Raw genomic sequence first — 71156 nt, forward strand, 5'->3', positions numbered from 1 at the left:
TTCACTTCGAGACCATACTGAGGGGAACTGGAGCTGTCCTTTCACTTAGAGACCAGGCTGTGAAGAACAGGAGCTGTCCTTTCACTTCGAGACCAGGCTGAGGGGAACGGGAGCTGTCCTTTCACTTAGAGACCAGGCTGAGGGGAACGGGAGCAGTCCTGGCACTTAGATACAGTTTGAGGGGAACAGGAGCTGTCCTGTCACATAGATAACTGGCTGAGGGGAACAGGAGCTGTGCTGGCACTAAGATACCAGGTTGCGTGGAACAGGAGCTGTCCTTTCACTTAGATACCAGGCTGAGGGGAACAGGAGCTGTCGTTTCAATTAGAGACCAGGCTGTGGGGAACAGGAGCTGTACTTTCACTTCGAGACCAGGCTGTGGGGAACAGGAGCTGTCCTGTCACTTAGAGACCAGGCTGTGTGGAACAGGAGCTGTCCTTTCACTTAGATAACAGACTGCAGGGAAAAGGAAATGTCCTGTCACTTAGATACCAGGCTGAGGGGAACAGGAGCTGTCCTTTCAATTAGATACCAGGCTGCAATGAACAGGAGCTGTCCTGTCACTTAGAGACCAAGCTGTGGGGAACAGGAGCTGTTCTGTCACTTACAGACCAGGCTGTGTGGAACAGGAGCTGTCCTTTCACTTAGAGACCATGCTGAGGGGAACAGGAGCTGTCCTTTCACCACGAGACCAGGCTGAGGGGAACAGGAGCTGTCCTTTCACTTAGAGACCAGGCTGAGGGGAACAGGAGCTGTACTTTCACTTAGAGACCAGGCTGTGGGGAACGGGAGCTGTACTTTCACTTCGAGACCATACTGAGGGGAACAGGAGCTGTCCCTTCACTTAGAGTCCAGGCTGTGAAGAACAGGAGCTGTCCTTTCACTTAGAGACCAGGCTGAGGGGAACGGGAGCAGTCCTGGCACTTAGATACAGTGTGAGGGGAACAGGAGCTCTCCTGTCACATAGATAACTGGCTGAGGGGAACAGGAGCTGTGCTGGCACTAAGATACCAGGTTGCGTGGAACAGGAGCTGTCCTTTCACTTAGATACCAGGCTGAGGGGAACAGGAGCTGTCGTTTCAATTAGAGACCAGGCTGTGGGGAACAGGAGCTGTACTTTCACTTCGAGACCAGACTGAGGGGAGCAGGAGCTGTCCTTTCACTCAGAGACCAGGCTGTGGGGAACAGGAGCTGTACTTTCCCTTCGAGACCAGACTGAGGGGAACAGGAGCTGTAATTTCACTTCGAGACCAGGCTGTGTGGAACAGGAGCTGTCCTTTCACTCAGAGACCAGGCTGTGGGGAACAGGAGCTGTACTTTCCCTTCGAGACCAGACTGAGGGGAACAGGAGCTGTACTTTCACTTCGAGACCAGGCTGAGGGGAACAGGAGCTGTCCTTTCACTTAGAGACCAGGCTGAGGGGAACAGGAGCAGTCCTGGCACTTAGATACAGTTTGAGGGGAACAGGAGCTGTCCTGTCACATAGATAACTGGCTGAGGGGAACAGGAGCTGTTGTTTCAATCAGAGACCAGGCTGTGGGGAACAGGAGCTGTGCTGGCACTAAGATACCAGGTTGCGTGGAACAGGAGCTGTCCTTTCACTTAGATACCAGGCTGAGGGGAACAGGAGCTGTCGTTTCAATTAGAGACCAGGCTGTGGGGAACAGGAGCTGTCCTTTCACTTAGAGACCAGGCTGTGGGGATCAGGAGCCGTCCTGTCACTGAAAGATCAGGCTGAGCGGAACAGGAGCTGTTCTTTCACTTAGAGACCAGGCTGAGGGGAACAGGTGCTGTTCTTTCACTCATAGACCAGGCTGTGGGGAACGGGAGCTGTACTTTCACTTCGAGACCATACTGAGGGGAACAGGAGCTGTACTTTCACTTAGAGACCAGGCTGTGGGTAACAGGAGCTGTCCTTTCTCTTAGAGACCAGGCTGAGGGGAACAGGAGCTGTCCTTTCTCTTAGAGATCAGGCTGTGGGTAACAGGAGCTGTCCTGTCACTTAGAGACCAGGCTGTGTGGAACAGGAGCTGTCCTTTCACTAAGAGACCAGGCTGTGGGGTACAGGAGCTGTCCTTTCACTTCGACACCAGGCTGAGGGGAACAGGAGCTGTCCTGTCACTTAGAGACCAGGCTGTGTGGAACAGTAGCTGTCCTTTCACTTAGATACCAGGATGCGTGGAACAGGAGCTGTCCTGTCACATAGATAACAGGCTGAGAGGAACAGGAGCTGTCCTGTCACTTAGAGACAAGGCTGTGTGGAACAGTAGCTGTCCTTTCACTTAGATACCAGGCTGCGTGGAACAGGAGCTGTCCTTTCTCTTAGATAGCAGGCTGCGTGGAACAGGAGCTGTCCTGTCACTTAGATACCAGGCTGCGTGGAACAGGAGCTGTCCTGTCACTTCGATACCAGGCTGTGGTCAACAGGAGCTGTCCTTTCAATTAGATACCAGGCTCTGGTCAACAGGAGCTGTCCTGTCACTAAGATACCAGGCTGCAATGAACAGGAGCTGTCCTGTCACTTAGAGACCAGGCTGTGTGGAACAGGAGCTGTCCTGTCACTAAGATACCAGGCTGCAATGAACAGGAGCTGTCCTTTCACTCAGAGACCAGGCTGTGGGGAACAGGAGCTGTTCTGTCACTTAGAGACCAGGCTGTGTGGAACAGGAGCTGTCCTTTCACTTAGAGACCATGCTGAGGGGAACAGAAGCTGTCCTTTCACCACGAGACCAGGCTGAGGGGAACAGGAGCTGTCCTTTCACTTAGAGACCAGGCTGAGGGGAACAGGAGCTGTACTTTCACTTAGAGACCAGGCTGTGGGGAACGGGAGCTGTACTTTCACTTCGAGACCATCCTGAGGGGAACAGGAGCTGTCCTTTCACTTAGAGACCAGGCTGTGAAGAACAGGAGCTGTCCTTTCACTTAGAGACCAGGCTGAGGAGAACGGGAGCTGTCCTTTCACTTAGAGACCAGGCTGAGGGGAACAGGAGCTGTGCTGGCACTAAGATACCAGGTTGCGTGGAACAGGAGCTGTCCTTTCACTTAGATACCAGGCTGAGGGGAACAGGAGCTGTCGTTTCAATTAGAGACCAGGCTGTGGGGAACAGGAGCTGTCCTTTCACTTAGAGACCAGGCTGTGGGGATCAGGAGCTGTCCTGTCACTGAAAGATCAGGCTGAGCGGAACAGGAGCTGTTCTTTCACTTAGAGACCAGGCTGAGGGGAACAGGTGCTGTTCTTTCACTTATAGACCAGGCTGTGGGGAACGGGAGCTGTACTTTCACTTCGAGACCATACTGAGGGGAACAGGAGCTGTACTTTCACTTAGAGACCAGGCTGTGGGTAACAGGAGCTGTCCTTTCACTTCGAGACCAGGCTGAGGGGAACAGGAGCTGTCCTGTCACTTAGATACCAGGCTGCGTGGAACAGGAGCTGTCCTTTCTCTTCGATCGCAGGCTGTGTGGAACAGGAGCTGTCCTGTCACATAGATAACAGGCTGAGAGGAGCAGGAGCTGTCCTGTCACTTAGAGACAAGGCTGCGTGGAACAGGAGCTGTCCTGTCACTTAGATACCAGGCTGTGGTCAACAGGAGCTGTCCTTTCAATTAGATACCAGGCTGTGGTCAACAGGAGCTGTCCTGTCACTAAGATACCAGGCTGCATTGAACAGGAGCTGTCCTGTCACTTAGAGACCAGGCTGTGGGGAACAGGAGCTGTTCTGTCACTTAGAGACCAGGCTGTGTGGAACAGGAGCTGTCCTTTCACTAAGAGACCAGGCTGTGGGGTACAGGAGCTGTCCTTTCACTTAGACACCAGGCTGAGGGGAACAGGAGCTGTACTTTCACTTAGAGACCAGGCTGTGGGAAACAGGAGCTGTACTTTCACTTTGAGACCATGCTGAGAGGGAACAGGATCTGTACTTTCACTTAGAGACCAGGCTGTGGGGAACGGGAGCTGTACTTTCACTTCGAGACCATACTGAGGGGAACAGGAGCTGTCCTTTCACTTAGAGACCAGGCTGTGAAGAACAGGAGCTGTCCTTTCACCACGAGACCAGGCTGAGGGGAACAGGAGCTGTCCTTTCACTTAGAGACCAGGCTGAGGGGAACGGGAGCTGTACTTGCACTTCGAGACCATACTGAGGGGAACTGGAGCTGTCCTTTCACTTAGAGACCAGGCTGTGAAGAACAGGAGCTGTCCTATCACTTCGAGACCAGGCTGAGGGGAACGGGAGCTGTCCTTTCACTTACAGACCAGGCTGAGGGGAACGGGAGCAGTCCTGGCACTTAGATACAGTTTGAGGGGAACAGGAGCAGTCCTGTCACATAGATAACTGGCTGAGGGGAACAGGAGCTGTGCTGGCACTAAGATACCAGGCTGAGGGGAACAGGAGCTGTCGTTTCAATTAGAGAACAGACTGAGGGGAACAGGAGCTGTCCTTTCACTTAGAGACCAGGCTGTGGGGAACAGGAGCTGTCCTGTCACTTAGAGACCAGGCTGTGTGGAACAGGAGCTGTACTTTCACTTCGAGACCAGACTGAGGGGAACAGGAGCTGTACTTTCACTTAGAGACCAGGCTGTGGGTAACAGGAGCTGTCCTTTCACTTAGAGACCAGGCTGAGGGGAACAGGAGCTGTCCTGTCACTTAGAGACCAGGCTGTGTGGAACAGGAGCTGTCCTGTCACATAGATAACAGGTTGAGAGGAACAGGAGCTTTCCTGTCACTTGGAGACAAGGCTGTGTGGAACAGTAGCTGTCCTTTAACTTAGATTCCAGGCTGCGTGGAACAGGAGCTGTCCTTTCTCTTAGATAGCTGGCTGCGTGGAACAGCAGCTGTCCTGTCACTTAGATTCCAGGCTGCGTGGAACAGGAGCTGTCCTGTAACTTAGATACCAGGCTGCAATGAACAGGAGCTGTCCTGTCACTTAGAGACCAGGCTGTGGGGAACAGGAGCTGTTCTGTCACTTAGAGACCAGGCTGTGTGGAACAGGAGCTGTCCTTTCACTTAGAGACCAGGCTGCGGGGTACAGGAGCTGTCCTTTCACTTCGAGAAGAGGCTGTGGGGAACAGAAGCTGCACTTTCACTTCGAGAGCAGACTGAGGGGAACAGGAGCTGTCCTTTCACTTAGAGACCAGGCTGAGGGGAACAGGAGCTGTCCTTTCACTCAGAGACAAGGCTGTGGGGAACAGGAGCTGTACTTTCACTGAGAGACCAGGCTGAGGGGAACAGGCGCTGTTCTTTCACTTAGAGACCAGGCTGTGTGGAACAGGAGCTGTCCTTTCTCTTAGATAGCAGGCTGCGTGGAACAGGAGCTGTCCTGTCACTTAGATACCAGGCTGCGTGGAACAGGAGCTGTCCTTTCAATTAGATACCAGGCTCTGGTCAACAGGAGCTGTCCTGTCACTAAGATACCAGGCTGCAATGAACAGGAGCTGTCCTGTCACTTAGAGACCAGGCTGTGTGGAACAGGAGCTGTCCTGTCACTAAGATACCAGGCTGCAATGAACAGGAGCTGTCCTTTCACTCAGAGACCAGGCTGTGGGGAACAGGAGCTGTTCTGTCACTTAGAGACCAGGCTGTGTGGAACAGGAGCTGTCCTTTCACTTAGAGACCATGCTGAGGGGAACAGAAGCTGTCCTTTCACCACGAGGCCAGGCTGAGGGGAACAGGAGCTGTCCTTTCACTTAGAGACCAGGCTGAGGGGAACAGGAGCTGTACTTTCACTTAGAGACCAGGCTGTGGGGAACGGGAGCTGTACTTTCACTTCGAGACCATCCTGAGGGGAACAGGAGCTGTCCTTTCACTTAGAGACCAGGCTGTGAAGAACAGGAGCTGTCCTTTCACTTAGAGACCAGGCTGAGGAGAACGGGAGCTGTCCTTTCACTTAGAGACCAGGCTGAGGGGAACAGGAGCTGTGCTGGCACTAAGATACCAGGTTGCGTGGAACAGGAGCTGTCCTTTCACTTAGATACCAGGCTGAGGGGAACAGGAGCTGTCGTTTCAATTAGAGACCAGGCTGTGGGGAACAGGAGCTGTCCTTTCACTTAGAGACCAGGCTGTGGGGATCAGGAGCTGTCCTGTCACTGAAAGATCAGGCTGAGCGGAACAGGAGCTGTTCTTTCACTTAGAGACCAGGCTGAGGGGAACAGGTGCTGTTCTTTCACTTATAGACCAGGCTGTGGGGAACGGGAGCTGTACTTTCACTTCGAGAACATACTGAGGGGAACAGGAGCTGTACTTTCACTTAGAGACCAGGCTGTGGGTAACAGGAGCTGTCCTTTCACTTCGAGACCAGGCTGAGGGGAACAGGAGCTGTCCTGTCACTTAGAGACCAGGCTGTGTGGAACAGGAGCTGTCCTTTCTCTTCGATAGCAGGCTGTGTGGAACAGGAGCTGTCCTGTCACTTAGATACCAGGCTGCGTGGAACAGGAGCTGTCCTTTCTCTTCGATCGCAGGCTGTGTGGAACAGGAGCTGTCCTGTCACATAGATAACAGGCTGAGAGGAGCAGGAGCTGTCCTGTCACTTAGAGACAAGGCTGCGTGGAACAGGAGCTGTCCTGTCACTTAGATACCAGGCTGTGGTCAACAGGAGCTGTCCTTTCAATTAGATACCAGGCTGTGGTCAACAGGAGCTGTCCTGTCACTAAGATACCAGGCTGCATTGAACAGGAGCTGTCCTGTCACTTAGAGACCAGGCTGTGGGGAACAGGAGCTGTTCTGTCACTTAGAGACCAGGCTGTGTGGAACAGGAGCTGTCCTTTCACTAAGAGACCAGGCTGTGGGGTACAGGAGCTGTCCTTTCACTTAGACACCAGGCTGAGGGGAACAGGAGCTGTACTTTCACTTAGAGACCAGGCTGTGGGAAACAGGAGCTGTACTTTCACTTTGAGACCATGCTGAGGGGAACAGGATCTGTACTTTCACTTAGAGACCAGGCTGTGGGGAACGGGAGCTGTACTTTCACTTCGAGACCATACTGAGGGGAACAGGAGCTGTCCTTTCACTTAGAGACCAGGCTGTGAAGAACAGGAGCTGTCCTTTCACCACGAGACCAGGCTGAGGGGAACAGGAGCTGTCCTTTCACTTAGAGACCAGGCTGAGGGGAACGGGAGCTGTATTTTCACTTCGAGACCATACTGAGGGGAACTGGAGCTGTCCTTTCACTTAGAGACCAGGCTGTGAAGAACAGGAGCTGTCCTATCACTTCGAGACCAGGCTGAGGGGAACGGGAGCTGTCCTTTCACTTACAGACCAGGCTGAGGGGAACGGGAGCAGTCCTGGCACTTAGATACAGTTTGAGGGGAACAGGAGCAGTCCTGTCACATAGATAACTGGCTGAGGGGAACAGGAGCTGTGCTGGCACTAAGATACCAGGCTGAGGGGAACAGGAGCTGTCGTTTCAATTAGAGAACAGACTGAGGGGAACAGGAGCTGTCCTTTCACTTAGAGACCAGGCTGTGGGGAACAGGAGCTGTCCTGTCACTTAGAGACCAGGCTGTGTGGAACAGGAGCTGTACTTTCACTTCGAGACCAGACTGAGGGGAACAGGAGCTGTACTTTCACTTAGAGACCAGGCTGTGGGTAACAGGAGCTGTCCTTTCACTTAGAGACCAGGCTGAGGGGAACAGGAGCTGTCCTGTCACTTAGAGACCAGGCTGTGTGGAACAGGAGCTGTCCTGTCACATAGATAACAGGTTGAGAGGAACAGGAGCTTTCCTGTCACTTGGAGACAAGGCTGTGTGGAACAGTAGCTGTCCTTTAACTTAGATACCAGCCTGCGTGGAACAGGAGCTGTCCTTTCTCTTAGATAGCTGGCTGCGTGGAACAGCAGCTGTCCTGTCACTTAGATTCCAGGCTGCGTGGAACAGGAGCTGTCCTGTAACTTAGATACCAGGCTGCAATGAACAGGAGCTGTCCTGTCACTTAGAGACCAGGCTGTGGGGAACAGGAGCTGTTCTGTCACTTAGAGACCAGGCTGTGTGGAACAGGAGCTGTCCTTTCACTTAGAGACCAGGCTGCGGGGTACAGGAGCTGTCCTTTCACTTCGAGAAGAGGCTGTGGGGAACAGAAGCTGCACTTTCACTTCGAGAGCAGACTGAGGGGAACAGGAGCTGTCCTTTCACTTAGAGACCAGGCTGAGGGGAACAGGAGCTGTCCTTTCACTCAGAGACAAGGCTGTGGGGAACAGGAGCTGTACTTTCACTGAGAGACCAGGCTGAGGGGAACAGGCGCTGTTCTTTCACTTAGAGACCAGGCTGTGTGGAACAGGAGCTGTCCTTTCACTCAGAGACCAGGCTGTGGGGAACAGGAGCTGTCCTGTCACTTAGAGACCAGGCTGTGTGGAACAGGAGCTGTCCTTTCACTCAGAGACCAGGCTGTGGGGAACAGGAGCTGTACTTTCACTTAGAGACCAGACTGAGGGGAACAGGAGCTGTACTTTCACTTAGAGACTAGGCTGTGGGTAACAGGAGCTGTCCTTTCACTTAGAGACCAGGCTGAGGGGAACAGGAGCTGTCCTGTCACTTAGAGACCAGGCTGTGTGGAACAGGAGCTGTCCTGTCACATAGATAACAGGCTGAGAGGAACAGGAGCTGTCCTGTCACTTAGAGACAAGGCTGTGTGGAACAGTAGCTGTCCTTTCACTTAGATACCAGGCTGCGTGAAACAGGAGCTGTCCTTTCTCTTAGATAGCAGGCTGCGTGGAACAGGAGCTGTCCTGCCACTTAGATACCAGGCTGTGGTCAACAGGAGCTGTCCTTTCAATTAGATACCAGGCTGCAATGAACAGGAGCTGTCCTGTCACTTAGAGACCAGGCTGTGGGGAACTGGAGCTCTTCTGTCAGTTAGAGACCAGGCTGTGTGGAACAGGAGCTGTCCTTTCACTAAGAGACCAGGCTGCAATGAGCAGGAGCTGTCCTTTCACTTAGAGACCAGGCTGAGGGGAACAGGAGCTGTACTTTCACTTAGAGACCAGGCTGTGGGGTACAGGAGCTGTACTTTCACTTCGAGACCATGCTGAGGGGAACAGGAGCTGTCCTTTCACTTAGAGACCAGGCTGAGGGGAACAGGAGCTGTCCTTTCACTTAGAGACCAGGCTGAGGGGAACAGGAGCTGTCCTTTCACTCAGAGACAAGGCTGTGGGGAACAGGAGCTGTACTTTCACTGAGAGACCAGGCTGAGGGGAACAGGCGCTGTTCTTTCACTTAGAGACCAGGCTGTGTGGAACAGGAGCTGTCCTTTCACTCAGAGACCAGGCTGTGGGGAACAGGAGCTGTCCTGTCACTTAGAGACCAGGCTGTGTGGAACAGGAGCTGTCCTTTCACTCAGAGACCAGGCTGTGGGGAACAGGAGCTGTACTTTCACTTAGAGACCAGACTGAGGGGAACAGGAGCTGTACTTTCACTTAGAGACTAGGCTGTGGGTAACAGGAGCTGTCCTTTCACTTAGAGACCAGGCTGAGGGGAACAGGAGCTGTCCTGTCACTTAGAGACCAGGCTGTGTGGAACAGGAGCTGTCCTGTCACATAGATAACAGGCTGTGTGGAACAGTAGCTGTCCTTTCACTTAGATACCAGGCTGCGTGAAACAGGAGCTGTCCTTTCTCTTAGATAGCAGGCTGCGTGGAACAGGAGCTGTCCTGTCACTTAGATACCAGGCTGCGTGAAACAGGAGCTGTCCTTTCTCTTAGATAGCAGGCTGCGTGGAACAGGAGCTGTCCTGTCACTTAGATACCAGGCTGTGGTCAACAGGAGCTGTCCTTTCAATTAGATACCAGGCTGCAATGAACAGGAGCTGTCCTGTCACTTAGAGACCAGGCTGTGGGGAACTGGAGCTCTTCTGTCAGTTAGAGACCAGGCTGTGTGGAACAGGAGCTGTCCTTTCACTAAGAGACCAGGCTGCAATGAACAGGAGCTGTCCTTTCACTTAGAGACCAGGCTGAGGGGAACAGGAGCTGTACTTTCACTTAGAGACCAGGCTGTGGGGTACAGGAGCTGTACTTTCACTTCGAGACCATGCTGAGGGGAACAGGAGCTGTCCTTTCACTTAGAGACCAGGCTGAGGGGAACAGGAGCTGTCCTTTCACTTAGAGACCAGGCTGAGGGGAGCAGGAGCTGTACTTTCACTGAGAGACCAGGCTGTGGGGAACGGGAGCTGTACTTTCACTTCGAGACCATACTGAGGGGAACAGGAGCTGTCCTTTCACTTAGAGACCAGGCTGTGAAGAACAGGAGCTGTCCTTTCACTTAGAGACCAGGCTGAGGGGAACAGGAGCTGTACTTTCACTTAGAGACCAGGCTGAGGGGAACGGGAGCAGTCCTGGCACTTAGATACAGTTTGAGGGGAACAGGAGCAGTCCTGTCACATAGATAACTGGCTGAGGGGAACAGGAGCTGTGCTGGCACTAAGATACCAGGTTGCGTGGAACAGGAGCTTTCCTTTCACTTAGATACCAGGCTGAGGGGAACAGGAGCTGTCGTTTCAATTAGAGACCAGGCTGTGGGTAACAGGAGCTGTCCTTTCAATTCGATACCAGGCTGCGTGGAACAGGACCTGTCCTGTCACTTAACGACCAATCTGAGGGGAACAGGAGCTGTCCTTTAACTTAGAGACCAGGCTCTGGGTAACAGGAGCTGTCCTTTCCCTTAGAGACCAGGCTGTGGGGAACAGGAGCTGGCCTTTCACTTAGAGACCTGGCTGTGGGGAACAGGACCTGTCCTGTCACTTAAAGACCAATCTGAGGGGAACAGGAGCTGTCCTGTCACTTAGATTCCAGGCTGCGTGGAACAGGACCTGTCCTGTCAGTTAGAGACCAGGCTGTGGGGAACAGGAGCTGTCCTGTCACTTAGAGACCTGGCTGTGTGGAACAGAAGCTGTCCTTTAACTTAGAGACCAGGCTGTGGGTAACTGGAGCTGTCCTTTCACTTAGCGACTAGGCTGTGGGTAACAGGAGCTGCACTTTCACTTCGAGGCCGGACTGAGGGGAGCAGGAGCTGTCCTTTCACTTGGAGACCAGGCCATGGGGAACAGGAGCTGTACTTTCAGTTAGAGACCAGACTGAGGGGAACAAGAGCTGTCCTTTCAGTTGGAGACCAGGCTGAGGGGAACAGGGGCTAACCTTTCACTTAGAGACCAGGCTGAGGGGAACAGGAGCTGTCCTTTCACTTAGAGACCAGGCTGAGGGGAACAGGAGCTATTCTTTCACTTAGAGAACAGACTGAGGGGAACAGGAGCTGTCCTTTCACTTAGAGACCAGGCTGTGGGGAACAGGAGCTGTACTTTCACTTCGAGAACAGACTGAGGGGAACAGGAGCTGTCCTTTCACTTAGAGAACAGACTGAGGGGAACAGGAGCTGTCCTTTCACTTAGAGACCAGGCTGTGGGGAACAGGAGCTGTCCTGTCACTTAGAGACGAGGCTGTGTGGAACAGGAGCTGTACTTTCACTTCGAGACCAGACTGAGGGGAACAGGAGCTGTACTTTCACTTAGATACCAGGCTGCGTGGAACAGGACCTGTCCTGTCTGTTAGAGACCAGGCTGTCGGGAACAGGAGCTGTCCTGTCACTTAGAGACCTGGCTGTGTGGAACAGAAGCTGTCCTTTAACTTAGAGACCAGGCTGTGGGTAACGGGAGCTGTCCTTTCACTTAGCGACCAGGCTGTGGGTAACAGGAGCTGCACTTTCACTTCGAGGCCAGACTGAGGGGAACAGGAGCTGTCCTTTCACTTAGAGACCAGGCCATGGGGAACAGGAGCTGTACTTTCAGTTTGAGACCAGACTGAGGGGAACAGGAGCTGTCCTTTCAGTTGGAGACCAGGCTGAGGGGAACAGGGGCTAACCTTTCACTTAGAGACCAGGCTGTGTGGAACAGGAGCTGTCCTTTCACTAAGAGACCAGGCTGCAATGAACAGGAGCTGTCCTTTCACTTAGAGACCAGGCTGAGGGGAACAGGAGCTGTACTTTCACTTAGAGACCAGGCTGTGGGGTACAGGAGCTGTACTTTCACTTCGAGACCATGCTGAGGGGAACAGGAGCTGTCCTTTCACTTAGAGACCAGGCTGAGGGGAACAGGAGCTGTCCTTTCACTTAGAGACCAGGCTGAGGGGAGCAGGAGCTGTACTTTCACTGAGAGACCAGGCTGTGGGGAACGGGAGCTGTACTTTCACTTCGAGACCATACTGAGGGGAACAGGAGCTGTCCTTTCACTTAGAGACCAGGCTGTGAAGAACAGGAGCTGTCCTTTCACTTAGAGACCAGGCTGAGGGGAACAGGAGCTGTACTTTCACTTAGAGACCAGGCTGAGGGGAACGGGAGCAGTCCTGGCACTTAGATACAGTTTGAGGGGAACAGGAGCAGTCCTGTCACATAGATAACTGGCTGAGGGGAACAGGAGCTGTGCTGGCACTAAGATACCAGGTTGCGTGGAACAGGAGCTTTCCTTTCACTTAGATACCAGGCTGAGGGGAACAGGAGCTGTCGTTTCAATTAGAGACCAGGCTGTGGGTAACAGGAGCTGTCCTTTCAATTCGATACCAGGCTGCGTGGAACAGGACCTGTCCTGTCACTTAACGACCAATCTGAGGGGAACAGGAGCTGTCCTTTAACTTAGAGACCAGGCTCTGGGTAACAGGAGCTGTCCTTTCCCTTAGAGACCAGGCTGTGGGGAACAGGAGCTGGCCTTTCACTTAGAGACCTGGCTGTGGGGAACAGGACCTGTCCTGTCACTTAAAGACCAATCTGAGGGGAACAGGAGCTGTCCTGTCACTTAGATTCCAGGCTGCGTGGAACAGGACCTGTCCTGTCAGTTAGAGACCAGGCTGTGGGGAACAGGAGCTGTCCTGTCACTTAGAGACCTGGCTGTGTGGAACAGAAGCTGTCCTTTAACTTAGAGACCAGGCTGTGGGTAACTGGAGCTGTCCTTTCACTTAGCGACTAGGCTGTGGGTAACAGGAGCTGCACTTTCACTTCGAGGCCGGACTGAGGGGAGCAGGAGCTGTCCTTTCACTTGGAGACCAGGCCATGGGGAACAGGAGCTGTACTTTCAGTTAGAGACCAGACTGAGGGGAACAAGAGCTGTCCTTTCAGTTGGAGACCAGGCTGAGGGGAACAGGGGCTAACCTTTCACTTAGAGACCAGGCTGAGGGGAACAGGAGCTGTCCTTTCACTTAGAGACCAGGCTGAGGGGAACAGGAGCTATTCTTTCACTTAGAGAACAGACTGAGGGGAACAGGAGCTGTCCTTTCACTTAGAGACCAGGCTGTGGGGAACAGGAGCTGTACTTTCACTTCGAGAACAGACTGAGGGGAACAGGAGCTGTCCTTTCACTTAGAGAACAGACTGAGGGGAACAGGAGCTGTCCTTTCACTTAGATTCCAGGCTGCGTGGAACAGGAGCTGTCCTGCAACTTAGATACCAGGCTGCAATGAACAGGAGCTGTCCTGTCACTTAGAGACCAGGCTGTGGGGAACAGGAGCTGTTCTGTCACTTAGAGACCAGGCTGTGTGGAACAGGGGCTGTCCTGTCACTTAGAGACCAGGCTGTGGGGTACAGGAGCTGTCCTTTGACTTAGAGACCAGGCTGAGGGGAACAGGAGCTGTACTTTCACTTAGAGACCAGGCTGTGGGGTACAGGAGCTGCACTTTCACTTCGAGACCATGCTGAGGGGAACAGGAGGTGTCCTTTCACTTCGAGACCACGCTGTGGGGAACAGAAGCTGCACTTTCACTTCGAGACCAGACTGAGGGGAACAGGAGCTGTCCTTTCACTTAGAGACCAGGCTGAGGGGAACAGGAGCTGTCCTTTCACTCAGAGACAAGGCTGTGGGGAACAGGAGCAGTACTTTCACTGAGAGACCAGGCTGTGTGGAACAGGAGCTGTCCTTTCACTCAGAGACCAGGCTGTGGGGAACAGAGGCTGTCCTGTCACTTAGAGACCAGGCTGTGTGGAACAGGAGCTGTCCTTACACTCAGAGACCAGGCTGTGGGGAACAGGAGCTGTACCTACACTTCGAGACCAGACTGAGGGGAACAGGAGCTGTACTTTCACTTAGAGACCAGGCTGTGGGGAACAGGAGCTGTACTTTCATTTCGAGAACAGACTGAGGGGAACAGGAGCTGTCCTTTCACTTAGAGACCAAGCTGTGGGGAACAGGAGCTGTCCTGTCACTTAGAGACCAGGCTGTGTGGAACAGGAGCTGTACTTTCACTTCGAGACCAGACTGAGGGGAACAGGAGCTGTACTTTCACTTAGAGACCAGGCTGTGGGTAACAGGAGCTGTCCTTTCACTTAGAGACCAGGCTGAGGGGAACAGGAGCTGTCCTGTCACTTGGAGACAAGGCTGTGTGGAACAGTAGCTGTCCTTTAACTTAGATACCAGGCTGCGTGGAACAGGAGCTGTCCTTTCTCTTAGATAGCTGGCTGCGTGGAACAGCAGCTGTCCTGTCACTTAGATTCCAGGCTGCGTGGAACAGGAGCTGTCCTGTAACTTAGATACCAGGCTGCAATGAACAGGAGCTGTCCTGTCACTTAGAGACCAGTCTGTGGGGAACAGGAGCTGTTCTGTCACTTAGAGACCAGGCTGTGGGGAACAGGAGCTGTCCTGTCACTTAGAGACCAGGCTGCGGGGTACAGGAGCTGTCCTTTCACTTCGAGAAGAGGCAGTGGGGAACAGAAGCTGCACTTTCACTTCGAGAGCAGACTGAGGGGAACAGGAGCTGTCCTTTCACTTAGAGACCAGGCTGAGGGGAACAGGAGCTGTCCTTTCACTCAGAGACAAGGCTGTGGGGAACAGGAGCTGTACTTTCACTGAGAGACCAGGCTGAGGGGAACAGGCGCTGTTCTTTCACTTAGAGACCAGGCTGTGTGGAACAGGAGCTGTCCTTTCACTCAGAGACCAGGCTGTGGGGAACAGGAGCTGTCCTGTCACTTAGAGACCAGACTGTGTGGAACAGGAGCTGTCTTTTCACTTTGAGACCATGCTGTGGGGAACAGGAGCTGTCCTGTCACTTAGAGACCAGACTGAGGGGAACAGGAGCTGTACTTTCACTTCGAGACCAGGCTGAGGGGAACAGGAGCTGTCCTTTCACTTCGAGACCAGGCTGAGGGGAACAGGAGCTGTCCTTTCACTGACCGACCAGGCTGAAGGGAACAGGTGCCGCCCTGTCTCTTAGAGACAAGGCTGAGGGGAACAGGAGCTGTCCTTTCACTTAGAGAGCAGGCTGAAGGGAACAGGAGCCTCCCTTTACTTAGAGACAAGGCTGATGCGAACAGGAGCTATTCTGGCACTTAGATACCGGGCTGAGGGGAACAGGAGCTATTCTGGCACTTAGATACCGGGCTGAGGGGAGCAGGAGCTGTCCTGTCACATAGATACCAGGCTGTGGGGAACAGGAGATGTCCTGCCGCTTAGATACCAGGCTGAGGGGAACACGAGCTGTCCTGTCACATCGATACCAGGCTTTAGGAAACAGGAGCTGTCCTTTCACTTAGAGACCAGCCTGAGGGGAACAGGAGCTGTCCTTTCACTTAGAGACCAGGCTGAGGGGAACAGGAGCTGTCCTTTCACTTAGAGACCAGGCTGAGGGGAACAGGAGCTGTCCTGTCACATAGATACCAGGCTTTCGGAAACAGGAGCTGTCCTTTCACTTAGAGACCAGGCTGCAGGGAACAGGAGCTGTCCTTTCACTTGGAGACCAGGCTGAGGGGAACAGGAGCTGTCCTTTCAATTTGAGACGATGCTGTGGGGAACAGGAGCTGTCCTTTCACTTAGAGACCAGGCTGTTGGGAACAGGAGCTGTCCTGTCGCTTAGATACCAGGCTGAGGGGAACAGGAGCTGTCCTGTCACAGAGATACCAGGCTTTAGGAAACAGGAGCTGTCCTTTCACTTAGAGACCAGCCTGAGGGGAACAGGAGCTGTCCTTTACCATTGAGACCAGGCTGAGGGGAACAGGAGCTGTCCTTTCACTTAGACACCAGGCTGAGGGGAACAGGAGCTGTCGTTTCAATTAGAGACCAGGCTGTGGGTAACAGGAGCTGTCCTTTCAATTAGATACCAGGCTGCGTGGAACAGGACCTGTCCTGTCACTTAAAGACCAATCTGAGGGGAAATGGAGCTGTCCTTTCACTTAGAGACCTGGCTGTGGGGAACAGGACCTGTCCTGTCACTTAAAGACCAATCTGAGGGGAACAGGAGCTGTCCTGTCACTTAGATACCAGGCTGCGTGGAACAGGACCTGTCCTGTCAGTTAGAGACCAGGCTGTGGGGAACAGGAGCTGTCCTGTCACTTAGAGACCTGGCTGTGTGGAACAGAAGCTGTCCTTTAACTTAGAGACCAGGCTGTGGGTAACGGGAGCTGTCCTTTCACTTAGCGACCAGGCTGTGGGTAACAGGAGCTGCACTTTCACTTCGAGGCCAGACTGAGGGGAACAGGAGCTGTCCTTTCACTTAGAGACCAGGCCATGGGGAACAGGAGCTGTACTTTCAGTTTGAGACCAGACTGAGGGGAACAGGAGCTGTCCTTTCAGTTGGAGACCAGGCTGAGGGGAACAGGAGCTAACCTTTCAGTTAGAGACCAGGCTGAGGGGAACAGGAGCTGTCCTTTCACTTAGAGACCAGGCTGAGGGGAACAGGAGCTATTCTTTCACTGAGAGACCAGGCTGTGGGGTACAGGAGCTGTACTTTCACTTCGAGAACAGACTGAGGGGAACAGGAGCTGTCCTTTCACTTAGAGACCAGGCTGTGGGGAACAGGAGCTGTCCTGTCACTTAGAGACCAGGCTGTGTGGAACAGGAGCTGTACTTTCACTTCGAGACCAGACTGAGGGGAACAGGAGCTGTACTTTCACTTAGAGACCAGGCTGTGGGTAACATGAGCTGTCCTTTCACTTAGAGACCAGGCTGAGGGGAACAGGAGATGTCCTGTTACTTAGAGACCAGGCTGTGTGGAACAGGAGCTGTCCTGTCACATAGATAACAGGTTGAGAGGAACAGGAGCTGTCCTGACACTTGGAGACAAGGCTGTGTGGAACAGTAGCTGTCCTTTCACTTAGATACCAGGCTGCGTGGAACAGGAGCTGTCCTTTCTCTTAGATAGCAGGCTGCGTGGAACAGCAGCTGTCCTGTCACTTAGATTCCAGGCTGCGTGGAACAGGAGCTGTCCTGCAACTTAGATACCAGGCTGCAATGAACAGGAGCTGTCCTGTCACTTAGAGACCAGGCTGTGGGGAACAGGAGCTGTTCTGTCACTTAGAGACCAGGCTGTGTGGAACAGGGGCTGTACTTTCACTTCGAGAACAGACTGAGGGGAACAGGAGCTGTTCTTTCACTGAGAGACCAGGCTGTGGGGTACAGGAGCTGTACTTTCACTTCGAGAACAGACTGAGGGGAACAGGAGCTGTCCTTTCACTTAGAGACCAGGCTGTGGGGAACAGGAGCTGTCCTGTCACTTAGAGACCAGGCTGTGTGGAACAGGAGCTGTACTTTCACTTCGAGACCAGACTGAGGGGAACAGGAGCTGTCCTGTCACTTAGAGACCAGGCTGTGTGGAACAGGAGCTGTACTTTCACTTCGAGAACAGACTGAGGGGAACAGGAGCTGTTCTTTCACTGAGAGACCAGGCTGTGGGGTACAGGAGCTGTACTTTCACTTCGAGAACAGACTGAGGGGAACAGGAGCTGTCCTTTCACTTAGAGACCAGGCTGTGGGGAACAGGAGCTGTCCTGTCACTTAGAGACCAGGCTGTGTGGAACAGGAGCTGTACTTTCACTTCGAGACCAGACTGAGGGGAACAGGAGCTGTACTTTCACTTCGAGACCAGACTGAGGGGAACAGGAGCTGTACTTTCACTTAGAGACCAGGCTGTGGGTAACAGGAGCTGTCCTTTCACTTAGAGACCAGGCTGAGGGGAACAGGAGATGTCCTGTTACTTAGAGACCAGGCTGTGTGGAACAGGAGCTGTCCTGTCACATAGATAACAGGTTGAGAGGAACAGGAGCTGTCCTGTCACTTGGAGACAAGGCTGTGTGGAACAGTAGCTGTCCTTTCACTTAGATACCAGGCTGCGTGGAACAGGAGCTGTCCTTTCTCTTAGATAGCAGGCTGCGTGGAACAGCAGCTGTCCTGTCACTTAGATTCCAGGCTGCGTGGAACAGGAGCTGTCCTGCAACCTGGATACCAGGCTGCAATGAACAGGAGCTGTCCTGTCACTTAGAGACCAGGCTGTGGGGAACAGGAGCTGTTCTGTCACTTGGAGACCAGGCTGTGTGGAACAGGGGCTGTCCTGTCACTTAGAGACCAGGCTGTGGGGTACAGGAGCTGTCCTTTGACTTAGAGACCAGGCTGAGGGGAACAGGAGCTGTACTTTCACTTAGAGACCAGGCTGTGGGGTACAGGAGCTGCACTTTCACTTCGAGACCATGCTGAGGGGAACAGGAGCTGTCCTTTCACTTCGAGACCAGGCTGTGGGGAACAGAAGCTGCACTTTCACTTCGAGACCAGACTGAGGGGAACAGGAGCTGTCCTTTCACTTAGAGACCAGGCTGAGGGGAACAGGAGCTGTCCTTTCACTCAGAGACAAGGCTGTGGGGAACAGGAGCAGTACTTTCACTGAGAGACCAGGCTGTGTGGAACAGGAGCTGTCCTTTCACTCAGAGACCAGGCTGTGGGGAACAGAGGCTGTCCTGTCACTTAGAGACCAGGCTGTGTGGAACAGGAGCTGTCCTTACACTCAGAGACCAGGCTGTGGGGAACAGGAGCTGTACCTACACTTCGAGACCAGACTGAGGGGAACAGGAGCTGTACTTTCACTTAGAGACCAGGCTGTGGGGAACAGGAGCTGTACTTTCATTTCGAGAACAGACTGAGGGGAACAGGAGCTGTCCTTTCACTAAGAGACCAGGCTGTGGGGAACAGGAGCTGTCCTGTCACTTAGAGACCAGGCTGTGTGGAACAGGAGCTGTACTTTCACTTCGAGACCAGACTGAGGGGAACAGGAGCTGTACTTTCACTTAGAGACCAGGCTGTGGGTAACAGGAGCTGTCCTTTCACTTAGAGACCAGGCTGAGGGGAACAGGAGCTGTCCTGTCACTTGGAGACAAGGCTGTGTGGAACAGTAGCTGTCCTTTAACTTAGATACCAGGCTGCGTGGAACAGGAGCTGTCCTTTCTCTTAGATAGCTGGCTGCGTGGAACAGCAGCTGTCCTGTCACTTAGATTCCAGGCTGCGTGGAACAGGAGCTGTCCTGTAACGTAGATACCAGGCTGCAATGAACAGGAGCTGTCCTGTCACTTAGAGACCAGTCTGTGGGGAACAGGAGCTGTTCTGTCACTTAGAGACCAGGCTGTGGGGAACAGGAGCTGTCCTGTCACTTAGAGACCAGGCTGCGGGGTACAGGAGCTGTCCTTTCACTTCGAGAAGAGGCAGTGGGGAACAGAAGCTGCACTTTCACTTCGAGAGCAGACTGAGGGGAACAGGAGCTGTCCTTTCACTTAGAGACCAGGCTGAGGGGAACAGGAGCTGTCCTTTCACTCAGAGACAAGGCTGTGGGGAACAGGAGCTGTACTTTCACTGAGAGACCAGGCTGAGGGGAACAGGCGCTGTTCTTTCACTTAGAGACCAGGCTGTGTGGAACAGGAGCTGTCCTTTCACTCAGAGACCAGGCTGTGGGGAACAGGAGCTGTCCTGTCACTTAGAGACCAGGCTGTGTGGAACAGGAGCTGTCTTTTCACTTTGAGACCATGCTGTGGGGAACAGGAGCTGTCCTGTCACTTAGAGACCAGACTGAGGGGAACAGGAGCTGTACTTTCACTTCGAGACCAGGCTGAGGGGAACAGGAGCTGTCCTTTCACTTCGAGACCAGGCTGAGGGGAACAGGAGCTGTCCTTTCACTGACCGACCAGGCTGAAGGGAACAGGTGCCGCCCTGTCTCTTAGAGACAAGGCTGAGGGGAACAGGAGCTGTCCTTTCACTTAGAGAGCAGGCTGAAGGGAACAGGAGCCTCCCTTTACTTAGAGACAAGGCTGATGCGAACAGGAGCTATTCTGGCACTTAGATACCGGGCTGAGGGGAACAGGAGCTATTCTGGCACTTAGATACCGGGCTGAGGGGAGCAGGAGCTGTCCTGTCACATAGATACCAGGCTGTGGGGAACAGGAGATGTCCTGCCGCTTAGATACCAGGCTGAGGGGAACACGAGCTGTCCTGTCACATCGATACCAGGCTTTAGGAAACAGGAGCTGTCCTTTCACTTAGAGACCAGCCTGAGGGGAACAGGAGCTGTCCTTTCACTTAGAGACCAGGCTGAGGGGAACAGGAGCTGTCCTTTCACTTAGAGACCAGGCTGAGGGGAACAGGAGCTGTCCTGTCACATAGATACCAGGCTTTCGGAAACAGGAGCTGTCCTTTCACTTAGAGACCAGGCTGCAGGGAACAGGAGCTGTCCTTTCACTTGGAGACCAGGCTGAGGGGAACAGGAGCTGTCCTTTCAATTTGAGACGATGCTGTGGGGAACAGGAGCTGTCCTTTCACTTAGAGACCAGGCTGTTGGGAACAGGAGCTGTCCTGTCGCTTAGATACCAGGCTGAGGGGAACAGGAGCTGTCCTGTCACAGAGATACCAGGCTTTAGGAAACAGGAGCTGTCCTTTCACTTAGAGACCAGCCTGAGGGGAACAGGAGCTGTCCTTTACCATTGAGACCAGGCTGAGGGGAACAGGAGCTGTCCTTTCTCTTAGAGACCAGGCTGAGGGGAACAGGAGCTGTCCTGGCACTAAGAGACCAGGCAGTGTGGAACAGGAGCTTTCCTTTCACTTAGACACCAGGCTGAGGGGAACAGGAGCTGTCGTTTCAATTAGAGACCAGGCTGTGGGTAACAGGAGCTGTCCTTTCAATTAGATACCAGGCTGCGTGGAACAGGACCTGTCCTGTCACTTAAAGACCAATCTGAGGGGAACAGGAGCTGTCCTTTAACTTAGAGACCAGGCTCTGGGTAACAGGAGCTGTCCTTTCCCTTAGAGACCAGGCTGTGGGGAACAGGAGCTGGCCTTTCACTTAGAGACCTGGCTGTGGGGAACAGGACCTGTCCTGTCACTTAAAGACCAATCTGAGGGGAACAGGAGCTGTCCTGTCACTTAGATACCAGGCTGCGTGGAACAGGACCTGTCCTGTCAGTTAGAGACCAGGCTGTGGGGAACAGGAGCTGTCCTGTCTATTAGAGACCTGGCTGTGTGGAACAGAAGCTGTCCTTTAACTTAGAGACCAGGCAGTGGGTAACAGGAGCTGTCCTTTCACTTGGTGACCAGGCTGTGGGGAACAGGAGCTGTCCTTTCCCTTAGAGACCAGGCTGAGGGGAACAGGAGCTGGCCTTTCACTTAGATACCAGGCTGCGTGGAACAGGACCTGTCCTGTCAGTTAGAGACCAGGCTGTGGGGAACAGGAGCTGTCCTGTCTATTAGAGACCTGGCTGTGTGGAACAGAAGCTGTCCTTTAACTTAGAGACCAGGCTGTGGGTAACAGGAGCTGTCCTTTCACTTGGTGACCAGGCTGTGGGGAACAGGAGCTGTCCTTTCCCTTAGAGACCAGGCTGAGGGGAACAGGAGCTGGCCTTTCACTTAGAGACCTGGCTGTGGGGAACAGGACCTGTCCTGTCACTTAAAGACCAATCTGAGGGGAACAGGAGCTGTCCTGTCACTTAGATACCAGGCTGCGTGGAACAGGACCTGTCCTGTCAGTTAGAGACCAGGCTGTGGGGAACAGGAGCTGTCCTGTCACTTAGAGACCTGGCTGTGTGGAACAGAAGCTGTCCTTTAACTTAGAGACCAGGCTGTGGGTAACGGGAGCTGTCCTTTCACTTAGCGACCAGGCTGTGGGTAACAGGAGCTGCACTTTCACTTCGAGGCCAGACTGAGGGGAACAGGAGCTGTCCTTTCACTTAGAGACCAGGCCATGGGGAACAGGAGCTGTACTTTCAGTTTGAGACCAGACTGAGGGGAACAGGAGCTGTCCTTTCAGTTGGAGACCAGGCTGAGGGGAACAGGAGCTAACCTTTCAGTTAGAGACCAGGCTGAGGGGAACAGGAGCTGTCCTTTCACTTAGAGACCAGGCTGAGGGGAACAGGAGCTATTCTTTCACTGAGAGACCAGGCTGTGGGGTACAGGAGCTGTACTTTCACTTCGAGAACAGACTGAGGGGAACAGGAGCTGTCCTTTCACTTAGAGACCAGGCTGTGGGGAACAGGAGCTGTCCTGTCACTTAGAGACCAGGCTGTGTGGAACAGGAGCTGTACTTTCACTTCGAGACCAGACTGAGGGGAACAGGAGCTGTACTTTCACTTCGAGACCAGACTGAGGGGAACAGGAGCTGTACTTTCACTTAGAGACCAGGCTGTGGGTAACAGGAGCTGTCCTTTCACTTAGAGACCAGGCTGAGGGGAACAGGAGATGTCCTGTTACTTAGAGACCAGGCTGTGTGGAACAGGAGCTGTCCTGTCACATAGATAACAGGTTGAGAGGAACAGGAGCTGTCCTGTCACTTGGAGACAAGGCTGTGTGGAACAGTAGCTGTCCTTTCACTTAGATACCAGGCTGCGTGGAACAGGAGCTGTCCTTTCTCTTAGATAGCAGGCTGCGTGGAACAGCAGCTGTCCTGTCACTTAGATTCCAGGCTGCGTGGAACAGGAGCTGTCCTGCAACCTGGATACCAGGCTGCAATGAACAGGAGCTGTCCTGTCACTTAGAGACCAGGCTGTGGGGAACAGGAGCTGTTCTGTCACTTGGAGACCAGGCTGTGTGGAACAGGGGCTGTCCTGTCACTTAGAGACCAGGCTGTGGGGTACAGGAGCTGTCCTTTGACTTAGAGACCAGGCTGAGGGGAACAGGAGCTGTACTTTCACTTAGAGACCAGGCTGTGGGGTACAGGAGCTGCACTTTCACTTCGAGACCATGCTGAGGGGAACAGGAGCTGTCCTTTCACTTCGAGACCAGGCTGTGGGGAACAGAAGCTGCACTTTCACTTCGAGACCAGACTGAGGGGAACAGGAGCTGTCCTTTCACTTAGAGACCAGGCTGAGGGGAACAGGAGCTGTCCTTTCACTCAGAGACAAGGCTGTGGGGAACAGGAGCAGTACTTTCACTGAGAGACCAGGCTGTGTGGAACAGGAGCTGTCCTTTCACTCAGAGACCAGGCTGTGGGGAACAGAGGCTGTCCTGTCACTTAGAGACCAGGCTGTGTGGAACAGGAGCTGTCCTTACACTCAGAGACCAGGCTGTGGGGAACAGGAGCTGTACCTACACTTCGAGACCAGACTGAGGGGAACAGGAGCTGTACTTTCACTTAGAGACCAGGCTGTGGGGAACAGGAGCTGTACTTTCATTTCGAGAACAGACTGAGGGGAACAGGAGCTGTCCTTTCACTTAGAGACCAGGCTGTGGGGAACAGGAGCTGTCCTGTCACTTAGAGACGAGGCTGTGTGGAACAGGAGCTGTACTTTCACTTCGAGACCAGACTGAGGGGAACAGGAGCTGTACTTTCACTTAGAGACCAGGCTGTGGGTAACAGGAGCTGTCCTTTCACTTAGAGACCAGGCTGAGGGGAACAGGAGCTGTCCTGTCACTTGGAGACAAGGCTGTGTGGAACAGTAGCTGTCCTTTAACTTAGATACCAGGCTGCGTGGAACAGGAGCTGTCCTTTCTCTTAGATAGCTGGCTGCGTGGAACAGCAGCTGTCCTGTCACTTAGATTCCAGGCTGCGTGGAACAGGAGCTGTCCTGTAACTTAGATACCAGGCTGCAATGAACAGGAGCTGTCCTGTCACTTAGAGACCAGTCTGTGGGGAACAGGAGCTGTTCTGTCACTTAGAGACCAGGCTGTGGGGAACAGGAGCTGTCCTGTCACTTAGAGACCAGGCTGCGGGGTACAGGAGCTGTCCTTTCACTTCGAGAAGAGGCAGTGGGGAACAGAAGCTGCACTTTCACTTCGAGAGCAGACTGAGGGGAACAGGAGCTGTCCTTTCACTTAGAGACCAGGCTGAGGGGAACAGGAGCTGTCCTTTCACTCAGAGACAAGGCTGTGGGGAACAGGAGCTGTACTTTCACTGAGAGACCAGGCTGAGGGGAACAGGCGCTGTTCTTTCACTTAGAGACCAGGCTGTGTGGAACAGGAGCTGTCCTTTCACTCAGAGACCAGGCTGTGGGGAACAGGAGCTGTCCTGTCACTTAGAGACCAGGCTGTGTGGAACAGGAGCTGTCTTTTCACTTTGAGACCATGCTGTGGGGAACAGGAGCTGTCCTGTCACTTAGAGACCAGACTGAGGGGAACAGGAGCTGTACTTTCACTTCGAGACCAGGCTGAGGGGAACAGGAGCTGTCCTTTCACTTCGAGACCAGGCTGAGGGGAACAGGAGCTGTCCTTTCACTGACCGACCAGGCTGAAGGGAACAGGTGCCGCCCTGTCTCTTAGAGACAAGGCTGAGGGGAACAGGAGCTGTCCTTTCACTTAGAGAGCAGGCTGAAGGGAACAGGAGCCTCCCTTTACTTAGAGACAAGGCTGATGCGAACAGGAGCTATTCTGGCACTTAGATACCGGGCTGAGGGGAACAGGAGCTATTCTGGCACTTAGATACCGGGCTGAGGGGAGCAGGAGCTGTCCTGTCACATAGATACCAGGCTGTGGGGAACAGGAGATGTCCTGCCGCTTAGATACCAGGCTGAGGGGAACACGAGCTGTCCTGTCACATCGATACCAGGCTTTAGGAAACAGGAGCTGTCCTTTCACTTAGAGACCAGCCTGAGGGGAACAGGAGCTGTCCTTTCACTTAGAGACCAGGCTGAGGGGAACAGGAGCTGTCCTTTCACTTAGAGACCAGGCTGAGGGGAACAGGAGCTGTCCTGTCACATAGATACCAGGCTTTCGGAAACAGGAGCTGTCCTTTCACTTAGAGACCAGGCTGCAGGGAACAGGAGCTGTCCTTTCACTTGGAGACCAGGCTGAGGGGAACAGGAGCTGTCCTTTCAATTTGAGACGATGCTGTGGGGAACAGGAGCTGTCCTTTCACTTAGAGACCAGGCTGTTGGGAACAGGAGCTGTCCTGTCGCTTAGATACCAGGCTGAGGGGAACAGGAGCTGTCCTGTCACAGAGATACCAGGCTTTAGGAAACAGGAGCTGTCCTTTCACTTAGAGACCAGCCTGAGGGGAACAGGAGCTGTCCTTTACCATTGAGACCAGGCTGAGGGGAACAGGAGCTGTCCTTTCTCTTAGAGACCAGGCTGAGGGGAACAGGAGCTGTCCTGGCACTAAGAGACCAGGCAGTGTGGAACAGGAGCTTTCCTTTCACTTAGACACCAGGCTGAGGGGAACAGGAGCTGTCGTTTCAATTAGAGACCAGGCTGTGGGTAACAGGAGCTGTCCTTTCAATTAGATACCAGGCTGCGTGGAACAGGACCTGTCCTGTCACTTAAAGACCAATCTGAGGGGAACAGGAGCTGTCCTTTAACTTAGAGACCAGGCTCTGGGTAACAGGAGCTGTCCTTTCCCTTAGAGACCAGGCTGTGGGGAACAGGAGCTGGCCTTTCACTTAGAGACCTGGCTGTGGGGAACAGGACCTGTCCTGTCACTTAAAGACCAATCTGAGGGGAACAGGAGCTGTCCTGTCACTTAGATACCAGGCTGCGTGGAACAGGACCTGTCCTGTCAGTTAGAGACCAGGCTGTGGGGAACAGGAGCTGTCCTGTCTATTAGAGACCTGGCTGTGTGGAACAGAAGCTGTCCTTTAACTTAGAGACCAGGCTGTGGGTAACAGGAGCTGTCCTTTCACTTGGTGACCAGGCTGTGGGGAACAGGAGCTGTCCTTTCCCTTAGAGACCAGGCTGAGGGGAACAGGAGCTGGCCTTTCACTTAGATACCAGGCTGCGTGGAACAGGACCTGTCCTGTCAGTTAGAGACCAGGCTGTGGGGAACAGGAGCTGTCCTGTCTATTAGAGACCTGGCTGTGTGGAACAGAAGCTGTCCTTTAACTTAGAGACCAGGCTGTGGGTAACAGGAGCTGTCCTTTCACTTGGTGACCAGGCTGTGGGGAACAGGAGCTGTCCTTTCCCTTAGAGACCAGGCTGAGGGGAACAGGAGCTGGCCTTTCACTTAGAGACCTGGCTGTGGGGAACAGGACCTGTCCTGTCACTTAAAGACCAATCTGAGGGGAACAGGAGCTGTCCTGTCACTTAGATACCAGGCTGCGTGGAACAGGACCTGTCCTGTCAGTTAGAGACCAGGCTGTGGGGAACAGGAGCTGTCCTGTCACTTAGAGACCTGGCTGTGTGGAACAGAAGCTGTCCTTTAACTTAGAGACCAGGCTGTGGGTAACGGGAGCTGTCCTTTCACTTAGCGACCAGGCTGTGGGTAACAGGAGCTGCACTTTCACTTCGAGGCCAGACTGAGGGGAACAGGAGCTGTCCTTTCACTTAGAGACCAGGCCATGGGGAACAGGAGCTGTACTTTCAGTTTGAGACCAGACTGAGGGGAACAGGAGCTGTCCTTTCAGTTGGAGACCAGGCTGAGGGGAACAGGAGCTAACCTTTCAGTTAGAGACCAGGCTGAGGGGAACAGGAGCTGTCCTTTCACTTAGAGACCAGGCTGAGGGGAACAGGAGCTATTCTTTCACTGAGAGACCAGGCTGTGGGGTACAGGAGCTGTACTTTCACTTCGAGAACAGACTGAGGGGAACAGGAGCTGTCCTTTCACTTAGAGACCAGGCTGTGGGGAACAGGAGCTGTCCTGTCACTTAGAGACCAGGCTGTGTGGAACAGGAGCTGTACTTTCACTTCGAGACCAGACTGAGGGGAACAGGAGCTGTACTTTCACTTCGAGACCAGACTGAGGGGAACAGGAGCTGTACTTTCACTTAGAGACCAGGCTGTGGGTAACAGGAGCTGTCCTTTCACTTAGAGACCAGGCTGAGGGGAACAGGAGATGTCCTGTTACTTAGAGACCAGGCTGTGTGGAACAGGAGCTGTCCTGTCACATAGATAACAGGTTGAGAGGAACAGGAGCTGTCCTGTCACTTGGAGACAAGGCTGTGTGGAACAGTAGCTGTCCTTTCACTTAGATACCAGGCTGCGTGGAACAGGAGCTGTCCTTTCTCTTAGATAGCAGGCTGCGTGGAACAGCAGCTGTCCTGTCACTTAGATTCCAGGCTGCGTGGAACAGGAGCTGTCCTGCAACCTGGATACCAGGCTGCAATGAACAGGAGCTGTCCTGTCACTTAGAGACCAGGCTGTGGGGAACAGGAGCTGTTCTGTCACTTGGAGACCAGGCTGTGTGGAACAGGGGCTGTCCTGTCACTTAGAGACCAGGCTGTGGGGTACAGGAGCTGTCCTTTGACTTAGAGACCAGGCTGAGGGGAACAGGAGCTGTACTTTCACTTAGAGACCAGGCTGTGGGGTACAGGAGCTGCACTTTCACTTCGAGACCATGCTGAGGGGAACAGGAGCTGTCCTTTCACTTCGAGACCAGGCTGTGGGGAACAGAAGCTGCACTTTCACTTCGAGACCAGACTGAGGGGAACAGGAGCTGTCCTTTCACTTAGAGACCAGGCTGAGGGGAACAGGAGCTGTCCTTTCACTCAGAGACAAGGCTGTGGGGAACAGGAGCAGTACTTTCACTGAGAGACCAGGCTGTGTGGAACAGGAGCTGTCCTTTCACTCAGAGACCAGGCTGTGGGGAACAGAGGCTGTCCTGTCACTTAGAGACCAGGCTGTGTGGAACAGGAGCTGTCCTTACACTCAGAGACCAGGCTGTGGGGAACAGGAGCTGTACCTACACTTCGAGACCAGACTGAGGGGAACAGGAGCTGTACTTTCACTTAGAGACCAGGCTGTGGGGAACAGGAGCTGTACTTTCATTTCGAGAACAGACTGAGGGGAACAGGAGCTGTCCTTTCACTTAGAGACCAGGCTGTGGGGAACAGGAGCTGTCCTGTCACTTAGAGACCAGGCTGTGTGGAACAGGAGCTGTACTTTCACTTCGAGACCAGACTGAGGGGAACAGGAGCTGTACTTTCACTTAGAGACCAGGCTGTGGGTAACAGGAGCTGTCCTTTCACTTAGAGACCAGGCTGAGGGGAACAGGAGCTGTCCTGCCACTTGGAGACAAGGCTGTGTGGAACAGTAGCTGTCCTTTAACTTAGATACCAGGCTGCGTGGAACAGGAGCTGTCCTTTCTCTTAGATAGCTGGCTGCGTGGAACAGCAGCTGTCCTGTCACTTAGATTCCAGGCTGCGTGGAACAGGAGCTGTCCTGTAACTTAGATACCAGGCTGCAATGAACAGGAGCTGTCCTGTCACTTAGAGACCAGTCTGTGGGGAACAGGAGCTGTTCTGTCACTTAGAGACCAGGCTGTGGGGAACAGGAGCTGTCCTGTCACTTAGAGACCAGGCTGCGGGGTACAGGAGCTGTCCTTTCACTTCGAGAAGAGGCAGTGGGGAACAGAAGCTGCACTTTCACTTCGAGAGCAGACTGAGGGGAACAGGAGCTGTCCTTTCACTTAGAGACCAGGCTGAGGGGAACAGGAGCTGTCCTTTCACTCAGAGACAAGGCTGTGGGGAACAGGAGCTGTACTTTCACTGAGAGACCAGGCTGAGGGGAACAGGCGCTGTTCTTTCACTTAGAGACCAGGCTGTGTGGAACAGGAGCTGTCCTTTCACTCAGAGACCAGGCTGTGGGGAACAGGAGCTGTCCTGTCACTTAGAGACCAGGCTGTGTGGAACAGGAGCTGTCGTTTCACTTTGAGACCATGCTGTGGGGAACAGGAGCTGTCCTGTCACTTAGAGACCAGACTGAGGGGAACAGGAGCTGTACTTTCACTTCGAGACCAGGCTGAGGGGAACAGGAGCTGTCCTTTCACTTCGAGACCAGGCTGAGGGGAACAGGAGCTGTCCTTTCACTGACCGACCAGGCTGAAGGGAACAGGTGCCGCCCTGTCTCTTAGAGACAAGGCTGAGGGGAACAGGAGCTGTCCTTTCACTTAGAGAGCAGGCTGAAGGGAACAGGAGCCTCCCTTTACTTAGAGACAAGGCTGATGCGAACAGGAGCTATTCTGGCACTTAGATACCGGGCTGAGGGGAACAGGAGCTATTCTGGCACTTAGATACCGGGCTGAGGGGAGCAGGAGCTGTCCTGTCACATAGATACCAGGCTGTGGGGAACAGGAGATGTCCTGCCGCTTAGATACCAGGCTGAGGGGAACACGAGCTGTCCTGTCACATCGATACCAGGCTTTAGGAAACAGGAGCTGTCCTTTCACTTAGAGACCAGCCTGAGGGGAACAGGAGCTGTCCTTTCACTTAGAGACCAGGCTGAGGGGAACAGGAGCTGTCCTTTCACTTAGAGACCAGGCTGAGGGGAACAGGAGCTGTCCTGTCACATAGATACCAGGCTTTCGGAAACAGGAGCTGTCCTTTCACTTAGAGACCAGGCTGCAGGGAACAGGAGCTGTCCTTTCACTTGGAGACCAGGCTGAGGGGAACAGGAGCTGTCCTTTCAATTTGAGACGATGCTGTGGGGAACAGGAGCTGTCCTTTCACTTAGAGACCAGGCTGTTGGGAACAGGAGCTGTCCTGTCGCTTAGATACCAGGCTGAGGGGAACAGGAGCTGTCCTGTCACAGAGATACCAGGCTTTAGGAAACAGGAGCTGTCCTTTCACTTAGAGACCAGCCTGAGGGGAACAGGAGCTGTCCTTTACCATTGAGACCAGGCTGAGGGGAACAGGAGCTGTCCTTTCTCTTAGAGACCAGGCTGAGGGGAACAGGAGCTGTCCTGGCACTAAGAGACCAGGCAGTGTGGAACAGGAGCTTTCCTTTCACTTAGACACCAGGCTGAGGGGAACAGGAGCTGTCGTTTCAATTAGAGACCAGGCTGTGGGTAACAGGAGCTGTCCTTTCAATTAGATACCAGGCTGCGTGGAACAGGACCTGTCCTGTCACTTAAAGACCAATCTGAGGGGAACAGGAGCTGTCCTTTAACTTAGAGACCAGGCTCTGGGTAACAGGAGCTGTCCTTTCCCTTAGAGACCAGGCTGTGGGGAACAGGAGCTGGCCTTTCACTTAGAGACCTGGCTGTGGGGAACAGGACCTGTCCTGTCACTTAAAGACCAATCTGAGGGGAACAGGAGCTGTCCTGTCACTTAGATACCAGGCTGCGTGGAACAGGACCTGTCCTGTCAGTTAGAGACCAGGCTGTGGGGAACAGGAGCTGTCCTGTCTATTAGAGACCTGGCTGTGTGGAACAGAAGCTGTCCTTTAACTTAGAGACCAGGCTGTGGGTAACAGGAGCTGTCCTTTCACTTGGTGACCAGGCTGTGGGGAACAGGAGCTGTCCTTTCCCTTAGAGACCAGGCTGAGGGGAACAGGAGCTGGCCTTTCACTTAGAGACCAGGCTGTGGGGAACAGGAGTCGTCCTGTCACTTAGAGACCTGGCTGTGGGGAACAGGACCTGTCCTGTCACTTCAAGACCAATCTGAGGGGAACAGGAGCTGTCCTGTCACTTAGATACCAGGCTGCGTGGAACAGGACCTGTCCTGTCTGTTCGAGACCAGGCTGTGGGGAACAGGAGCTGTCCTGTCACTTAGAGACCTGGCTGTGTGGAACAGAAGCTGTCCTTTAACTTAGAGACCAGGCTGTGGGTAACAGGAGCTGTCCTTTCACTTAGCGACCAGGCTGTGGGTAACAGGAGCTGCACTTTCACTTCGAGGCCAGACTGAGGGGAACAGGAGCTGTCCTTTCACTTAGAGACCAGGCCATGGGGAACAGGAGCTGTACTTTCAGTTAGAGACCAGACTGAGGGGAACAGGAGCTGTCCTTTCAGTTGGAGACCAGGCTGAAGGGAACAGGGGCTAACCTTTCACTTAGAGACCAGGCTGAGGGGAACAGGAGCTGTCCTTTCACTTAGAGACCAGGCTGAGGGGAACAGGAGCTATTCTTTCACTTAGAGAACAGACTGAGGGGAACAGGAGCTGTCCTTTCACTTAGAGACCAGGCTGTGGGGAACAGGAGCTGTACTTTCACTTCGAGAACAGACTGAGGGGAACAGGAGCTGTCCTTTCACTTAGAGACCAGGCTGTGGGGAACAGGAGCTGTACTTTCACTTCGAGAACAGACTGAGGGGAACAGGAGCTGTCCTTTCACTTAGAGACCAGGCTGTGGGGAACAGGAGCTGACCTGTCACTTAGAGACGAGGCTGTGTGGAACAGGAGCTGTACTTTCACTTCGAGACCAGACTGAGGGGAACAGGAGCTGTACTTTCACTTAGAGACCAGGCTGTGGGTAACAGGAGCTGTCCTTTCACTTAGAGACCAGGCTCAGGGGAACAGGAGCTGTCCTGTTACTTAGAGACCAGGCTGCGTGGAACAGGAGCTGTCCTGTAACTTAGATACCAGGCTGCAATGAACAGGAGCTGTCTTGTCACGAAGAGACCATGTTGTGGGGAACAGGAGCTGTTCTGTCACTTAGAGACCAGGCTGTGTGGAACTGGAGCTGTCCTTTCACTTGGAGACCAGGCTGAGGGGAACAGGAGCTGTCCTTTCAATTTGAGACCAGGCTGTTGGGAACAGGAGCTGTCCTGTCGCTTAGATACCAGGCTGAGGGGAACAGGAGCTGTCCTGTCACAGAGATACCAGGCTTTAGGAAACAGGAGCTGTCCTTTCACTTAGGGACCAGCCTGAGGGGAGCAGGAGCTGTCCTTTACCTTTGAGACCAGGCTGAGGGGAACAGGAGCTGTCCTTTCTCTTAGAGACCAGGCTGAGGGGAACAGGAGCTGTCCTGGCACGAAGAGACCAGGCAGTCTGGAACAGGAGCTGTCCTTTCACTTAGATACCAGGCGGTGGGGTACAGGAGCTGTCCTTTCACTTAGAGAGCAGGCTGAAGGGAACAGGAGCCGCCCTTTACTTAGAGACAAGGCTGAAGGGAACAGGTGCAGCCCTTTCACTTAGATACTGGCCTGGGGGAACAGGAGCTGTCCTTTCACTTAGATACCAGTCTGTAGGGAACAGGAGCTGTCCTTTCACTTAGATACCAGTCTGCAGGGAACAGGAGCTGTCCTGTCGCTGAGATACCAGTCTGTAGGGAACAGGAGCTGTGCTGTCGCTTAGATACCAGTCTTTAGGGAACAGGAGCTGTGCTGTCGCTTAGATACCAGTCTTTAGGGAACAGGAGCTGTGCTGTCGCTTAGATACCAGTCTGTAGGGAACAGGAGCTGTGCTGTCGCTTAGATACCAGTCTGTAGGGAACAGGAGCTGTCCTGTCACTTAGATACCAGTCTGTAGGGAACAGGAGCTGTGCTGTCGCTTAGATACCAGTCTGCAGGGAACAGGAGCTGTGCTGTCGCTTAGATACCAGTCTGTAGGGAACAGGAGCTGTGCTGTCGCTTAGATACCAGTCTTTAGGGAACAGGAGCTGTGCTGTCGCTTAGATACCAGTCTGCAGGGAACAGGAGCTGTCCTGTCACTTAGATACCAGTCTGTAGGGAACAGGAGCTGTGCTGTCGCTTAGATACCAGTCTGTAGGGAACAGGAGCTGTGCTGTCGCTTCGATACCAGTCTGTGGGGAACAGGAGCTGTGCTGTCGCTTAGATACCAGGCTGCGTGGAACAGAAGCTGTCCTGTCGCATAGATACCAGGCTGAGGGGAACAGGAGCTGTCCTTTCACTTAGATACCAGTCTGCAGGGAACAGGAGCTGTGCTGTCGCTTAGATACCAGGCTGCGTGGAACAGGAGCTGTCCTGTCGCATAGATACCAGGCTGAGGGGAACAGGAGCTGTCCTGTCACTTAGATACCAGTCTGGAGGGAACAGGAGCTGTGCTGTCGCTTAGATACCAGGCTGCGTGGAACAGGAGCTGTCCTGTCACTTAGATACCAGTCTGTAGGGAACAGGAGCTGTCCTGTCTCTTAGTTACCAGGCAGCGTGGAACAGGAGCTGTCCTGTCACTTAGATACCAGTCTGCAGGGAACAGGAGCTGTCCTGTCGCTTAGATACCAGGCTGCGTGGAACAGGATCTGTCCTGTCACTTAGAGACCAGGCTGTGGGGAACAGGAGCTGTCCTGTCACTAAAAGACCAGGCTGTGGGGAACAGGAGCTGTCCTGTCACTTAGATACGAGGCTGCGTGGAACAGGAGCTGTCCTGTCACTTAGAGACCAGGCTGTGGGGAACAGGAGCTGTCCTGTCCCAAAGAGACCAGGCTGCGTGGAACAGGAGCTGTCCTGTCACTTAGATACCAGGCTGCGTGGAACAGGAGCGGTCCTGTCACTTAGAGACCAGGCTGTGGGGAACAGGAGCTGTCCTGTCACTAAGAGACCAGGCTGAGGGGAACAGGGGCTGTCCTTGCACTTAGATACCAGGCTGAGGGGAACAGGAGCTGTCCTGTCACATAGATACCAGGCTGTAGGGAACAGGAGCTGTCCTTTCACTTAGATACCAGGCTGAGGGGAACAGGAGCTGTCCTGTCACTTAGCGACGAAGCTGAGGGGAACAGGAGCTCTCCTTTCACTGAGAGACCAGGCTGAGGGGAACAGGAGCTGTCCTTTCTCTGAGAGAGCAGGCTGAAGGGAACAGGAGCCACCCTTTACTTAGAGACAAGGCTAAGGGGAACAGGAGCTGTCCTGTCACTTAGATACCACGCAGAGGGGAACAGGAGCTCTCCTGTCATATAGATACCAGGTTGTAGGGAACAGGAGCTGTCCTGTCAATTAGAGACCAATCTGAGAGGAACAGGAGCTGTCCTGTCACTTAGAGACCAGGCTGAGGGGAACAGGAGCTGTCCTGCCACTTAGAGACAAGGCTGAGGGGAACAGGAACTGTCCTTTCTCTTAGAGAGCAGGATGAAGGGAACAGCAGCCACCCTTTACTTCGAGACAAGGCTGAGGGAACAGGAGCTGTCCTGTCACCTGGATACCACGCTGAGGGGAACAGGAGCTGTCCTGTCATCTAGATACCAGGTTGTAGGGAACAGGAGCTGTCCTGTCACTTAGAGACCAGGCTCTGGGGAACAGGAGCTCTCCTGTCATATAGATACCAGGTTGTAGGGAACAGGAGCTGTCATTTCACTAAGATACCAGGCTGTGGGGAACAGGAGCTGTCCTGTCAGTTAGATACCAGGCTGAAGGGAACAGGAGCTGTCCTGTCACTTAGAGACCAGGCTATCGGGAACAGGAGCTGTCCTGTCACTTAGATACCAGGCTCTGGGGAACAGGAGCTGTCCTGTCACTTGGAGACCAGGCTGAGGGGAACAGGAGCTGTCCTTTCACTTGGAGACCAGGCTGAGGGGAACAGGAGCTGTCCTGTCACTTAGAGACCAGGCTCTGGGGAACAGGAGCTGTCCTGTCACTGAGAGACCAGGCTGAGGGGAACAGGAGCTGTCCTGTCACTTAGAGACCAGGCTGAGGGGAACAGGAGCTGTCCTGTCACTTATATACCAGGCTGCAGGGAACAGGAACTGTCCTGTCACTTAGAGACCAATCTGTGGGGAACAGGAACTGTCCTTTTACTTAGAGACCGGGCTGCGGGGTACAGGAGCGGTCCTGTCACTTAGAGACCAGGCTGAGGGGAACAGGAGCTGTCCTTTCACTTAGAGACCAGGCTGAGGGGAACAGGAGCTGTCCTTTCAATTAGATACCAGGCTGTGGGGAACAGGAGCTGTCCTTTCACTTAGATACCAGGCTGTGGGGAACAGGAGCTATTCTGGCACTTAGATACCGGGCTGAGGGGAACTGGAGCTGTCCTTTCACTGACCGACCAGGCTGAAGGGAACAGGAGCCACCCTGTCTCTCAGAGACAAGGCTGAGGGGAACAGGAGCTGTCCTTTCAATTAGATACCAGGCTGTGGGGAACAGGAGCTGTCCTTTCACTTAGATACCAGGCTGTGGGGAACAGGAGCTGTCCTTTCACTTAGATACCGGGCTGAGGGGAACAGGAGCTGTCCTTTCACTGACCGACCAGGCTGATGGGAACAGGAGCCACCCTGTCTCTCAGAGACAAGGCTGAGGGGAACAGGAGCTGTCCTTTCACTTAGATACCAGGCTGAGGCGAACAGGAGCTATTCTGGCACTTAGATACCGGGCTGTGGGGAACAGGAGCTGCCCTGTTGCTCAGATACAAGGCTGAGGGGAACAGGAGCTGTCCTGTCACATAGATACCAGGCTGTGGGGAACAGGAGCTGTCCTTTCACATAGAGACCAGGCTGAGGGGAACAGGAGCTGTCCATTCACTTTGAGACCATGCTGTGGGGAACAGGAGCTGTCCTTTCACTAAGAGACCAGGCTGTGGGGAACAGGAGCTGTCCTTTCACTTAGAGACCAGGCTGAGGGGAACAGCAGCTGTCCTGTCACTTAGATACCAGGCTGCAGCGAACAGGAACTGTCCTGTCACATAGAGACCAGGCTGTGGGGTACAGGAGCTGTCCTGTCACTTAGATACCAGGCTGTGGGGAACAGGAGCTGTCCTGTCACTTAGATACCAGGCTGAGGGGTACAGGACCTGTCCTCTCGGTTAGATACCAGGCTGAGGTGAACAGGAGCTGTCCTGTCACTTGGAGACCAGGCTGTGGGGAACAGGACCTGTCCTCTCGGTTAGATACCAGGCTGAGGTGAACAGGAGCTGTCCTGAAACATAGATACCAGGCTGCAGGGAACAGGAGCTGTCCTGTCACTTGGAGACCAGGCTGTAGGGAAAAGGAGCTGTCCTTTCACTAAGATACCAGGCTGTGGGGAACAGGAGCTGTCCTTTCACTAAGATACCAGGCTGTGGGGAACAGGAGCTGTCCTGTCACTTAGATACCAGTCTGTAGGGAACAGGAGCTGTGCTGTCGCTTCGATACCAGTCTGTAGGGAACAGGAGCTGTGCTGTCACAGAAACCAGGTTGCAGGGAACAGGAGCTGTCCTTTCACTAAGATACCAGGCTGAAGGGAAAAGGAGCTGTCCTGTCACTTAGAGACCAGGCTGTGGGGAACAGGAGCTGTCCTGACACTTAGATGCCAGGCAGAGGGGAACAGGAGCTGTCCTGGCACGTGGATACCAGGCTGAGGGGAACAGGACCTGTCCTCTCGGTTGGAGACCAAGCTGAGATGAACAGCAGCTGTCCTGAAACATCGATACCAGGCTGCAGGGAACAGGAGCTGTCCTGTCACTTGGAGACCAGGCTGTGGGGAACAGGAACTGTCCTCTCGGTTAGATACCAGGCTGAGGTGAACAGGAGCTGTCCTGAAACATAGATACCAGGCTGTAGGGAACAGGAGCTGTCCTGTCACTTGGAGATCAGGCTGAAGGGAACAGGAGCTGTCCTTTCACTAAGATACCAGGCTGTGGGGAACAGGAGCTGTCCATTCACTTAGATACCATGCTGTGGGGAACAGGAGCTGTCCTGTCACTTCGTTAACAGGCTGAGATGAAAAGGAGCTGTCCTTGCACTAAGATACCAGGCTGTGGGGAACAGGAGCTGTCCTGTCACTTGGAGACCAGGCTGAAGGGAACAGGAGCTGTCCTTTCACTAAGATACCAGGCTGTGGGGAACAGGAGCTGTCCATTCACTTAGATACCATGCTGTGGGGAACAGGAGCTGTCCTGTCACTTAGATACCAGGCTGAGGGGTACAGGAGCTGTCCTGTCACTTATCTCCCAGGCTGAGGGGAACAGGAGCTGTCCTGTCACAGATACCAGGTTGCAGGGAACAGGAGCTGTCCTGTCACTTAGATACCAGGCTGTGGGGAACAGGAGCTTTCCTTTCACTTAGATACCAGGCTGTGGGGAACAGGAGCTGTCCTTTCACTTAGATACCAGGCTGTGGGGAACATGAGCTGTCCTTTCACTAAGATACCAGGCTGAAGGGAAAAGGAGCTGTCCTGTCACTTAGAGACCAGGCTGTGGGGAACAGGAGCTGTCCTGACACTTAGATGCCAGGCAGAGGGGAACAGGAGCTGTCCTGGCACGTGGATACCAGGCTGAGGGGAACAGGACCTGTCCTCTCGGTTGGAGACCAAGCTGAGATGAACAGCAGCTGTCCTGAAACATCGATACCAGGCTGCAGGGAACAGGAGCTGTCCTGTCACTTGGAGACCAGGCTGTGGGGAACAGGAACTGTCCTCTCGGTTAGATACCAGGCTGAGGTGAACAGGAGCTGTCCTGAAACATAGATACCAGGCTGTAGGGAACAGGAGCTGTCCTGTCACTTGGAGATCAGGCTGAAGGGAACAGGAGCTGTCCTTTCACTAAGATACCAGGCTGTGGGGAACAGGAGCTGTCCATTCACTTAGATACCATGCTGTGGGGAACAGGAGCTGTCCTGTCACTTCGTTAACAGGCTGAGATGAAAAGGAGCTGTCCTTGCACTAAGATACCAGGCTGTGGGGAACAGGAGCTGTCCTGTCACTTGGAGACCAGGCTGAAGGGAACAGGAGCTGTCCTTTCACTAAGATACCAGGCTGTGGGGAACAGGAGCTGTCCATTCACTTAGATACCATGCTGTGGGGAACAGGAGCTGTCCTGTCACTTAGATACCAGGCTGAGGGGTACAGGAGCTGTCCTGTCACTTATCTCCCAGGCTGAGGGGAACAGGAGCTGTCCTGTCACAGATACCAGGTTGCAGGGAACAGGAGCTGTCCTGTCACTTAGATACCAGGCTGTGGGGAACAGGAGCTTTCCTTTCACTTAGATACCAGGCTGTGGGGAACAGGAGCTGTCCTTTCACTTAGATACCAGGCTGTGGGGAACATGAGCTGTCCTTTCACTACGATACCAGGCTGTGGGGAACAGGAGCTGTCCTGTCGCTTAGATACCAGGCTGAGGGGAACAGGAGCTCTCCTTTCACTTAGAGACCGGGCTGCGGGGTACAGGAGCGGTCCTGTCACTTAGATACTGGGCTGCGGGGAACAGGAGCTATCCTTTCACTTAGATACCAGGCTGCAGGGACCAGGAACTGTCCTGTCATTTAGATACCAGGTTGAGGGGAACAGCAGCTGTCCTGTCACATAGATACCAGGCTGCAGGGAACAGGAGCTGTCCAGTCACTGAGAGACCAAACTTGTGGGGAACAGGAGCTGTCCTTTCACTTGGAGACCAATCTGAGGGGAACAGGAGCTGTCCTGTCACTTAGATACCAGGCTGCAGGGAACAGGGGCTGTCCTGTCACTTAGATACCGGGTTGTGGGGAACAGGAGCTGTCTTTTCAATTAGATACCAGGCTGTGGGGAACAGGAGCTGTCCTGTCACTTAGAGACCAGGCTCTGGGGAACAGGAGCTCTCCTGTCATATAGATACCAGGTTGTAGGGAACAGGAGCTGTCATTTCACTAAGATACCAGGCTGTGGGGAACAGGAGCTGTCCTGTCAGTTAGATACCAGGCTGAGGCGAACAGGAGCTATTCTGGCACTTAGATACCGGGCTGTGGGGAACAGGAGCTGCCCTGTTGCTCAGATACAAGGCTGAGGGGAACAGGAGCTGTCCTGTCAGTTAGATACCAGGCTGAAGGGAACAGGAGCTGTCCTGTCACATAGAGACCAGGCTGAGGGGAACAGGAGCTGTCCATTCACTTTGAGACCATGCTGTGGGGAACAGGAGCTGTCCTTTCACTAAGAGACCAGGCTGTGGGGAACAGGAGCTGTCCTTTCACTTAGAGACCAGTCTGTAGGGAACAGGAGCTGTGCTGTCGCTTCGATACCAGGCTGCAGCGAACAGGAACTGTCCTGTCACATAGAGACCAGGCTGTGGGGTACAGGAGCTGTCCTGTCACTTAGATACCAGGCTGAAGGGAAAAGGAGCTGTCCTGTCACTTAGAGACCAGGCTGTGGGGAACAGGAGCTGTCCTGACACTTAGATGCCAGGCAGAGGGGAACAGGAGCTGTCCTGGCACGTGGATACCAGGCTGAGGGGAACAGGACCTGTCCTCTCGGTTGGAGACCAAGCTGAGGTGAACAGCAGCTGTCCTGAAACATCGATACCAGGCTGCAGGGAACAGGAGCTGTCCTGTCACTTGGAGACCAGGCTGTGGGGAACAGGAACTGTCCTCTCGGTTAGATACCAGGCTGAGGTGAACAGGAGCTGTCCTGAAACATAGATACCAGGCTGTAGGGAACAGGAGCTGTCCTGTCACTTGGAGATCAGGCTGAAGGGAACAGGAGCTGTCCTTTCACTAAGATACCAGGCTGTGGGGAACAGGAGCTGTCCATTCACTTAGATACCATGCTATGGGGAACAGGAGCTGTCCTGTCACTTCGTTAACAGGCTGAGATGAAAAGGAGCTGTCCTTGCACTAAGATACCAGGCTGTGGGGAACAGGAGCTGTCCTGTCACTTGGAGACCAGGCTGAAGGGAACAGGAGCTGTCCTTTCACTAAGATACCAGGCTGTGGGGAACAGGAGCTGTCCATTCACTTAGATACCATGCTGTGGGGAACAGGAGCTGTCCTGTCACTTAGATACCAGGCTGAGGGGTACAGGAGCTGTCCTGTCACTTATATACCAGGCTGAGGGGAACAGGAGCTGTCCTGTCACAGATACCAGGTTGCAGGGAACAGGAGCTGTCCTGTCACTTAGATACCAGGCTGTGGGGAACAGGAGCTTTCCTTTCACTTAGATACCAGGCTGTGGGGAACAGGAGCTGTCCTTTCACTTAGATACCAGGCTGTGGGGAACATGAGCTGTCCTTTCACTAAGATACCAGGCTGTGGGGAACAGGAGCTGTCCTGTCGCTTAGATACCAGGCTGAGGGGAACAGGAGCTCTCCTTTCACTTAGAGACCGGGCTGCGGGGTACAGGAGCGGTCCTGTCACTTAGATACTGGGCTGCGGGGAACAGGAGCTATCCTTTCACTTAGATACCAGGCTGCAGGGACCAGGAACTGTCCTGTCATTTAGATACCAGGTTGAGGGGAACAGCAGCTGTCCTGTCACATAGATACCAGGCTGCAGGGAACAGGAGCTGTCCAGTCACTGAGAGACCAAACTTGTGGGGAACAGGAGCTGTCCTTTCACTTGGAGACCAATCTGAGGGGAACAGGAGCTGTCCTGTCACTTAGATACCAGGCTGCAGGGAACAGGGGCTGTCCTGTCACTTAGATACCGGGCTGTGGGGAACAGGAGCTGTCTTTTCAATTAGATACCAGGCTGTGGGGAACAGGAGCTGTCCTGTCACTTAGAGACCAGGCTCTGGGGAACAGGAGCTCTCCTGTCATATAGATACCAGGTTGTAGGGAACAGGAGCTGTCATTTCACTAAGATACCAGGCTGTGGGGAACAGGAGCTGTCCTGTCAGTTAGATACCAGGCTGAGGCGAACAGGAGCTATTCTGGCACTTAGATACCGGGCTGTGGGGAACAGGAGCTGCCCTGTTGCTCAGATACAAGGCTGAGGGGAACAGGAGCTGTCCTGTCAGTTAGATACCAGGCTGAAGGGAACAGGAGCTGTCCTGTCACATAGAGACCAGGCTGAGGGGAACAGGAGCTGTCCATTCACTTTGAGACCATGCTGTGGGGAACAGGAGCTGTCCTTTCACTAAGAGACCAGGCTGTGGGGAACAGGAGCTGTCCTTTCACTTAGAGACCAGTCTGTAGGGAACAGGAGCTGTGCTGTCGCTTCGATACCAGGCTGCAGCGAACAGGAACTGTCCTGTCACATAGAGACCAGGCTGTGGGGTACAGGAGCTGTCCTGTCACTTAGATACCAGGCTGAAGGGAAAAGGAGCTGTCCTGTCACTTAGAGACCAGGCTGTGGGGAACAGGAGCTGTCCTGACACTTAGATGCCAGGCAGAGGGGAACAGGAGCTGTCCTGGCACGTGGATACCAGGCTGAGGGGAACAGGACCTGTCCTCTCGGTTGGAGACCAAGCTGAGGTGAACAGCAGCTGTCCTGAAACATCGATACCAGGCTGCAGGGAACAGGAGCTGTCCTGTCACTTGGAGACCAGGCTGTGGGGAACAGGAACTGTCCTCTCGGTTAGATACCAGGCTGAGGTGAACAGGAGCTGTCCTGAAACATAGATACCAGGCTGTAGGGAACAGGAGCTGTCCTGTCACTTGGAGATCAGGCTGAAGGGAACAGGAGCTGTCCTTTCACTAAGATACCAGGCTGTGGGGAACAGGAGCTGTCCATTCACTTAGATACCATGCTGTGGGGAACAGGAGCTGTCCTGTCACTTCGTTAACAGGCTGAGATGAAAAGGAGCTGTCCTTGCACTAAGATACCAGGCTGTGGGGAACAGGAGCTGTCCTGTCACTTGGAGACCAGGCTGAAGGGAACAGGAGCTGTCCTTTCACTAAGATACCAGGCTGTGGGGAACAGGAGCTGTCCATTCACTTAGATACCATGCTGTGGGGAACAGGAGCTGTCCTGTCACTTAGATACCAGGCTGAGGGGTACAGGAGCTGTCCTGTCACTTATATACCAGGCTGAGGGGAACAGGAGCTGTCCTGTCACAGATACCAGGTTGCAGGGAACAGGAGCTGTCCTGTCACTTAGATACCAGGCTGTGGGGAACAGGAGCTTTCCTTTCACTTAGATACCAGGCTGTGGGGAACAGGAGCTGTCCTTTCACTTAGATACCAGGCTGTGGGGAACAGGAGCTGTCCTTTCACTAAGATACCAGGCTGTGGGGAACAGGAGCTGTCCTGTCGCTTAGATACCAGGCTGAGGGGAACAGGAGCTCTCCTTTCACTTAGAGACCGGGCTGCGGGGTACAGGTGCGGTCCTGTCACTTAGATACTGGGCTGCGGGGAACAGGAGCTATCCTTTCACTTAGATACCAGGCTGCAGGGACCAGGAACTGTCCTGTCATTTAGATACCAGGTTGAGGGGAACAGCAGCTGTCCTGTCACATAGATACCAGGCTGCAGGGAACAGGAGCTGTCCAGTCACTGAGAGACCAAACTTGTGGGGAACAGGAGCTGTCCTTTCACTTGGAGACCAATCTGAGGGGAACAGGAGCTGTCCTGTCACTTAGATACCAGGCTGCAGGGAACAGGGGCTGTCCTGTCACTTAGATACCGGGCTGTGGGGAACAGGAGCTGTCTTTTCACGTTGAGACCATGCTGTGGGGAACAGGAGCTGTCCTGTCACTTAGAGACCAGGCTGAGGGGAACAGGAGCTCTCCTATCACTTCGAGACCAGGCTGAGGGGAACAGGAGCTGTCCTGTCATCTAGATACCAGGTTGTAGGGAACAGGAGCTGTCCTGTCACTTAGAGACCAGGCTCTGGGGAACAGGAGCTCTCCTGTCATATAGATACCAGGTTGTAGGGAACAGGAGCTGTCATTTCACTAAGATACCAGGCTGTGGGGAACAGGAGCTGTCCTGTCAGTTAGATACCAGGCTGAAGGGAACAGGAGCTGTCCTGTCACTTAGAGACCAGGCTATCGGGAACAGGAGCTGTCCTGTCACTTAGATACCAGGCTCTGGGGAACAGGAGCTGTCCTGTCACTTGGAGACCAGGCTGAGGGGAACAGGAGCTGTCCTTTCACTTGGAGACCAGGCTGAGGGGAACAGGAGCTGTCCTGTCACTTAGAGACCAGGCTCTGGGGAACAGGAGCTGTCCTGTCACTGAGAGACCAGGCTGCAGGGAACAGGGGCTGTCCTGTCACTTAGATACCAGGCTGCAGGGAACAGGGGCTGTCCTGTCACTTAGATACCGGGCTGTGGGGAACAGGAGCTGTCTTTTCACGTTGAGACCATGCTGTGGGGAACAGGAGCTGTCCTGTCACTTAGAGACCAGGCTGAGGGGAACAGGAGCTCTCCTATCACTTCGAGACCAGGCTGAGGGGAACAGGAGCTGTCCTGTCATCTAGATACCAGGTTGTAGGGAACAGGAGCTGTCCTGTCACTTAGAGACCAGGCTCTGGGGAACAGGAGCTCTCCTGTCATATAGATACCAGGTTGTAGGGAACAGGAGCTGTCATTTCACTAAGATACCAGGCTGTGGGGAACAGGAGCTGTCCTGTCAGTTAGATACCAGGCTGAAGGGAACAGGAGCTGTCCTGTCACTTAGAGACCAGGCTATCGGGAACAGGAGCTGTCCTGTCACTTAGATACCAGGCTCTGGGGAACAGGAGCTGTCCTGTCACTTGGAGACCAGGCTGAGGGGAACAGGAGCTGTCCTTTCACTTGGAGACCAGGCTGAGGGGAACAGGAGCTGTCCTGTCACTTAGAGACCAGGCTCTGGGGAACCGGAGCTGTCCTGTCACTGAGAGACCAGGCTGAGGGGAACAGGAGCTGTCCTGTCACTTAGAGACCAGGCTGAGGGGAACAGGAGCTGTCCTGTCACTTATATACCAGGCTGCAGGGAACAGGAACTGTCCTGTCACTTAGAGACCAATCTGTGGGGAACAGGAGCTGTCCTGTCACTTAGAGACCAGGCTGTGGGGATCAGGAGCTGTCCTTTCACTTAGATACCAGACTCCGGGGAACGGGAACTGTCCTTTTACTTAGAGACCGGGCTGCGGGGTACAGGAGCGGTCCTGTCACTTAGAGACCAGGCTGAGGGGAACAGGAGCTGTCCTTTCACTTAGATACCAGGCTGTGGGGAACAGGAGCTGTCCTTTCACTTAGATACCAGGCTGTGGGGAACAGGAGCTATTCTGGCACTTAGATACCGGGCTGAGGGGAACAGGAGCTGTCCTTTCACTGACCGACCAGGCTGAAGGGAACAGGATCCACCCTGTCTCTCAGAGACAAGGCTGAGGGGAACAGGAGCTGTCCTTTCAATTAGATACCAGGCTGTGGGGAACAGGAGCTGTCCTTTCACTTAGATACCAGGCTGTGGGGAACAGGAGCTGTCCTTTCACTTAGATACCGGGCTGAGGGGAACAGGAGCTGTCCTTTCACTGACCGACCAGGCTGAAGGGAACAGGAGCCACCCTGTCTCTCAGAGACAAGGCTGAGGGGAACAGGAGCTGTTCTTTCACTTAGATACCAGGCTGAGGCGAACAGGAGCTATTCTGGCACTTAGATACCGGGCTGTGGGGAACAGGAGCTGCCCTGTTGCTCAGATACAAGGCTGAGGGGAACAGGAGCTGTCCTGTCACATAGATACCAGGCTGTGGGGAACAGGAGCTGTCCTTTCACATAGAGACCAGGCTGAGGGGAACAGGAGCTGTCCATTCACTTTGAGACCATGCTGTGGGGAACAGGAGCTGTCCTTTCACTAAGAGACCAGGCTGTGGGGAACAGGAGCTGTCCTTTCACTTAGAGACCAGGCTGAGGGGAACAGCAGCTGTCCTGTCACTTAGATACCAGGCTGCAGCGAACAGGAACTGTCCTGTCACATAGAGACCAGGCTGGGGGTACAGGAGCTGTCCTGTCACTTAGATACCAGGCTGTGGGGAACAGGAGCTGTCCTGTCACTTAGATACCAGGCTGAGGGGTACAGGACCTGTCCTCTCGGTTAGATACCAGGCTGAGGTGAACAGGAGCTGTCCTGTCACTTGGAGACCAGGCTGTGGGGAACAGGACCTGTCCTCTCGGTTAGATACCAGGCTGAGGTGAACAGGAGCTGTCCTGAAACATAGATACCAGGCTGCAGGGAACAGGAGCTGTCCTGTCACTTGGAGACCAGGCTGTAGGGAAAAGGAGCTGTCCTTTGACTAAGATACCAGGCTGTGGGGAACAGGAGCGGTCCTTTCACTAAGATACCAGGCTGTGGGGAACAGGAGCTGTCCTGTCACTTAGATACCAGTCTGTAGGGAACAGGAGCTGTGCTGTCGCTTCGATACCAGTCTGTAGGGAACAGGAGCTGTGCTGTTACAGAAACCAGGTTGCAGGGAACAGGAGCTGTCCTTTCACTAAGATACCAGGCTGAAGGGAAAAGGAGCTGTCCTGTCACTTAGAGACCAGGCTGTGGGGAACAGGAGCTGTCCTGACACTTAGATGCCAGGCAGAGGGGAACAGGAGCTGTCCTGGCACGTGGATACCAGGCTGAGGGGAACAGGACCTGTCCTCTCGGTTGGAGACCAAGCTGAGGTGAACAGCAGCTGTCCTGAAACATCGATACCAGGCTGCAGGGAACAGGAGCTGTCCTGTCACTTGGAGACCAGGCTGTGGGGAACAGGAACTGTCCTCTCGGTTAGATACCAGGCTGAGGTGAACAGGAGCTGTCCTGAAACATAGATACCAGGCTGTAGGGAACAGGAGCTGTCCTGTCACTTGGAGATCAGGCTGAAGGGAACAGGAGCTGTCCTTTCACTAAGATACCAGGCTGTGGGGAACAGGAGCTGTCCATTCACTTAGATACCATGCTGTGGGGAACAGGAGCTGTCCTGTCACTTCGTTAACAGGCTGAGATGAAAAGGAGCTGTCCTTGCACTAAGATACCAGGCTGTGGGGAACAGGAGCTGTCCTGTCACTTGGAGACCAGGCTGAAGGGAACAGGAGCTGTCCTTTCACTAAGATACCAGGCTGTGGGGAACAAGAGCTGTCCATTCACTTAGATACCATGCTGTGGGGAACAGGAGCTGTCCTGTCACTTAGATACCAGGCTGAGGGGTACAGGAGCTGTCCTGTCAATTATATACCAGGCTGAGGGGAACAGGAGCTGTCCTGTCACAGATACCAGGTTGCAGGGAACAGGAGCTGTCCTGTCACTTAGATACCAGGCTGATGCGAACAGGAGCTATTCTGGCACTTGGATACCGGGCTGAGGGGAACAGGAGCTATTCTGGCACTTAGATACCGGGCTGAGGGGAGCAGGAGCTGTCCTGTCACATAGATACCAGGCTGTGGGGAACAGGAGATGTCCTGCCGCTTAGATACCATACTGAGGGGAACACGAGCTGTCCTGTCGCATCGATACCAGGCTTTAGGAAACAGGAGCTGTCCTTTCACTTAGAGACCAGCCTGAGGGGAACAGGAGCTGTCCTTTCACTTAGAGACCAGGCTGAGGGGAACAGGAGCTGTCCTTTCACTTAGAGACCAGGCTGAGGGGAACAGGAGCTGTCCTGTCACATAGATACCAGGCTTTCGGAAACAGGAGCTGTCCTTTCACTTAGATACCAGGCTGTGGGGAACATGAGCTGTCCTTTCACTAAGATACCAGGCTGTGGGGAACAGGAGCTGTCCTGTCGCTTAGATACCAGGCTGAGGGGAACAGGAGCTCTCCTTTCACTTAGAGACCGGGCTGCGGGGTACAGGAGCGGTCCTGTCACTTAGATACTGGGCTGCGGGGAACAGGAGCTATCCTTTCACTTAGATACCAGGCTGCAGGGACCAGGAACTGTCCTGTCATTTAGATACCAGGTTGAGGGGAACAGCAGCTGTCCTGTCACATAGATACCAGGCTGCAGGGAACAGGAGCTGTCCAGTCACTGAGAGACCAAACTTGTGGGGAACAGGAGCTGTCCTTTCACTTGGAGACCAATCTGAGGGGAACAGGAGCTGTCCTGTCACTTAGATACCAGGCTGCAGGGAACAGGGGCTGTCCTGTCACTTAGATACCGGGCTGTGGGGAACAGGAGCTGTCTTTTCACGTTGAGACCATGCTGTGGGGAACAGGAGCTGTCCTGTCACTTAGAGACCAGGCTGAGGGGAACAGGAGCTCTCCTTTCACTTCGAGACCAGGCTGAGGGGAACAGGAGCTGTCCTTTCACTTCGAGACCAGGCTGAGGGGAACAGGAGCTGTCCTTTCACTGACCGACCAGGCTGAAGGGAACAGGTGCCGCCCTGTCTCTTAGAGACAAGGCTGAGGGGAACAGGAGCTGTCCTTTCACTTAGAGAGCAGGCTGAAGGGAACAGGAGCCTCCCTTTACTTAGAGACAAGGCTGATGCGAACAGGAGCTATTCTGGCACTTAGATACCGGGCTGAGGGGAACAGGAGCTATTCTGGCACTTAGATACCGGGCTGAGGGGAGCAGGAGCTGTCCTGTCACATAGATACCAGGCTGTGGGGAACAGGAGATGTCCTGCCGCTTAGATACCATACTGAGGGGAACACGAGCTGTCCTGTCACATCGATACCAGGCTTTAGGAAACAGGAGCTGTCCTTTCACTTAGAGACCAGCCTGAGGGGAACAGGAGCTGTCCTTTCACTTAGAGACCAGGCTGAGGGAAACAGGAGCTGTCCTTTCACTTAGAGACCAGGCTGAGGGGAACAGGAGCTGTCCTGTCACATAGATACCAGGCTTTCGGAAACAGGAGCTGTCCTTTCACTTAGAGACCAGGCTTTAGGGAACAGGAGCTGTCCTTTCACTTGGAGACCAGGCTGAGGGGAACAGGAGCTGTCCTTTCAATTTGAGACGATGCTGTGGGGAACAGGAGCTGTCCTTTCACTTAGAGACCAGGCTGTTGGGAACAGGAGCTGTCCTGTCGCTTAGATACCAGGCTGAGGGGAACAGGAGCTGTCCTGTCACAGAGATACCAGGCTTTAGGAAACAGGAGCTGTCCTTTCACTTAGAGACCAGCCTGAGGGGAACAGGAGCTGTCCTTTACCTTTGAGACCAGGCTGAGGGGAACAGGAGCTGTCCTTTCTCTTAGAGACCAGGCTGAGGGGAACAGGAGCTGTCCTGGCACTAAGAGACCAGGCAGTGTGGAACAGGAGCTTTCCTTTCACTTAGACACCAGGCTGAGGGGAACAGGAGCTGTCGTTTCAATTAGAGACCAGGCTGTGGGTAACAGGAGCTGTCCTTTCAATTAGATACCAGGCTGCGTGGAATAGGACCTGTCCTGTCACTTAAAGACCAATCTGAGGGGAACAGGAGCTGTCCTTTAACTTAGAGACCAGGCTCTGGGTAACAGGAGCTGTCCTTTCCCTTAGAGACCAGGCTGTGGGGAACAGGAGCTGGCCTTTCACTTAGAGACCTGGCTGTGGGGAACAGGACCTGTCCTGTCACTTAAAGACCAATCTGAGGGGAACAGGAGCTGTCCTGTCACATAGATACCAGGCTGCGTGGAACAGGACCTGTCCTGTCAGTTAGAGACCAGGCTGTGGGGAACAGGAGCTGTCCTGTCTATTAGAGACCTGGCTGTGTGGAACAGAAGCTGTCCTTTAACTTGGAGACCAGGCTGTGGGTAACAGGAGCTGTCCTTTCACTGAGTGACCAGGCTGTGGGGAACAGGAGCTGTCCTTTCCCTTAGAGACCAGGCTGAGGGGAACAGGAGCTGGCCTTTCACTGAGTGACCAGGCTGTGGGGAACAGGAGCTGTCCTTTCCCTTAGAGACCAGGCTGAGGGGAACAGGAGCTGGCCTTTCACTTAGAGACCAGGCTGTGGGGAACAGGACCTGTCCTGTCACTTAAAGACCAATCTGAGGGGAACAGGAGCTGTCCTGTCACTTAGATACCAGGCTGCGTGGAACAGGACCTGTCCTGTCTGTTCGAGACCAGGCTGTGGGGAACAGGAGCTGTCCTGTCACTTAGAGACATGGCTGTGTGGAACAGAAGCTGTCCTTTAACTTAGAGACCAGGCTGTGGGTAACAGGAGCTGTCCTTTGACTTCGCGACCAGGCTGTGGGTAACAGGAGCTGCACTTTCACTTCGAGGCCAGACTGAGGGGAACAGGAGCTGTCCTTTCACTTAGAGACCAGGCCATGGGGAACAGGAGCTGTACTTTCAGTTAGAGACCAGACTGAGGGGAACAGGAGCTGTCCTTTCAGTTGGAGACCAGGCTGAGGGGAACAGGGGCTAACCTTTCACTTAGAGACCAGGCTGAGGGGAACAGGAGCTGTCCTTTCACTTAGAGACCAGGCTGAGGGGAACAGGAGCTATTCTTTCACTTAGAGAACAGACTGAGGGGAACAGGAGCTGTCCTTTCACTTAGAGACCAGGCTGTGGGGAACAGGAGCTGTACTTTCACTTCGAGAACAGACTGAGGGGAACAGGAGCTGTCCTTTCACTTAGAGACCAGGCTGTGGGGAACAGGAGCTGTACTTTCACTTCGAGAACAGACTGAGGGGAACAGGAGCTGTCCTTTCACTTAGAGACCAGGCTGTGGGGAACAGGAGCTGACCTGTCACTTAGAGACCAGGCTGTGTGGAACAGGAGCTGTACTTTCACTTCGAGACCAGACTGAGGGGAACAGGAGCTGTACTTTCACTTAGAGACCAGGCTGTGGGTAACAGGAGCTGTCCTTTCACTTAGAGACCAGGCTGAGGGGAACAGGAGCTGTCCTGTTACTTAGAGACCAGGCTGCGTGGAACAGGAGCTGTCCTGTAACTTAGATACCAGGCTGCAATGAACAGGAGCTGTTCTGTCACTTAGAGACCAGGCTGTGTGGAACAGGAGCTGTCCTTTCACTTGGAGACCAGGCTGAGGGGAACAGGAGCTGTCCTTTCAATTTGAGACGATGCTGTGGGGAACAGGAGCTGTCCTTTCACTTAGAGACCAGGCTGTTGGGAACAGGAGCTGTCCTGTCGCTTAGATACCAGGCTGAGGGGAACAGGAGCTGTCCTGTCACAGAGATACCAGGCTTTAGGAAACAGGAGCTGTCCTTTCACTTAGAGACCAGCCTGAGGGGAACAGGAGCTGTCCTTTACCTTTGAGACCAGGCTGAGGGGAACAGGAGCTGTCCTTTCTCTTAGAGACCAGGCTGAGGAGAACAGGAGCTGTCCTGGCACTAAGAGACCAGGCAGTCTGGAACAGGAGCTGTCCTTTCACTTAGATACCAGGCGGTGGGGTACAGGAGCTGTCCTTTCACTTAGAGAGCAGGCTGAAGGGAACAGGAGCCGCCCTTTACTTAGAGACAAGGCTGAAGGGAACAGGTGCAGCCCTTTCACTTAGATACTGGCCTGGGGGAACAGGAGCTGTCCTGTCACTTAGATACCAGGCTGCAGCGAACAGGAACTGTCCTGTCACATAGAGACCAGGCTGGGGGTACAGGAGCTGTCCTGTCACTTAGATACCAGGCTGTGGGGAACAGGAGCTGTCCTGTCACTTAGATACCAGGCTGAGGGGTGCAGGACCTGTCCTCTCGGTTAGATACCAGGCTGAGGTGAACAGGAGCTGTCCTGTCACTTGGAGACCAGGCTGTGGGGAACAGGACCTGTCCTCTCGGTTAGATACCAGGCTGAGGTGAACAGGAGCTGTCCTGAAACATAGATACCAGGCTGCAGGGAACAGGAGCTGTCCTGTCACTTGGAGACCAGGCTGTAGGGAAAAGGAGCTGTCCTTTCACTAAGATACCAGGCTGTGGGGAACAGGAGCGGTCCTTTCACTAAGATACCAGGCTGTGGGGAACAGGAGCTGTCCTGTCACTTAGATACCAGTCTGTAGGGAACAGGAGCTGTGCTGTCGCTTCGATACCAGTCTGTAGGGAACAGGAGCTGTGCTGTTACAGAAACCAGGTTGCAGGGAACAGGAGCTGTCCTTTCACTAAGATACCAGGCTGAAGGGAAAAGGAGCTGTCCTGTCACTTAGAGACCAGGCTGTGGGGAACAGGAGCTGTCCTGACACTTAGATGCCAGGCAGAGGGGAACAGGAGCTGTCCTGGCACGTGGATACCAGGCTGAGGGGAACAGGACCTGTCCTCTCGGTTGGAGACCAAGCTGAGGTGAACAGCAGCTGTCCTGAAATATCGATACCAGGCTGCAGGGAACAGGAGCTGTCCTGTCACTTGGAGACCAGGCTGTGGGGAACAGGAACTGTCCTCTCGGTTAGATACCAGGCTGAGGTGAACAGGAGCTGTCCTGAAACATAGATACCAGGCTGTAGGGAACAGGAGCTGTCCTGTCACTTGGAGATCAGGCTGAAGGGAACAGGAGCTGTCCTTTCACTAAGATACCAGGCTGTGGGGAACAGGAGCTGTCCATTCACTTAGATACCATGCTGTGGGGAACAGGAGCTGTCCATTCACTAAGATACCATGCTGTGGGGAACAGGAGCTGTCCTGTCACTTCGTTAACAGGCTGAGATGAAAAGGAGCTGTCCTTGCACTAAGATACCAGGCTGTGGGGAACAGGAGCTGTCCTGTCACTTGGAGACCAGGCTGAAGGGAACAGGAGCTGTCCTTTCACTAAGATACCAGGCTGTGGGGAACAGGAGCTGTCCATTCACTTAGATACCATGCTGTGGGGAACAGGAGCTGTCCTGTCACTTAGATACCAGGCTGAGGGGTACAGGAGCTGTCCTGTCACTTATATACCAGGCTGAGGGGAACAGGAGCTGTCCTGTCACAGATACCAGGTTGCAGGGAACAGGAGCTGTCCTGTCACTTAGATACCAGGCTGTGGGGAACAGGAGCTTTCCTTTCACTTAGATACCAGGCTGTGGGGAACAGGAGCTGTCCTTTCACTTAGATACCAGGCTGTGGGGAACATGAGCTGTCCTTTCACTAAGATACCAGGCTGTGGGGAACAGGAGCTGTCCTGTCGCTTAGATACCAGGCTGAGGGGAACAGGAGCTCTCCTTTCACTTAGAGACCGGGCTGCGGGGTACAGGAGCGGTCCTGTCACTTAGATACTGGGCTGCGGGGAACAGGAGCTATCCTTTCACTTAGATACCAGGCTGCAGGGACCAGGAACTGTCCTGTCATTTAGATACCAGGTTGAGGGGAACAGCAGCTGTCCTGTCACATAGATACCAGGCTGCAGGGAACAGGAGCTGTCCAGTCACTGAGAGACCAAACTTGTGGGGAACAGGAGCTGTCCTTTCACTTGGAGACCAATCTGAGGGGAACAGGAGCTGTCCTGTCACTTAGATACCAGGCTGCAGGGAACAGGGGCTGTCCTGTCACTTAGATACCGGGCTGTGGGGAACAGGAGCTGTCTTTTCACGTTGAGACCATGCTGTGGGGAACAGGAGCTGTCCTGTCACTTAGAGACCAGGCTGAGGGGAACAGGAGCTCTCCTTTCACTTCGAGACCAGGCTGAGGGGAACAGGAGCTGTCCTTTCACTTCGAGACCAGGCTGAGGGGAACAGGAGCTGTCCTTTCACTGACCGACCAGGCTGAAGGGAACAGGTGCCGCCCTGTCTCTTAGAGACAAGGCTGAGGGGAACAGGAGCTGTCCTTTCACTTAGAGCGCAGGCTGAAGGGAACAGGAGCCTCCCTTTACTTAGAGACAAGGCTGATGCGAACAGGAGCTATTCTGGCACTTAGATACCGGGCTGAGGGGAACAGGAGCTATTCTGGCACTTAGATACCGGGCTGAGGGGAGCAGGAGCTGTCCTGTCACATAGATACCAGGCTGTGGGGAACAGGAGATGTCCTGCCGCTTAGATACCATACTGAGGGGAACACGAGCTGTCCTGTCGCATCAATACCAGGCTTTAGGAAACAGGAGCTGTCCTTTCACTTAGAGACCAGGCTGAGGGGAACAGGAGCTGTCCTTTCACTTAGAGACCAGGCTGAGGGGAACAGGAGCTGTCCTGTCACATAGATACCAGGCTTTCGGAAACAGGAGCTGTCCTTTCACTTAGATACCAGGCTGTGGGGAACATGAGCTGTCCTTTCACTAAGATACCAGGCTGTGGGGAACAGGAGCTGTCCTGTCGCTTAGATACCAGGCTGAGGGGAGCAGGAGCTCTCCTTTCACTTAGAGACCGGGCTGTGGGGAACAGGAGCGGTCCTGTCACTTAGATACTGGGCTGCGGGGAACAGGAGCTATCCTTTCACTTAGATACCAGGCTGCAGGGACCAGGAACTGTCCTGTCATTTAGATACCAGGTTGAGGGGAACAGCAGCTGTCCTGTCACATAGATACCAGGCTGCAGGGAACAGGAGCTGTCCAGTCACTGAGAGACCAAACTTGTGGGGAACAGGAGCTGTCCTTTCACTTGGAGACCAATCTGAGGGGAACAGGAGCTGTCCTGTCACTTAGATACCAGGCTGCAGGGAACAGGGGCTGTCCTGTCACTTAGATACTGGGCTGTGGGGAACAGGAGCTGTCTTTTCACGTTGAGACCATGCTGTGGGGAACAGGAGCTGTCCTGTCACTTAGAGACCAGGCTGAGGGGAACAGGAGCTCTCCTTTCACTTCGAGACCAGGCTGAGGGGAACAGGAGCTGTCCTTTCACTTCGAGACCAGGCTGAGGGGAACAGGAGCTGTCCTTTCACTGACCGACCAGGCTGAAGGGAACAGGTGCCGCCCTGTCTCTTAGAGACAAGGCTGAGGGGAACAGGAGCTGTCCTTTCACTTAGAGAGCAGGCTGAAGGGAACAGGAGCCTCCCTTTACTTAGAGACAAGGCTGATGCGAACAGGAGCTATTCTGGCACTTAGATACCGGGCTGAGGGGAACAGGAGCTATTCTGGCACTTAGATACCGGGCTGAGGGGAGCAGGAGCTGTCCTGTCACATAGATACCAGGCTGTGGGGAACAGGAGATGTCCTGCCGCTTAGATACCATACTGAGGGGAACACGAGCTGTCCTGTCACATCGATACCAGGCTTTAGGAAACAGGAGCTGTCCTTTCACTTAGAGACCAGCCTGAGGGGAACAGGAGCTGTCCTTTCACTTAGAGACCAGGCTGAGGGGAACAGGAGCTGTCCTTTCACTTAGAGACCAGGCTGAGGGGAACAGGAGCTGTCCTGTCACATAGATACCAGGCTTTCGGAAACAGGAGCTGTCCTTTCACTTAGAGACCAGGCTGTAGGGAACAGGAGCTGTCCTTTCACTTGGAGACCAGGCTGAGGGGAACAGGAGCTGTCCTTTCAATTTGAGACGATGCTGTGGGGAACAGGAGCTGTCCTTTCACTTAGAGACCAGGCTGTTGGGAACAGGAGCTGTCCTGTCGCTTAGATACCAGGCTGAGGGGAACAGGAGCTGTCCTGTCACAGAGATACCAGGCTTTAGGAAACAGGAGCTGTCCTTTCACTTAGAGACCAGCCTGAGGGGAACAGGAGCTGTCCTTTACCTTTGAGACCAGGCTGAGGGGAACAGGAGCTGTCCTTTCTCTTAGAGACCAGGCTGAGGGGAACAGGAGCTGTCCTGGCACTAAGAGACCAGGCAGTGTGGAACAGGAGCTTTCCTTTCACTTAGACACCAGGCTGAGGGGAACAGGAGCTGTCGTTTCAATTAGAGACCAGGCTGTGGGTAACAGGAGCTGTCCTTTCAATTAGATACCAGGCTGCGTGGAACAGGACCTGTCCTGTCACTTAAAGACCAATCTGAGGGGAACAGGAGCTGTCCTTTAACTTAGAGACCAGGCTCTGGGTAACAGGAGCTGTCCTTTCCCTTAGAGACCAGGCTGTGGGGAACAGGAGCTGGCCTTTCACTTAGAGACCTGGCTGTGGGGAACAGGACCTGTCCTGTCACTTAAAGACCAATCTGAGGGGAACAGGAGCTGTCCTGTCACATAGATACCAGGCTGCGTGGAACAGGACCTGTCCTGTCAGTTAGAGACCAGGCTGTGGGGAACAGGAGCTGTCCTGTCTATTAGAGACCTGGCTGTGTGGAACAGAAGCTGTCCTTTAACTTGGAGACCAGGCTGTGGGTAACAGGAGCTGTCCTTTCACTGAGTGACCAGGCTGTGGGGAACAGGAGCTGTCCTTTCCCTTAGAGACCAGGCTGAGGGGAACAGGAGCTGGCCTTTCACTTAGAGACCAGGCTGTGGGGAACAGGAGTCGTCCTGTCACTTAGAGACCAATCTGAGGGGAACAGGAGCTGTCCTGTCACTTAGATACCAGGCTGCGTGGAACAGGACCTGTCCTGTCTGTTCGAGACCAGGCTGTGGGGAACAGGAGCTGTCCTGTCACTTAGAGACATGGCTGTGTGGAACAGAAGCTGTCCTTTAACTTAGAGACCAGGCTGTGGGTAACAGGAGCTGTCCTTTGACTTAGCGACCAGGCTGTGGGTAACAGGAGCTGCACTTTCACTTCGAGGCCAGACTGAGGGGAACAGGAGCTGTCCTTTCACTTAGAGACCAGGCCATGGGGAACAGGAGCTGTACTTTCAGTTAGAGACCAGACTGAGGGGAACAGGAGCTGTCCTTTCAGTTGGAGACCAGGCTGAGGGGAACAGGGGCTAACCTTTCACTTAGAGACCAGGCTGAGGGGAACAGGAGCTGTCCTTTCACTTAGAGACCAGGCTGAGGGGAACAGGAGCTATTCTTTCACTTAGAGAACAGACTGAGGGGAACAGGAGCTGTCCTTTCACTTAGAGACCAGGCTGTGGGGAACAGGAGCTGTACTTTCACTTCGAGAACAGACTGAGGGGAACAGGAGCTGTCCTTTCACTTAGAGACCAGGCTGTGGGGAACAGGAGCTGTACTTTCACTTCGAGAACAGACTGAGGGGAACAGGAGCTGTCCTTTCACTTAGAGACCAGGCTGTGGGGAACAGGAGCTGACCTGTCACTTAGAGACCAGGCTGTGTGGAACAGGAGCTGTACTTTCACTTCGAGACCAGACTGAGGGGAACAGGAGCTGTACTTTCACTTAGAGACCAGGCTGTGGGTAACAGGAGCTGTCCTTTCACTTAGAGACCAGGCTGAGGGGAACAGGAGCTGTCCTGTTACTTAGAGACCAGGCTGCGTGGAACAGGAGCTGTCCTGTAACTTAGATACCAGGCTGCAATGAACAGGAGCTGTCTTGTCACTAAGAGACCAGGTTGTGGGGAACAGGAGCTGTTCTGTCACTTAGAGACCAGGCTGTGTGGAACAGGAGCTGTCCTTTCACTTGGAGACCAGGCTGAGGGGAACAGGAGCTGTCCTTTCAATTTGAGACGATGCTGTGGGGAACAGGAGCTGTCCTTTCACTTAGAGACCAGGCTGTTGGGAACAGGAGCTGTCCTGTCGCTTAGATACCAGGCTGAGGGGAACAGGAGCTGTCCTGTCACAGAGATACCAGGCTTTAGGAAACAGGAGCTGTCCTTTCACTTAGAGACCAGCCTGAGGGGAACAGGAGCTGTCCTTTACCTTTGAGACCAGGCTGAGGGGAACAGGAGCTGTCCTTTCTCTTAGAGACCAGGCTGAGGAGAACAGGAGCTGTCCTGGCACTAAGAGACCAGGCAGTCTGGAACAGGAGCTGTCCTTTCACTTAGATACCAGGCGGTGGGGTACAGGAGCTGTCCTTTCACTTAGAGAGCAGGCTGAAGGGAACAGGAGCCGCCCTTTACTTAGAGACAAGGCTGAAGGGACAGGTGCAGCCCTTTCACTTAGATACTGGCCTGGGGGAACAGGAGCTGTCCTTTCACTTAGATACCAGTCTGCAGGGAACAGGAGCTGTCCTGTCGCTGAGATACCAGTCTGTAGGGAACAGGAGCTGTGCTGTCGCTTAGATACCAGTCTTTAGGGAACAGGAGCTGTGCTGTCGCTTAGATACCAGTCTGTCGGGAACAGGAGCTGTGCTGTCGCTTAGATACCAGTCTTTAGGGAACAGGAGCTGTGCTGTCGCTTAGATACCAGTCTGTAGGGAACAGGAGCTGTCCTGTCACTTAGATACCAGTCTGTAGGGAACAGGAGCTGTGCTGTCGCTTAGATACCAGTCTGCAGGGAACAGGAGCTGTGCTGTCGCTTAGATACCAGTCTGTAGGGAACAGGAGCTGTGCTGTCGCTTAGATACCAGTCTTTAGGGAACAGGAGCTGTGCTGTCGCTTAGATACCAGTCTGCAGGGAACAGGAGCTGTCCTGTCACTTAGATACCAGTCTGTAGGGAACAGGAGCTGTGCTGTCGCTTAGATACCAGTCTGTAGGGAACAGGAGCTGTGCTGTCGCTTCGATACCAGTCTGTGGGGAACAGGAGCTGTGCTGTCGCTTAGATACCAGGCTGCGTGGAACAGAAGCTGTCCTGTCGCATAGATACCAGGCTGAGGGGAACAGGAGCTGTCCTTTCACTTAGATACCAGTCTGTAGGGAACAGGAGCTGTGCTGTCGCTTAGATACCAGGCTGCGTGGAACAGGAGCTGTCCTGTCGCATAGATACCAGGCTGAGGGGAACAGGAGCTGTCCTGTCACTTAGATACCAGTCTGTAGGGAACAGGAGCTGTGCTGTCGCTTAGATACCAGGCTGCGTGGAACAGGAGCTGTCCTGTCACTTAGATACCAGTCTGTAGGGAACAGGAGCTGTCCTGTCTCTTAGTTACCAGGCAGCGTGGAACAGGAGCTGTCCTGTCACTTAGATACCAGTCTGCAGGGAACAGGAGCTGTCCTGTCGCTTAGATACCAGGCTGCGTGGAACAGGAGCTGTCCTGTCACTTAGAGACCAGGCTGTGGGGAACAGGAGCTGTCCTGTCACTAAAAGACCAGGCTGTGGGGAACAGGAGCTGTCCTGTCACTTAGATACCAGGCTGCGTGGAACAGGAGCTGTCCTGTCACTTAGAGACCAGGCTGTGGGGAACAGGAGCTGTCCTGTCACAAAGAGACCAGGCTGCGTGGAACAGGAGCTGTCCTGTCACTTAGATACCAGGCTGCGTGGAACAGGAGCGGTCCTGTCACTTAGAGACCAGGCTGTGGGGAACAGGAGCTGTCCTGTCACTAAGAGACCAGGCTGAGGGGAACAGGAGCTGTCCTTTCACTTAGATACCAGGCTGAGGGGAACAGGAGCTGTCCTGTCACATAGATACCAGGCTGTAGGGAACAGGAGCTGTCCTTTCACTTAGATATCAGGCTGTGGGGAACAGGAGCTGTGCTTTCACTTAGAAACCAGGCTGAGGGGAACAGGAGCTGTCCTGTCACTTAGCGACGAAGCTGAGGGGAACAGGAGCTCTCCTTTCACTGAGAGACCAGGCTGAGGGGAACAGGAGCTGTCCTTTCTCTGAGAGAGCAGGCTGAAGGGAACAGGAGCCACCGTTTACTTAGAGACAAGGCTGAGGGGAACAGGAGCTGTCCTGTCACTTAGATACCACGCTGAGGGGAACAGGAGCTCTCCTGTCATATAGATACCAGGTTGTAGGGAACAGGAGCTGTCCTGTCAATTAGAGACCAATCTGAGAGGAACAGGAGCTGTCCAGTCACTTAGAGACCAGGCTGAGGGGAACAGGAGCTGTCCTTTCTCTTAGAGAGCAGGATGAAGGGAACAGCAGCCACCCTTTACTTCGAGACAAGGCTGAGGGAACAGGAGCTGTCCTGTCACCTGGATACCACGCTGAGGGGAACAGGAGCTGTCCTGTCATCTAGATACCAGGTTGTAGGGAACAGGAGCTGTCCTGTCACTTAGAGACCAGGCTCTGGGGAACAGGAGCTCTCCTGTCATATAGATACCAGGTTGTAGGGAACAGGAGCTGTCATTTCACTAAGATACCAGGCTGTGGGGAACAGGAGCTGTCCTGTCAGTTAGATACCAGGCTGAAGGGAACAGGAGCTGTCCTGTCACTTAGAGACCAGGCTATCGGGAACAGGAGCTGTCCTGTCACTTAGATACCAGGCTCTGGGGAACAGGAGCTGTCCTGTCACTTGGAGACCAGGCTGAGGGGAACAGGAGCTGTCCTTTCACTTGGAGACCAGGCTGAGGGGAACAGGAGCTGTCCTGTCACTTAGAGACCAGGCTCTGGGGAACCGGAGCTGTCCTGTCACTGAGAGACCAGGCTGAGGGGAACAGGAGCTGTCCTGTCACTTAGATACCAGGCTCTGGGGAACAGGAGCTGTCCTGAAACATAGATACCAGGCTGCAGGGAACAGGAGCTGTCCTGTCACTTGGAGACCAGGCTGAAGGGAACAGGAGCTGTCCTTTCACTAAGATGCCAGGCTGTGGGGAACAGGAGATGTCCTGTCACTTAGATATCACGCTGTGGGGAACAGGAGCTCTCCTGTCACTTAGTTAACAGGCTGAGGGGAAAAGGAGCTGTCCTTTCACTAAGATACCAGGCTGTGGGGAACAGGAGCTGTCCTTTCACTAAGATACCAGGCTGAAGGGAAAAGGAGCTGTCCTGTCACTTAGAGACCAGGCTGTGGGGAACAGGAGGTCTCCTTTCACTTAAATACCAGGCTGTGGGGAACAGGAGCAGTCCTGACACTTCGATACCAGGCTGAGGGGAACAGGAGCTGTCCTGGCACGTGGATACCAGGCTGAGGGGAACAGGACCTGTCCTCTCGGTTAGATACCAAGCTGAGGTGAACAGGAGCTGTCCTGAAACATAGATACCAGGCTGCAGGGAACAGGAGCTGTCCTGTCACTTGGAGACCAGGCTGTGGGGAACAGGAACTGTCCTCTCGGTTAGATACCAGGCTGAGGTGAACAGGAGCTGTCCTGAAACATAGATACGAGGCTGCAGGGAACAGGAGCTGTCCTGTCACTTGGAGACCAGGCTGAAGGGAACAGGAGCTGTCCTTTCACTAAGATACGAGGCTGCAGGGAACAGGAGCTGTCCTGTCACTTAGATACCAGTTTGAGGGGTACAGGAGCTGTCCTGTCACTTAGATACCAGGCTGAGGGGAACAGGAACTGTCCTGTCACAGATACCAGGTTGCAGGGAACAGGAGCTGTCCTGTCACTTAGATACCAGGATGTGGGGAACAGGAGCTGTCCTGTCGCTGAGATACCAGGCTGTAGGGAACAGGAGCTGTCCTGTCACGGAGACTAGGCTGTCGGGAACAGGAGCTGTCCTTTCACTGAGATACCAGGCGGTGGGGAACAGGAGCTGTCCTGTCGCTGAGATACCAGGCTGTAGGGAACAGGAGCTGTCCTGTCACGGAGACCAGGCTGAGGGGAACAGGAGCTGTCCTTTCACTTGGAGACCAGGCTGAGGGGAACAGGAGCTGTCCTGTCACTTAGATACCAGGCTGCAGCGAACAGGAACTGTCCTGTCACATAGAGACCAATCTGTGGGGAACAGGAGCTGTCCTGTCACTTAGAGACCAGGCTGTGGGGTACAGGAGCTGTCCTGTCACTTAGATACCAGGCTGTGGGGAACAGGAGCTGTCCTGTCACTTAGATACCAGGCTGAGGGGTACAGGACCTGTCATCTCAGTTATATACCAGGCTGAGGTGAACAGGAGCTGTCCTGAAACATAGATACCAGGCTGCAGGGAACAGGAGCTGTCCTGTCACTTGGAGACCAGGCTGTAGGGAAAAGGAGCTGTCCTTTCACTAAGATACCAGGCTGTGGGGAACAGGAGCTGTCCTGTCACTTGGAGACAAGGCTGTAGGGAAAAGGAGCTGTCCATTCACTAAGATACCAGGCTGTGGGGAACAGGAGCTGTCCTGTCACTTAGATACCAGGCTGAGGGGAACAGGAGCTGTCCTGTCACAGAAACCAGGTTGCATGGAACAGGAGCTGTCCTTTCACTAAGATACCAGGCTGAAGGGAAAAGGAGCTGTCCTTTCACTTAGATACCACGCTGTGGGGAACAGGAGCTGTCCCGTCACTTAGATACCAGGCTGAGGGGTACAGGAGCTGTCCTGCCACTTATGTACCAGGCTGAGGGGAACAGGAGATGTCCTGTCACAGATACCAGGTTGCAGGGAAAAGGAGCTGTCCATTCACTAAGATACCAGGCTGTGGGGAACAGGAGCTGTCCTGTCACTTAGATACCAGGCTGAGGGGAACAGGAGCTGTCCTGTCACAGAAACCAGGTTGCATGGAACAGGAGCTGTCCTGTCACTTAGTTAACAGGCTGAGATGAAAAGGAGCTGTCCTTTCACTAAGATACCAGGCTGTGGGGAACAGGAGCTGTCCTGTCACTTAGATACCAGTCTGAGGGGTTCAGGAGCTGTCCTGTCACTTATGTACCAGGCTGAGGGGAATAGGAGATGTCCTGTCACAGATACCAGGTTGCAGGGAACAGGAGCTGTCCTGTCACTTAGATAGCAGGCTGAGATGAAAAGGAGCTGTCCTTTCACTAAGATACCAGGCTGTGGGGAACAGGAGCTGTCCTGTCACTTAGATACCAGGCTGAGGGGTACAGGAGCTGTCCTGTCACTTATGTACCAGGCTGAGGGGAACAGGAGCTGTCCTGTCACAGATACCAGGTTGCAGGGAACAGGAGCTGTCCTGTCACTTAGATAGCAGGCTGTGGGGAACAGGAGCTTTCCTTTCAGTTAGATACCAGGCTGTGGGGAACAGGAGCTGTCCTTTCACTTAGATACCAGGCTGTGGGGAACAGGAGCTGTCCTTTCACTAAGATACCAGGCTGTGGGGAACAGGAGCTGTCCTGTCGCTTAGATACCAGGCTGAGGGGAACAGGAGCTGTCCTGTCACATAGATACCAGGCTGTAGGGAACAGGTGCTGTCCTTGCACTCAGAGACCAGGCTGAGGGGAACAGGAGCTGTCCTTTAACTTTGAGACCATGCTGTGGGGAACAGGAGCTGTCCTTTCACTAAGAGACCAGGCTGTGGGGAACAGGAGCTGTCCTGTCGCTTAGATACCAGGCTGAGGGGAACAGGAGCTGTCCTTTCACTTCGAGACCTGGCTGAGGGGAACAGGAGCTGTTCTTTCACTGAGAGACCAGGCTGAGGGGAACAGGAGCTGTCCTTTCTCTTAGAGACCAGGCTGAGGGGAACAGGAGCTGTCCTTTCACTTTGAGACCAAGCTGTGGGGCACAGGAGCTGTCCTTTCACTGAGATACCAGGATGAGGGGAACAGGAGCTGTCCTGTCACTTAGATACCACGCTGTGGGGAACAGGAGCTGTCCTGTCACTTAGTTACGAGGCTGAGGGGAAAAGGAGCTGTCCTTTCACTAAGATACCAGGCTGTGGGAAACAGGAGCTGTCCTGTCACTTACATATCAGGCTGAGGTGAACAGGAGCTGTCCTGTCACAGATACCAGGTTGTAGGGAACAGGAGCAGCCCTTTCACTAAGATACCAGGCTGAAAGGAAAAGGAGCTGTCCTGTCACTTACATACCAGGCTGTGGGGAACAGGAGCTGTACTGGCACGTGGATACCAGGCTGAGGGGAACAGGACCTGTCCTCTCGGTTAGAGACCAAGCTGAGGTGAACAGGAGCTGTCCTGAAACATAGATACCAGGCTGCAGGGAACAGGAGCTGTCCTGTCACTTGGAGACCAGGCTGAAGGGAACAGGAGCTATCCTTTCACTAAGATACCAGGCTGTGGGGAACAGGAGCTGTCCTGTCATTAGATACCAGGCTGAAGGGAAAAGGAGCTGTCCTGTCACTTAGAGACCAGGCTGTGGGGAACAGGAGCTCTCCTTTCACTTACATCCCAGGCTGTGGGGAACAGGAGCTGTCCTGACACTTCGATACCAGGCTGAGGGGAACAGGAGCTGTCCTGGCACGTGGAGACCAGGCTGAGGGGAACAGGAGCTGTCCTCTCGGTTAGATACCAAGCTGAGGTGAACAGGAGCTGTCCTGAAACATAGATACGAGGCTGCAGGGAACAGGAGCTGTCCTGTCACTTGGAGACCAGGCTGTGGGGAACAGGAACTGTCCTCTCGGTTAGATACCAGGCTGAGGTGAACAGGAGCTGTCCTGAAACATAGATACCAGGCTGCAGGGAACAGGAGCTGTCCTGTCACTTAGATACCAGGCTGAGGGGTACAGGAGCTGTCCTGTCACTTAGATACCAGGCTGAGGGGAACAGGAGCTGTCCTGTCACAGATACCAGGTTGTAGGGAACAGGAGCTGTTCTGTCACTTAGATACCAGGCTGCAGGGAACAGGAGCTGTCCTGTCACTTACATACCAGGCTGAGGGGTACAGGAGCTGTCCTGTCACTTAGATACCAGGCTGAGGGGAACAGGAGCTGTCCTGTCACAGATACCAGGTTGTAGGGAACAGGAGCTGTTCTGTCACTTAGATACCAGGCTGAGGGGAACAGGAGCTGTCCTGTCACAGATACCAGGTTGCAGGGAACAGGAGCTGTCCTGTCACTTGGAGACCAGGCTGTCGGGAACAGGAGCTGTCCGTTCACTAAGATACCAGGCTGTGGGGAACAGGAGCTGTCCTGTCACTTAGATACCAGGCTGAGGGGTACAGGAGCTGTCCTGTCACTTAAATACCAAGCTGAGGGGAACAGGAGCTGTCCTATCACAGATACCAGGTTGTAGGGAACAGGAAAAGTCCTTTCACTAAGATACCAGGCTGAAGGGAAAAGGAGCTGTCCTGTCACTCAGAGACCAGGCTGTGGGGAACAGGAGCTGTCCTATCACAGATACCAGGTTGTAGGGAACAGGAAAAGTCCTTTCACTAAGATACCAGGCTGAAGGGAAAAGGAGCTGTCCTTTCACTTACATACCAGGCTGTGGGGAACAGGAGCTGCCTGACACGTAGATACCAGGCTGAGGGGAACAGGACCTGTCCTGTCGGTAAGATACAAAGCTGAGGTGAAGAGGAGCTGTCCTGAAACATATATACCAGGCTGCAGGGAACAGCAGCTGTCCTGTCACTTGGAGACCAGGCTGTGGGGAACAGGAACTGTCATCTCGGTTAGATACCAGGCTGAGGTGAACAGGAGCTGTCCTGAAACATAGATACCAGGCTGCAGGGAACAGGAGCTGTCCTGTCACTTGGAGACCAGGCAGAAGGGAACAGGAGCTGTCCTGTCACTTAGTTAAAAGGCTGAGGGGAAAAGGAGCTGTCCTTTCACTAAGATACCAGGCTGTGGGGAACAGGAGCTGTCCTTTCACTAAGATACCAGGCTGAAGGGAAAAGGAGCTGTCCTGTCACTTAGAGACCAGGCTGTGGGGAACAGGAGCTGTCCTGTCACTTAGATACCAGGCTGAGGGGAACAGGAGCTGTCCTTTCACTTAGATACCAGGCTGAGGGGAACAGGAGCTGTCCTGTCACTTAGATACCAGGCTGTGTGGAACAGGACCTTTCCTTTCACTTCGATACCAGGCTGTGGGGAACAGGAGCTGTCCTGTCACTTCGATACCAGGCTGAGGGGAACAGGAGCTGTCCTTTCACTTAGATACCAGGCTGAGGGGAACAGGAGCTGTCCTGTCACTTAGATACCAGGCTGTGTGGAACAGGACCTTTCCTTTCACTTCGATACCAGGCTGAGGGGAACAGGAGCTGTCCTTTCACTTAGATACCAGGCTGAGGGGAACAGGAGCTGTCCTGTCACTTAGATACCAGGCTGTGTGGAACAGGACCTTTCCTTTCACTTCGATACCAGGCTGTGGGGAACAGGAGCTGTCCTTTCACTTGGATACCAGGCTGTGGGGAACAGGAGCTGTCCTTTCACTAAGATACCAGGCTGTGGGGAACAGGAGCTGTCCTGTCACTTAGATACCAGGCTGAGGGGTACAGGAGCTGTCCTGTCACTTACATATCAGGCTGAGGGGAACAGGAGCTGTCCTGTCACAAATACCAGGTTGTAGGGAACAGGAGCAGCCCTTTCACTAAGATACCAGGCTGAAAGGAAAAGGAGCTGTCCTGTCACTTACATACCAGGCTGTGGGGAACAGGAGCTGTACTGGCACGTGGATACCAGGCTGAGGGGAACAGGACCTGTCCTCTCGGTTAGATACCAAGCTGAGGTGAACAGGAGCTGTCCTGAAACATAGATACCAGGCTGCAGGGAACAGGAGCTGTCCTGTCACTTGGAGACCAGGCTGAAGGGAACAGGAGCTATCCTTTCACTAAGATACCAGGCTGTGGGGAACAGGCGCTGTCCTGTCACTTAGATACCAGGCTGAAGGGAAAAGGAGCTGTCCTGTCACTTAGAGACCAGGCTGTGGGGAACAGGAGCTCTCCTTTCACTTACATCCCAGGCTGTGGGGAACAGTAGCTGTCCTGACACTTCGATACCAGGCTGAGGGGAACAGGAGCTGTCCTGGCACGTGGAGACCAGGCTGAGGGGAACAGGACCTGTCCTCTCGGTTAGATACCAAGCTGAGGTGAACAGGAGCTGTCCTGAAACATAGATACCAGGCTGCAGGGAACAGGAGCTGTCCTGTCACTTGGAGACCAGGCTGTGGGGAACAGGAACTGTCCTCTCGGTTAGATACCAAGCTGAGGTGAACAGGAGCTGTCCTGAAACATAGATACCAGGCTGCAGGGAACAGGAGCTGTCCTGTCACTTAGATACCAGGCTGAGGGGTACAGGAGCTGTCCTGTCACTTAGATACCAGGCTGAGGGGAACAGGAGCTGTCCTGTCACAGGTACCAGGTTGTAGGGAACAGGAGCTGTTCTGTCACTTAGATACCAGGCTGCAGGGAACCGGAGCTGTCCTGTCACTTACATACCAGGCTGAGGGGTACAGGAGCTGTCCTGTCACTTAGATACCAGGCTGAGGGGAACAGGAGCTGTCCTGTCACAGAATCCAGGTTGTAGGGAACAGGAGCTGTTCTGTCACTTAGATACCGGGCTGCAGGGAACAGGAGCTGTCCGTTCACTAAGATACCAGGCTGTGGGGAACAGGAGCTGTCCTGTCACTGAGATACCAGGCTGAGGGGAACAGGAGCTGTCCTATCACAGATACCAGGTTGTAGGGAACAGGAAAAGTCCTTTCACTAAGATACCAGGCTGAAGGGAAAAGGAGCTGTCCTGTCACTCAGAGACCAGGCTGTGGGGAACAGGAGCTGTCCTTTCACTTACATACCAGGCTGTGGGGAACAGGAGCTGTCCTTTCACTTACATACCAGGCTGTGGGGAACAGGAGCTGCCTGACACTTAGATACCAGAATGAGGGGAACAGGACCTGTCCTGTCGGTAAGATACAAAGCTGAGGTGAAGAGGAGCTGTCCTGAAACATAGATACCAGGCTGAAGGGAACAGCAGCTGTCCTGTCACTTGGAGACCAGGCTGTGGGGAACAGGAACTGTCATCTCGGTTAGATACCAGGCTGAGGTGAACAGGAGCTGTCCTGAAACATAGATACCAGGCTGCAGGGAACAGGAGCTGTCCTGTCAATTGGAGACCAGGCTGAAGGGAACAGGAGCTGTCCTGTCACTTAGTTAAAAGGCTGAGGGGAAAAGGAGCTGTCCTTTCACTAAGATACCAGGCTGTGGGGAACAGGAGCTGTCCTTTCACTAAGATACCAGGCTGAAGGGAAAAGGAGCTGTCCTGTCACTTAGAGACCAGGCTGTGGGGAACAGGAGCTGTCCTGTCACTTAGATACCAGGCTGAGGGGAACAGGAGCTGTCCTTTCACTTAGATACCAGGCTGAGGGGAACAGGAGCTGTCCTGTCACTTAGATACCAGACTGTGGGGAACAGGACCTTTCCTTTCACTTCGATACCAGGCTGTGGGGAACAGGAGCTGTCCTTTCACTTAGATACCAGGCTGTGGGGAACAGGAGCTGTCCTTTCACTAAGATACCAGGCTGTGGGGAACAGGAGCTGTCCTGTCACTTAGATACCAGGCTGAGGGGTACAGGAGCTGTCCTGTCACTTACATATCAGGCTGAGGGGAACAGGAGCTGTCCTGTCACAAATACCAGGTTGTAGGGAACAGGAGCAGCCCTTTCACTAAGATACCAGGCTGAAAGGAAAAGGAGCTGTCCTGTCACTTACATACCAGGCTGTGGGGAACAGGAGCTGTACTGGCACGTGGATACCAGGCTGAGGGGAACAGGACCTGTCCTCTCGGTTAGATACCAAGCTGAGGTGAACAGGAGCTGTCCTGAAACATAGATACCAGGCTGCAGGGAACAGGAGCTGTCCTGTCACTTGGAGACCAGGCTGAAGGGAACAGGAGCTATCCTTTCACTAAGATACCAGGCTGTGGGGAACAGGCGCTGTCCTGTCACTTAGATACCAGGCTGAAGGGAAAAGGAGCTGTCCTGTCACTTAGAGACCAGGCTGTGGGGAACAGGAGCTCTCCTTTCACTTACATCCCAGGCTGTGGGGAACAGTAGCTGTCCTGACACTTCGATACCAGGCTGAGGGGAACAGGAGCTGTCCTGGCACGTGGAGACCAGGCTGAGGGGAACAGGACCTGTCCTCTCGGTTAGATACCAAGCTGAGGTGAACAGGAGCTGTCCTGTCACTTAGATACCAGGCTGAGGGGTACAGGAGCTGTCCTGTCACTTAGATACCAGGCTGAGGGGAACAGGAGCTGTCCTGTCACAGGTACCAGGTTGTAGGGAACAGGAGCTGTTCTGTCACTTAGATACCAGGCTGCAGGGAACAGGAGCTGTCCTGTCACTTACATACCAGGCTGAGGGGTACAGGAGCTGTCCTGTCACTTAGATACCAGGCTGAGGGGAACAGGAGCTGTCCTGTCACAGATACCAGGTTGTAGGGAACAGGAGCTGTTCTGTCACTTAGATACCGGGCTGCAGGGAACAGGAGCTGTCCTGTCACTTGGAGACCAGGCTGTCGGGAACAGGAGCTGTCCGTTCACTAAGATACCAGGCTGTGGGGAACAGGAGCTGTCCTGTCACTTAGATACCAGGCTGAGGGGTACAGGAGCTGTCCTGTCACATAAATACCAAGCTGAGGGGAACAGGAGCTGTCCTATCACAGATACCAGGTTGTAGGGAACAGGAGCTGTCCTGCCACTTGGAGACCAGGCTGTGGAGAACAGGAACTGTCCTCTCGGTTAGATACCAGGCTGAGGTGAACAGGAGCTGTCCTGAAACATAGATACCAGGCTGCAGGGAACAGGAGCTGTCCTGTCACTTGGAGACCAGGCTGAAGGGAACAGGAGCTGTCCTGTCACTTAGTTAACAGGCTGAGGGGAAAAGGAGCTGTCCTTTCACTAAGATAACAGGCTGTGGGGAACAGGAGCTGTCCTTTCACTAAGATACCAGGCTGAAGGGAAAAGGAGCTGTCCTGTCACTTAGAGACCAGGCTGTGGGGAACAGGAGCTGTCCTGACACTTCGATACCAGGCTGAGGGGAACAGGACCTGTCCTCTCGGTTAGATACCAAGCTGAGGTGAACAGGAGCTGTCCTGAAACATAGATACCAGGCTGCAGGGAACAGGAGCTGTCCTTTCACTAAGATACCACGCTGTGGGGAACAGGAGCTGTCCTGTCACTTCGTTAACAGGCTGAGGGGAAAAGGAGCTGTCCTTTCACTAAGATACCAGGCTGAAGGGAAAAGGAGCTGTCCTGTCACTTAGAGACCAGGCTGTGGGGAACAGGAGCTGTCCTGTCACTTAGATACCAGGCTGAGGGGAACAGGAGCTGTCCTTTCACTTAGATACCAGGCTGAGGGGAACAGGAGCTGTCCTGTCACTTAGATACCAGGCTGTGGGGAACAGGACCTTTCCTTTCACTTCGATACCAGGCTGTGGGGAACAGGAGCTGTCCTTTCACTTAGATACCAGGCTGTGGGGAACAGGAGCTGTCCTTTCACTAAGATACCAGGCTGTGGGTACCAGGAGCTGTCCTTTCACTAAGATACCAGGCTGTGGGGAACAGCAGCTGTCCTGTCACTTAGATACCAGGCTGAGGGGTACAGGAGCTGTCCTGTCACTTACATACGAGGCTGAGGGGAACAGGAGCTGTCCTATCACCGATACCAGGTTGTAGGGAACAGGAGCTGTCCTTTCACTAAGATACCAGGCTGAAGGGAAAAGGAGCTGTCCCGTCACTTAGAGACCAGGCTGAGGGGAACAGGACCTGTCCTTTGACTATGATACGAGGCTGTGGGGAACAGGAGCTGTCCTGTCACTTAGATACCAAGCTGAGGGGTACAGGAGCTGTCCTGTCACTTAGATACCAGGCTGAGGGGAACAGGAGCTGTCCTGTCACAGATACCAGGTTGTAGGCAACAGGAGCTGTCCTTTCACTAAGATACCAGGCTGAAGGGAAAAGGAGCTGTCCTGTCACTTAGAGACCTGGCTGTGGGGAACAGGAGCTGTCCTTTCACTTACATACCAGGCTGTGGGGAACAGGAGCTGTCCTGAAACATAGATACCAGGCTGCAGGGAACAGGAGCTGTCCTGTCACTTGGAGACCAGGCTGTGGGGAACAGGAACTGTCCTCTCGGTTACATACCAGGCTGAGGTGAACAGGAGCTGTCCTGAAACATAGATACCAGTCTGCAGGGAACAGGAGCTGTCCTGTCACTTGGAGACCAGGCTGAAGGGAACAGGAGCTGTCCTTTCACTAAGATACCAGGCTGCGGGGAACAGGAGCTGTCCTGTCACTTAGATACCACGCTGTGGGGAACAGGAGCTGTCCTGTCACTTAGTTAAAAGGCAGAAGGGAAAAGGAGCTGTCCTTTCACTTTCCTACCAGGCTGTGGGGAACAGGAGCTGTCCTGACACTTCGATACCAGGCTGAGGGGAACAGGAGCTGTCCTGGCACGTGGATACCGGGCTGAGGGGAACAGGACCTGTCCTCTCGGTTAGATACCAGGCTGAGGTGAACAGGAGCTGTCCTGAAACATAGATACCAGGCTGCAGGGAACAGGAGCTGTCCTGTCACTTGGAGACCAGGCTGTGGGGAACAGGAACTGTCCTGAAACATAGATACCAGGCTGCAGGGAACAGGAGCTCTCCTGTCACTTGGAGACCAGGCTGAAGGGAACAGGAGCTGTCCTTTCATTAAGATACCAGGCAGTGGGGAACAGGAGCTGTCCTGTCACTTAGATACCACGCTGTGGGGAACAGGAGCTGTCCTGTCACTTAGATACCACGCTGTGGGGAACAGGAGCTGTCCTGTCACTTAGTTAACAGGCTGAGGTGAAAAGGAGCTGTCCTTTCACTAAGATACCAGGCTGTGGGGAACAGGAGCTGTCCTGTCACTTAGATACCAGACTGAGGGGTACAGGAGCTGTCCTGTCACTTAGATACCAGGCTGAGGGGAACAGGAGCTGTCCTGTCACAGATACCAGGTTGTAGGGAACAGGAGCTGTCCTGTCACTTAGATACCAGGCTGTGGGGAACAGGAGCTGTCCTTTCACTTAGATACCAGGCAGTGGGGAACAGGAGCTGTCCTTTCACTAAGATACCAGGCTGTGGGGAACAGGAGCTGTCCTTTCACTAACATACCAGGCTGAAGGGAAAAGGAGCTGTCCCGTCATTTCGAGACCAGGCTGAGGGCAACAGGACCTGTCCTCTCGGTTAGATACCAAGCTGAGGTGAACAGGAGCTGTCCTGAAACAAAGATACCAGGCTGCAGGGAACAGGAGCTGTCCTGTCACTTGGAGACCAGGCTGTGGGGAACAGGAACTGTCCTCTCGGTTAGATACCAGGCTGAGGTGAACAGGAGCTGTCCTGAAACACAGATACCAGGCTGCAGGGAACAGGAGCTGTCCTGTCACTAGGAGACCAGGATGAAGGGAACAGGAGTTGTCCTTTCACTAAGATCCCAGGCTGTGGGGAACAGGAGCTGTCCTGTCACATAGTTACCAGGCTGAGGGGAAAAGGAGCTGTCCTTTCAGTAAGATACCAGGCTGTGGGGAACAGGAGCTGTCCTGTCACTTAGATACCAGGCTGTGGGGTACAGGAGCTGTCCTGTCGCAGATACCAGGTTGTAGGGAACAGGAGCTGTCCTGTCACTAAGATAACAGGCTGTGGGTAACAGGAGCTTTCCAATCACTTAGACACCAGGCTGTGGGGAACAGGTGCTGTCCTTTCACTTAGATACCAGGCTGTGGGGAACAGGAGTTGTCCTTTCACGAAGATACCAGGCTGTGGGGAACAGGAGCTGTCCTGTCACTTAGATACCAGGCTGTGGGGAACAGGAGCTGTCCTGGCACGTGGATACCAGGCTGAGGGGAACAGGACCTGTCCTCTCGGTTAGATACCAAGCTGAGGTGAACAGGAGCTGTCCTGAAACATAGATACCAGGCTGCAGGGAACAGGAGCTGTCCTGTCACTTGGAGACCAGGCTGTGGGGAACAGGAACTGTCCTCTCGGTTAGATACCAGGCTGAGGTGAACAGGAGCTGTCCTGAAACATAGATACCAGGCTGCAGGGAACAGGAGCTGTCCTGTCACTTGGAGACCAGGCTGAAGGGAACAGGAGCTGTCCTTTCATTAAGATACCAGGCAGTGGGGAACAGGAGCTGTCCTGTCACTTAGATACCACGCTGTGGGGAACAGGAGCTGTCCTGTCACTTAGTTAACAGGCTGAGGGGAAAAGGAGCTGTCCTTTCACTAAGATACCAGGCTGTGGGGAACAGGAGCTGTCCTGTCACTTAGATACCAGACTGAGGGGTACAGGAGCTGTCCTGTCACTTAGATACCAGGCTGAGGGGAACAGGAGCTGTCCTGTCACAGATACCAGGTTGTAGGGAATAGGAGCTGTCCTGTCACTTAGATACCAGGCTGTAGGGAGCAGGAGCTTTCCTTTCACTTAGATACCAGGCTGTGGGGAACAGGAGCTGTCCTTTCACTAAGATACCAGGCTGTGGGGAACAGGAGCTGTCCTTTCACTTAGATACCAGGCTGTGGGGAACAGGAGCTGTCCTTTCACTAAGATACCAGGCTGTGGGGAACAGGAGCTGTCCTTTCACTAAGATACCAGGCTGAGGGGTACAGGAGCTGTCCTGTCACTGACATAC

The sequence above is a fragment of the Heterodontus francisci genome, chromosome 26 (assembly GCF_036365525.1).
Source record: "Heterodontus francisci isolate sHetFra1 chromosome 26, sHetFra1.hap1, whole genome shotgun sequence".
In the NCBI taxonomy this organism is placed as follows: domain Eukaryota; kingdom Metazoa; phylum Chordata; class Chondrichthyes; order Heterodontiformes; family Heterodontidae; genus Heterodontus; species Heterodontus francisci.